General features: G+C 44.9%; 5 protein-coding genes, 3 long non-coding RNA genes and 1 pseudogene across 12 annotated transcripts; 6 read left to right on the forward strand and 3 right to left on the reverse strand.

Moving 5' to 3' along the window:
• Window positions 1–1,434: 1,434 nt before the first annotated feature.
• LOC120706617 (aspartic proteinase-like) lies at window positions 1,435–5,374 on the reverse strand. The gene is made up of 12 exons (XM_039991304.1): window positions 5,219–5,374; window positions 4,230–4,597; window positions 4,074–4,134; window positions 3,886–3,980; window positions 3,690–3,802; window positions 3,322–3,595; window positions 3,120–3,233; window positions 2,938–3,002; window positions 2,696–2,837; window positions 2,480–2,599; window positions 1,988–2,076; window positions 1,435–1,863 (listed from the first exon to the last, which is right to left on the reverse strand). The coding sequence occupies exons 2-12, from the start codon at window positions 4,581–4,583 to the stop codon at window positions 1,779–1,781; spliced, it is 1,512 nt and encodes a 503-aa protein (XP_039847238.1). The 5' UTR covers window positions 4,584–4,597; window positions 5,219–5,374; the 3' UTR covers window positions 1,435–1,778.
• Window positions 5,375–6,944: 1,570 nt separating this feature from the next.
• LOC120706618 (putative L-cysteine desulfhydrase 1) lies at window positions 6,945–12,124 on the reverse strand. 2 transcript variants are annotated; one of them, XR_005688374.1, is made up of 3 exons: window positions 10,639–12,124; window positions 8,697–8,940; window positions 6,945–7,302 (listed from the first exon to the last, which is right to left on the reverse strand). XR_005688374.1 is itself a non-coding variant. In XM_039991305.1 (2 exons), exons 1-2 carry the CDS (start codon window positions 12,037–12,039, stop codon window positions 7,294–7,296), a joined length of 1,410 nt encoding a protein of 469 aa, XP_039847239.1. In that variant the 5' UTR covers window positions 12,040–12,119; the 3' UTR covers window positions 6,945–7,293. The 2 variants fall into 2 exon arrangements, 1 of the variants encoding a protein (XP_039847239.1); XM_039991305.1 differs by lacking the exon at window positions 8,697–8,940 and having other exon boundaries at window positions 10,639–12,119.
• Window positions 12,125–27,616: 15,492 nt separating this feature from the next.
• LOC120706619 (putative L-cysteine desulfhydrase 2) lies at window positions 27,617–29,451 on the forward strand. The gene has a single exon (XM_039991306.1). The coding sequence runs from the start codon at window positions 27,719–27,721 to the stop codon at window positions 29,105–29,107; it is 1,389 nt and encodes a 462-aa protein (XP_039847240.1). The 5' UTR covers window positions 27,617–27,718; the 3' UTR covers window positions 29,108–29,451.
• A 2,876-nt stretch (window positions 29,452–32,327) lies between these two features.
• Window positions 32,328–34,189, forward strand: LOC120706620. 4 transcript variants are annotated; one of them, XR_005688376.1, is made up of 4 exons: window positions 32,328–32,586; window positions 32,673–32,878; window positions 33,034–33,189; window positions 33,808–34,189. XR_005688376.1 is itself a non-coding variant. In XM_039991307.1 (3 exons), the coding sequence occupies exons 1-3, from the start codon at window positions 32,344–32,346 to the stop codon at window positions 33,056–33,058; spliced, it is 474 nt and encodes a 157-aa protein (XP_039847241.1). In that variant the 5' UTR covers window positions 32,328–32,343; the 3' UTR covers window positions 33,059–34,189. The 4 variants fall into 4 exon arrangements, 1 of the variants encoding a protein (XP_039847241.1); XR_005688377.1 differs by having other exon boundaries at window positions 33,811–34,189; XR_005688375.1 differs by having other exon boundaries at window positions 32,330–32,586; window positions 33,596–34,189.
• Window positions 34,190–44,013: 9,824 nt separating this feature from the next.
• Window positions 44,014–45,418, forward strand: LOC120706621. The gene is made up of 2 exons (XR_005688378.1): window positions 44,014–45,014; window positions 45,193–45,418. It is a non-coding gene; the product is annotated as an uncharacterized LOC120706621 (long non-coding RNA).
• A 2,097-nt stretch (window positions 45,419–47,515) lies between these two features.
• LOC120706622 lies at window positions 47,516–49,196 on the forward strand. The gene is made up of 2 exons (XR_005688379.1): window positions 47,516–47,878; window positions 48,785–49,196. It is a non-coding gene; the product is annotated as an uncharacterized LOC120706622 (long non-coding RNA).
• Window positions 49,197–50,113: 917 nt separating this feature from the next.
• On the reverse strand, window positions 50,114–51,241 carry LOC120706624. Its single transcript, XR_005688380.1, has 2 exons — window positions 51,008–51,241; window positions 50,114–50,376 (listed from the first exon to the last, which is right to left on the reverse strand). It is a non-coding gene; the product is annotated as an uncharacterized LOC120706624 (long non-coding RNA).
• A 5,215-nt stretch (window positions 51,242–56,456) lies between these two features.
• Window positions 56,457–57,020, forward strand: LOC120706625 (calvin cycle protein CP12-2, chloroplastic-like). Its single transcript, XM_039991308.1, has one exon. It carries the CDS (start codon window positions 56,534–56,536, stop codon window positions 56,906–56,908), a length of 375 nt encoding a protein of 124 aa, XP_039847242.1. The 5' UTR covers window positions 56,457–56,533; the 3' UTR covers window positions 56,909–57,020.
• A 12,455-nt stretch (window positions 57,021–69,475) lies between these two features.
• The window catches only part of LOC120706626, a 2,868-nt pseudogene continuing 1,993 nt past the window's right edge, over window positions 69,476–70,350 (forward strand).

A 70,350-nucleotide genomic window follows, 5' to 3' on the forward strand; every position in this document is an offset into this window, starting at 1 on the left:
TTCCAATAAGATGTTATTGGGATGTACCAATACTATTTGCATCGATTATTGGAAGCATACTTTTACAATTTCCCAATAATCTTGTCACAATACAGCTAACATATTGGCTCTCCCTTTATTTGAGGGGAGTTAGAGTGAAATATTGGGACAATAGTTATTGGAGAAATGGAGATATAATGGAAAACTGCTTGAGCATTCTTTTTCCAATAGTAAAAGTTTAATGGGGAATCGGGGACTGCTGGAGATGCTTTTATAAATGTGCGACCTCAAACGCTCTCAACTCAAATGGCAGAAGCACGCCGCTTCCCAGCAGATGCCCAACCTGGCGCGCCATCCTTCCCCACCGCGGTGCCACACTATTCCCGACCCATCATCATCTATCTCTCTCCCTTTATACGAATACCAATCATAGGGCCCACAAGTCAGATTTTCTCTCTCTTTTTTTTACCTCACAGCGCCCTCTTTCTCACTCACTCACTCGCGGCAGCTCCGACAACTCCGGGCGTCGGCGGCAGCACCAGCTCCGGCCCCACCGCTCATCGGCTCGCATGTACCGGCCGCGGCGGGCCGGAGTGAGCATGACAGGGCGGAGCGGCCACGATGGAGGCGGAGAGGCGGGGCTCTGGGCTACCGGCCTCGGGAGGCAGTGGAGAACGCCTCGCTCCCCCATTGGGAATAGCGGGCGGCGGCTCGTTCGCAACGATAGCGGACGGCCTCCAAGTACCCGGTACGAGATTTTCGGACAACCTAAGCGTGCTTGGAGCTTCCTGACGACCGGCGCTGCAGTGGGGTCCAGCGGGCTCGCCAGATCAACACGATCTAGCACCTCGATCGGAGGCGGCGATGAACGGCGCGGAGGCTCTCCTGGCCGCCGACTGCAGCAAACGTGTACTCTGTTCGACTGGCTATGGCTGGTGACTGATGCTGATTTATTGTGAGAGAAAAGTACTGGTGGCTGTTGCTGATTTAATATGAGAAAAAAATATTGTTGGTTGGTTGCTGCCGAATAGAATGTAATGTACGCGGGCACATTACACGTGGGGCAGCAGATGTGGGGGAGTAGCTAGTGCAACACGGGCGCGGCAACACCTCCGGTTTTTTTCCCCTTCTAAACCCTGCAAGCGAGGTCCGAGGTCAACGCATCATCCATTGTTTTCCGGGAGGATCCTCTGCAGTACTTCAGAGTGACTTTGGGTCACTGACGTGTGGGTGACCATGAAGTACTGCATAGGAATCACTTCTATTCTTTTCTGATCCCCGCTGTTGTTCGTCTCGATGATGCCTGCTGGCTACCAACTGGGCTAGGTAGGTGGGCAACTGTAGTGCTGTTGGCACGGAAATTTCAGCATCAACTTAATTTCAAAAAAAAAAATCAACATCATCTCATCGTGATACCTTCTCCATCGGAGTCGATAGTAAGCTGACACATCCTAGTAAAGCTCTAGATTATTGCAGTGCCATAACGATCATGCAAAGCTGCATTCTAAAACGAGCCCAAAATGGCTACTGTTGATACAGCCCACTTACTAATCGAGGCCAATAAACATGATGCGATCAGGTGAAAAACCCTAATGCTCATCGTGCTCCAAGGCTGATTACATGCATGTCCCGGAGCTTTATAAATAGCTTAGCTCCATTTGCAAACACATACAGGCATATTAGTCGGATAGCCCCAAAGGCTTCTGCGTGCATACACTACTAAACTTTGCAGCTTATGCCATATGTACAATACTGGGAGGATAAACAGGAGATGCCACTACTGTGAGGGGCTCCAGTCCTCAGGCAGACTTGGCGAAGCCGATCCTGTTCTCGCCGAAGTCGAAAACGGTGTGGTACGCGCCCATGAAAACATCCCCAAGGATCCTGAACGTTTTATGAGGCGATGTTAGATTTGCAGGTTTGCTTCTATCTAGAGCAATACAGCAACTGAAGAATGTGGATTGGTGCCAGTTATGTAAATACTACTGTTGGTCAGCAATTAGCGTACCAGAGTGGACCACGAGGAGGCGGTACGTCGAATGCCATGAACCCACTGATACACATGGTTTGACCTGCTTGCTCCAGCTTCACAACGTACTGCAGCACAATGGCCATAAGGTTAGATAGCTCTCATATGGTAAAAAGGCATAAGAAAAAAACAATAATGACAAATATCATGTAAGGTGGTGTTGTGGAATAGAATGAGAGCTATGCTAAACCTCCATAGCTCTAGGATGGATTGAACTTCATTGCTATTTGGTTAGTTACTTGGTTAGATACACTTCCCAACTGAAGTTATGTTATGACTGTTTGACTTTGTTGGAATCAAATTTGTCAATTATTAAGCATTGCAAAGAACTACAACAAGAAGTTTGTCCCCAAACAAAATCTGCAGTAAAGCAGTCTTTAGAACTTAACCATGGAAACGAGATTACATTTCCCCTCAATCAAAGCTTCACTATTAATTCCAAGACTGAAGAAAATGTAACTAGGAATTTACCTGCTCTGGTGTTAAGGTGAAGGTCTTGTTTGCTATGGTGAATGCAAGGTTTGGCATCTTTGAGATCTGATGGCAGTCGACAGTTGATTCACCATTGGGGCTGGGGAGGCGCTCACAGAGCTGCAATCCACATTGGAATTGGAAAAGTTGTCATGTTGTCCACCACAGTTCAACCACAAAAGGGTAGATGTAACCTAACGAAGGTAGTAGCCCAACCTGATTCGCATAGTTCAAAATGAGCTCTTTCGTCTTGTTTTCTCGGAGTTGATTCTGTATCCAGACAACAGCCATCTCACAAGCAGTACAGAAAAGATCAGAACCTTGCTTTTGTTTCTCGACAACTGATTCAATTGGGTTGCTGTGCAATGATTCATGAAAACAGAAAGCCTGTTATGAAAACGAAAATGACACATAGATACTACAGCAGGAATGATACTTTAATGTACAGTTTAGCTAACCTGACAGAATGAGTACCATCAAATACACAGAGACCGATCTGAGTGCAGACCTTTTGTGGACTAGTCTGTTCATTCACAAAATGTTTTGTAATCAGACTATGCAAGTTGCAAGTTCAATGTACAAAACACGTGCATCACAATGAAAACTCATATGGCAGAGGGGAAAGCAGCAAACACCAAACCTGCGCTATGAGCAACTCAAGGATCATCTCTCCATACTCTCTCACCACTTCTTTGCATTCTGTACTGATGACTCCCTCAGCTCCAATTGCATGATTGACTTGAGCCACTATGGTCTGGAAGCAGAACAATATGCAAAATAACACAACTAATCCAAAACATTTTAAGTGTGCATCCTACACTAAGGGATTCAGGAACACACACAGTTGGGCCAGCAAGAAGTGAAGTCCCTGAGTCCACAATAGCAGCACAACCACCAGCACAGTAACCTGTTGAGTGGCCGCCGATCAGAAGATCCCCCATGTCAAACTGCCAGTAGCCTTTGCGAGTAACAGGGACATATGTGTGGCTTCCCTTGTAGTGCTTTGGGTCAACACCGCCAAAGACAAGTTCACCTCCAGCAGATGCATCAGGATCACGGTTAAGCCAGAACGAGAAAACATCCTTTTCGACCAGCTTTTGTTCTTTCATGCTCTGCCTATTTAATTGCATAAAACAGAGAAATCGTTAAACTGAAAAAGGCTCAGGTTTCGAGATGTGTGACTTGATTTAAGAATGGATTGAATACGTACCAAATTGGAGGTGCTCCTCCCACAGAAATTTCAGGAAATCCGAGGCCAAGAATTCCGTCAAACTTTCCAATGATAAAGGTAGGGCTGGTTTCACGGGTAGTCTCAATGAACTTCTGAAAGTATAATGGTACTATAGTGTTAGTAACTATGCTTGAACTTTCTGTTGAGGCATAAGTTTTACTGCTTAACATTTCACCTGATTTTTTACAATAAGGCTGCCGACCAACACATTGTCTTCACTGAAGAAGCCAGCAATTTGCCCAGAACCATATGTTATTGTGCAAGTTTCCCCTGTACAGTTTGAATGACATGTGAGTGTTTACCAGCCAGGTTTTTAACTTACCAAAGGAAAATCAATTACAGAAACAGCAGATTCTTTCATACCGTTCTTTTTGTAAGTGTTCGACTTGGCTGACCTGTATCTGTGGTGTAAGTAGCATGCTATCTGGAATGTGGGGACATATAAATATCAAATTTATTGCATCTTACTTGTGTTAAAACATGCACCTGCATATCAAAAATTTCAGACAATGAACATACCGAGAAATAGCATTTCGAGGAGGGAATCCACAAGTTAGAGCTTCCAGTGTCAAATATCACAGTGAAGTTCTGTGGTGGCGTGCCAATGCCAATCTCTCCAAAGTATTGAGTGTCCAGGTAGTTGTCCAAAGGAACTATGTCATCGCTTGAGGCGCCGAGAGACTGGTGAGAACCATAGAACCTTCTCCGAAGGCGACTCTCATGCCTAGCTAATTTCGCAGCTGTCAAAGCTCCCTTGTCCAGTCTCTTCTTGTTGAGGTTGATTCTTAGCAGCCCATCGGAGGATGCATGAAGCAGCAAGGCACATGACAGGACCCAAAAACAAGTGAGCAACAGAAGATGCTTCTGCCCCATGGTCCCTGAACTCCCTGAGAAAATTAGCCCCAATCAGGAAACAATTGGTATGCAAATCACCTATGGATCTAATACTAGCTTGTTCCATGGACCCCAACTTAAACGAGTATAGAGATTCCCTTGAAGGATTATTCCTTTTTTGTGTGTGTTGAAAGTTCTTGGTGTTGTGATTTGTGAAGATAATATTGTTCAAAATCAAAAGATGAGATCTAGTATCTTATGATAGGAAATGAAGTTGATCATTCCTGAGTAAAGGGTTCTTTTTTCCTATTCATGCGAGAACTGCACTTCCTGGAAAAAAAAAAGAAAACTGTGGAATTCCTTTTGCTCCAAAGAGAACCTAAGAAGCTCTGTCGAAATCCTGGGAAAACATAACTATCGGTTCACATGAATCCTGCTATTCTGTTATCTAGTAACTATGGAATCATGAAATCGAAGTTGCGAGGATCCTTCTTGGCAATTGCCAGTACATCAAGAAAGGCACCAATCAGGAACATGAAAGAAGAAATCACAACAGAAATATGCAGGGGTGCCTAGTGCCTGCTAATCCGTAACAGGAACTCGATTGAGAGCACCGATGTCTGGACAGCAGAGTGAGGAAAGTAAACAGGAAGCAAGCAAGAACGCGACCGTACCTTGCTTCCGCCGTGTGCTTCCCGGACTGCAGAGAAGGGGAAAGCTAGTGGAGAGCTCGAGGGGAAAGAGTGGAAGATAAATGGACACACACCAATCGGATGAAGCCGTCAGTCCTGTGGCACTGTCTAGACGCCAACCGTCAAAGCGCAATGAATGTGCGTACTGCGTGCTGGTGGTACTTCAATGACAAGTGGGACCACAGGCATGCTGCCCTACATGTCAATGGTAGAATTATTTACTGCGAAGTAAAAAAAAGGTGCTTCTTATTCTCTTTAGGCCGGCTCTTCTGGAGAACAAAATAAAGTGATAGATAAAAGATGGAGGCTGTTGAACGGTGTTAAGAAAATCAAAAGCTGAAAGCAACAGGTCGGTGACTTTGGTGGTAGCTGCTGTGTTCGATGTGGAGATATTTGTTTCAGCTCGATGCTGCGCAACTGCTGCAGTGGTTGGCCATTAACCCAGATAGGCCAAGAAAGAATGGTCATGTTTGGTTTGTGCAACCCTAAAAATTGTAACAATTTTGATTAATAATTAGGGTACTAAATAATAACATTTTACAAAACTAATTTTAGAACATCTGCGTTAGGAATCTCGAAGAATCTAATGAGTTTTTTGACCACGTGATTTGAGAATGATTACTGTAGCATCACTGTAGCCAATCATCGATTAATTACCGTCATTTGATTCGTCGCGAAAAGTTACATCCATCTCTAAAAAAATTTTACAAATAGATTTCATTTAGTACTCTATGCATATAAAAAAATTCATGCCAGAAAGTAAGAGAGAGAAACCAAACGGAGGCAATATGCCACCAATTCCTCCTCGGTGGCATCTTCAGATCTCTCCCTGTTGGCTGTTGCTCAGTTTGGAACAGCAAAAGAATCAACCCTGCAAAAATCAAATCACATGTAGGCTCACAAGTTGCGCAAATTCTGTCATTTTGCCTCGGAATTGTTGTATTTGCCGTTTGTGTACGTATCTGTTGAAATACTATTCTAGAATTGATGGTTTAGCCCTTTTTCTGTACTGCAAGTTCAGGATGAATTCCTCGTCCTAGAGATTTGCTTTTGGAGCTGGAGGCTGTCGAAATCGGTGAAGGGGATGAAAGTATGAAACCGGCTAGCCGGATTCTTCCGTTCCGCTGCCGTTTGCAGCTGAGGGCGCCGACAAATGCCACCAACAGTACAAGTGTACAACACTCCAACAGCGAGCAGACCGCAGGCATGCTGCATCTGACGAGTGACACTTGACACTGATACTCACCGGCGCGCACGCGCTTCACGTGTACTCCTATGCGTGGCACAAATACATTTATTGAAAATTCAAAAAAAAATAAGTTCAAATACATCTCAAACAGTTTTAAAATGCATAATGTCCAAGTTCTATGTGCACGAAAAATCCCAAGTTGAAATTTGATCATTAGGAAGAACTGATATGCATAAAGCGCTCATAAGACACTGATCCTTTTTCAATAACAAACTTAGATACTTCTTTCAAAATATATAACAAACTTGATATCGATCATGGATTTAGCTGCACCCATAAAGCGCTTCAAATTTGCAGGAAACCATTGGTATGTTTTTACACAAAATATCGTTTTTTTAATGCTTAAATCATTTTCACCAGAGATGTGCCACTCGCTCTCCCCGGCAGAGCAAAAACGTTTTCTAGAAAACATCTTTGTGTAAATATAAAGAACTGCGACTTTGGTCTTTGGCACGAAGCAACCAAGTAATCCACTGCCATTTTGATGTATTTGACGATCAATATGATCGGTAACCAGAAATCAGCCTACAGCAGCTGTAAATCACCTTACATTCAGATTATTCTCAGCTTACAGCAGAAAAGGAAAATAAGAGGGAAGAAGACATGCCAGGCATTATTGTTACATACACTGAACGCCAAATACAACACATGTCAGTTCCTGAAGGTACACTACATTCATCAACTGGCTTGTCTATGCCATGGGAGAGACATCACGATGAGGCGCTGGCTGCATTGACCCGACCCACACTTAAGTAGTCAGCCACAGCATCTTCGGGTGGACTGCTGCCTGGCTAGAAGGTCATCACTCCTATTCTTGCTGCAACCATAATCATTGAAAATGCATCAGATGACAGAGGTTATGGAATCAGATTAGGAATGAAGAAACATTAGGTAATTGACAAATACTGTGACCATCAACCAAAAGTTAGTTTCTCAACATGGTGGCAGTAACCACCAGAGTGAAATAATACAACTGTAGATGTCAGAATGTAAGGTAAGCAATAAAGGAAACCCAGACAATCAACATCCATCAATGTGTGAAATGTGAGCATGTATGGACCATGCTTTTCAGTTACGCAGCTCTTGAGCCTGACGATATATTGGGAAGCCTGTGGACCAATGTTGAATGAAATCTAAGACTAATGTGCATCTAGCCGCACGTGCAATATGAATAATATATTGCTGCCATTAGGCATTAGTGTGTGCTCCCAGTGATGGATAGTGGAAACCAATCGAACCTGGAAGGTGTAAAGGAGCAATATGAAAAAGTTCAATATCTACAGGAACAATGATCTGATTTCCACAGGAACAACTCTGCTTGTTAAGAGTGCAGAACGTATCTAGTCATGATCATGATACCCTTATCCTTGTATTGCTAGTACTCAATTTCACATTGTCATTCTTTTAAGTTTGGTTTTCAATTTATCGCCTGACATGGATAATCCATTAGGCCATTTAAGATAGGATGGGAGTCAAAAACCCTTTTCAACAGGAGGTTCCAACTTTGAACCTTCCAGCCTTTTCAACATAGTGGGAAACAATAAAACGCTGTCTTTTCTGAATGCAACTCCATATTCTCTAGTAGCAAAGTTGCTCACTTAATGTGGTAATCATTCCACAAATTTAGCTTTTGTAGGATACTTGGTCTCAGAAACCGCAAATCAGAAGCCTTGACATATGGCATATTGGCATATAGGCAATATCTAAACTCATTCACAAAATCCTAAAGCTTTAATACAATAGGACTTTATGCTAGTCAACATGAACAAAAAACACAAACACGAATCTTGGACAAACCAACATCTATATCCTTCATGGCATGCAAAAATTGATGTCTATATCAGTATATCCCAAACAGCTTAGTAATTGTGGACATTATAAACATCCTTTCATGTAACATAAAAATGTTGTTTAACGACAATCCTGAACTACACAAGTGCCCAATAAGATAAATTAAAAACAAAATCTCCACAGCACTGACCTAACCAGCATGCATTGCACTATCGGAAAAGCAAGATGTCAGCAGTCACATGCAGCTGCTTCTGATATCCAAAAATGGATAATCAATAACATCAGTAATGAAACCAGAGGCAGAGCTCCTCATACAGCAGGGTGGGGCAGCTGCTCCATCTACCAGCGGAGCAGAGATCCCCTCACCCATGTTGTTCTTGGCGACCAGAGTGGATGGATTCGGAGGTAAGAGCTGCGTACTTGCGTCGAGGAATCCTTGATGGCTGGAGGACGAAGTAGGAGGAATCTTTGGGTGGATTTGCACCAACAGCCCATTTAATTTTTGGCCCAGCGCAGGATATAGCCTGAAGGGTGCCTCTCAAAAGACCATGCATGTCTATGCTGCCGCAAGTTGAGCCCCTCGACCGATGCTGACTCCGTGAGATGTGGCTGCCGCGACACTGGGCTAGGCCTGCTGCTGCTTCCCCAGTGCCGGCTCTCTACCCTGTGATTCGCAATTTCATTGAGAGCGAGGTGGGAGATTAAGCGAGCTGCTGGGCACGACTGCAGTACTGAAGTGGCCCCGATGCTATAGCAGCAGCTAGTGCCAAGGAGCAATAGCCGGTCCGTTTGGTGATGATGTTGAGTTTCAAAGGTTAGCAAAAAAAAAAGGATTTCTGCATAACAAATTCATCCATTTATCTCAGAGGAAGCAGTTGAGTCAGTGGTTGCATATCTATTTTTGAAGCCATTCCCATTCCATGGCCCTTGTTCTCAGGTTGCTGGGTCTGTCAGATGAACTTCTGAATGATTTCATTAGCCTCTGATTTACTGGCTGTATGGCTGCTAATTCTGTCAACTCCATTCTATTTGTTACATCAGAATGGACAGATTCCTGCAATCCTACTATCTATCTTTGCTACCTTTATATTCAGATACTGAGGAGCAACAGCTGATTGCTAGACTTTGCTAGCTGTTTATTGAGATGTACCATGTTAAACTTAAACCTTCAAATCTATCATTTGTTACTGTTTGTGCTTCTTTTTGTTGTGATTTCAATACAAAATTTGCATGTGAATGCCATTGGTTTTGAGTTCGTGTTGTGTTTATCATGTCAGTCTACCCCACCTAAAATTTTGGGCGAGCTACGCCACTGAATGCAACCATTCTATTGCAGTACAAGTAAGAATAGATCTAAATTTCTGGGGAAAATACTCCCTTGTCTTAGGCAGTTCAAGCTATTGGCTATAATTTTTCATCACAAGCTAAAAGATTTAAAAAAAATGTCACTATGCTTATGTAAACTTTGTGGTTTCTGTAAACACTAACTGTTGGACAAAAAATTAGAGAGATACTGCAAATATTTTGATTTCAAGTTGTAATAAGGTTATAAGGGAACTAAATGGGAAGGCAGACAACTCAAACGTACTCAGCATGGCAGCACACCATCATAATAATGAGACAATTTGCCAGCAACTCTTTGGTACTTTTTTACTTATTGGAAGAGTACTGTATCACAAAAGTAGGCTAGGACTTCAAGCATTCATATAACCATTTTCTGCCACTGTTCAAGTAAATAACATTTCAGAGTTCATTGGCAGATATACTGTGAGTCCTGATGAATGCCGCAAGTATGCACATGGCAAATTTCATGTATGATGTAAAAATAAAAAAGAAGGAAAACTTTGCAAGGATCTGAAAAGTCGGATTTCAAATTATGTAGGTAGGGAACATCCTCAACACAAACTTGTGCAAGCAAACAGCTTGAAAACAGACCGCATATAAAGGGAAAAGGTCCCATTGTTGGATGCTACAGATGTGTTGACATGGCTACATCCATTCTCTTTTTCGGGGGATGGTCAAAACAGATTCAAATGTTGGTACCTACTGTTCATGTAATTTATTTCAGATTCACTTTCCAGTATGCATTCTTTGTTTAGTGTTTCACAAAACAATATGCACCAGTAACTATGCACTAATCATCAACACTAGCTATATTGAGTTTTACACTCTCAAAACAGTACTGATGCATATGAACTTAATATGTTGCTATAAACATGCGTTCTCAAGGACTGAATCCACTGTGTTGCTAGTTCTAACCAACAGTATATTAACAAGGGCAATCATTTATAGCGGAATGCAAGCCAACCAACAAAGAAAATTCAGTAATTAAGCATGCAGTAATTTCAGCTAAGAGAGGTACCTTCTCTGAAGGCCGCAACTTGCAGCTGGTGAACCCTTCAGAAACAAGTTTATTGATAGCATCTCTTAGTCTCTCGTAGTCCTCCCTGACATTGTAAACCTGGTGTGAGATCCTCACATACCCTGTCACTGGATCACCACTCTTGTCCTTTGCCATCTCTTGCCCTTCCACCCTTCTTGAATTATAGTATATTGGCACCTCCACCTGGAAATCCTTCCTCAACATAGTCCTCACTCTCATTGCATCATCATCACTCTCAACGCCAAGGCAACCTGGCAGCCCCACCATAACCATGCTCCCGCACAATTCTGGTGGCGAGCCAAGAAATGTCCCCCACGCCTCAGCAAGCATCCTACCCATCTCAATCACTTTCTCGTGGTTCCGACTGCGTATCCCCTCAATCCCTCCCTCAAATCGATTTACGAAATCGATAGCTTCAGACACAACAAGCTGGGCACTGTAATCCCGTGTCCCAATCCATCCACTCTCCATAGGCAACCCATTCCCATACTCATGCGAGACAACAGGGTGGTGAAGCTGGGAGGCTATCGGATCATCCTTGCGGGTGTGCAGAAAGGCAACGGCAGGGGGGCAGAAGAACCATTTATGAAGGTTGCTTGTGTAGAAATCGGCCCCAATGTCACGCACGTCCACAGGGACCTGGCCAATAGAGTGAGCTGCGTCAACAAACACCTTGTCGACGCCCTCCTCGCGGCAGATGGCAACGAGCTCCTTCACCGGGATGACAACACTGGGCATGGAGGTGATGTGGTCGATGACCGCGAGGCGGACCCTCCGCCCCCCTTCCTTGGCGACGGCGAGCGCGGCCCGGAACTCGGCAATAATCGCGTCGGCGGACGCGACGGGGAACGGGAGGGGCACCTCGACGACGGTGGCCCCCGCGCGCGCGACGTAGGCGTGGATGGACTTCTTGACGGCGCCGTAGGCGTAGTGGAGCATGAGGACGGCGTCCCCGCGGGCGAAGTGGCCCTCGGCGAAGCTCCAGGCGGCGTGCTGCAGGACGATGGCGGCGGCGGTGGTGGCGTTGTCGACGAGGGAGACCTCGGAGACGTCGCCGGCGCCGACGAGGCCGGCGACGGCGGCGCGCGAGCGGAGCAGCCCCTGCTGGAGGCCGTGGAAGTAGAAGGCGTCGGGCTGCGCGAGGAAGATGCCCTGCCAGCGGGCCTGCGCGGCGAGGACCGAGGCCGGGCAGCAGCCGAAGCTGCCGTTGTTGACGCGCGCGACGGCGGCGTCGTGGTGCGCGAACTCGGCGCGGATCTCGGCCGCCGAGATCACCGCCCGGGGGCGCTTCGCCGGGGGCGGGGCGTTGCCGTTGCCGTGGCCGTGGCCGTTCGCCGCCGGGGCCGTGGCCGCGTCGTCCGGGGGCGGGTCCGACGCCATCGCCGCCGCGCTAGGGTTGGTTGGCCCGGATGGGGAAGAGAGAGAGGGAGGGAGAATCGGGAGTGAGTCATAGGTAGGAGAGAGATTGTGCGTGTGCTGTGCTGGGTTGGCGCGGGCTGCAACGGGCCCTCCGCGGGCCGGCCGGCCGGCCGGCTTCGTCCGACGTTAGCGGCTTTTTTACCCGCTATGTCGGCCCCACGGGCCCAAGGATACGGTCGGAACTCGCGGAAGGCCGGTTCGTCGTCGCTCGACGACGGCGGAAATCCTATACCAAAAATTTTTCTCCACCTTCCACTATTTAAGATTCGTACAAAAATTTCTCATTCATTAGCCGTGTTTGGTTTCTATAGTGATTTTTACGCCCATATTTTCCGAGAAAAAAATCTCGTATGCATGAAGTACTAAATAAATTCTATTTGCAAATTTTTTTTAGGAATGAGTGTAACTTTTCGAGACGAATCTAGTAACGGTAATTAATTGATCATTGCTACAGTGATGCTACAGTAACTATTTTTTAATCGCAAGGTCAAATGCTTTATTAGATTCGTCTCGCGATTTACACAGGGATTGTGGAAGTGGTTTTGTAATTAAATTTTATTTAATACTCTAAATTAGTGGTCAAAGAATCAAAAAAATTTTGCGAAAACTTTTACACGGCCAACCAAACATGGCCATTAGATCTCAAGAGTCCTAACCTTCTTCCTCCTCCTTCCTCCTTTCTCATGCGCTGCCGCAGCCGCCCCACTCGCCGGTGCGCGCTGCATGCTGTCGTGCCGCACCTGCTGCTGCTGTTGCAGCATCGCTGCTGCTAGTGCGCTGCTGCTTTGCCGCCGCTGCCGCCTCTGCTCCCGTCGGTGCCGGAGAAGAAGATGATTGAAAAAAATGTTGATTCAGATTTTGGTTTGTTAAATCTATTTATTTGAAATGTTGAAATAGTCTGTAAAAAATGTTGAATCTACTATTTTCAAATGTTGAATTATTTTTTCAAAATATTGAAGCTAAATTGGGTCTAATGAGCTTTATATATGCATAGCTTATACATCTTCCAGAAGTTATATAGGAGCCCTCCGATGACGGTGGACTCGCGCCCAAAAAACCTATATATCTTCCACAACAAACTTTATTAGATATCTTCTACTGTTTAAAATGTGTGCTAACCAGTATAAACGGACATGATCAAACTAGGTGGGAGGTGCGCGGTGCTTGCGCACCCAACTTGCTGTGAGATAGAGGTGGACAAGTGTCCAAATATGATCGGCTAACGTGGAAGCAGAAGTTGGATGGATTCCTTTGGATCTTATACTTCCCTTTTAATTTTCTTTCAAACTGTGAAAAAAAATTCGAATCCGTTTGCACCATAATATTATTTAGAATTTATACAACAAAATAAAATCCAACATGAATATATTTTATCATTTCAATATTATTTTCAAAAATCAATATTTGTAATGAACTGTTTCAACAATTTGAATATAAATGTTCAACAATATTTATATATTGATTCCACATTTCCATATAAAATGTTGAATTAGTTTAGTCGAATTGTTGAACTAAGTTTTCAATATGGTGACCGTAGTAGTTTCAAATGTTGATCGGTTTGCATTTTGAATACACTATGTTGGGGTATCTTTAGCAAAAGAAATAATTTGACGCGTCATATTATAAAAAAGGTAGAAACTCACCTGCCACCTCCCTTGTCTGTATCCACATGCACTTTGTGCTGGTGCCGTCGGCTGCTTGTGCGTTGGGCCATTGGTAGACAGCACGTAACGAGTTGCTTGAGCGACCGGACCGAGCCGGACCGCCAGTGCTATTCCTTTCGGCGCGTACCCTAAAAAAAAGAATCTTTTCAGCGCGTCAGCGTGAGCCCGGCCCGGCCCTGCTTACGTGGATGGGTGCGGCCGTGGGCCCCGCTGCCTCCTCCCCCCAATACGACCGAACGGGCAATTTTTGGGTAGTACTGTAGTAGTATAGGTCCAATTGGTTGTCTTCCAACGCGAGCCAGGCTCGCACCAGGGAGCCAGCTTGGTTGCTTGTGCGTATGTAGCATGGTCGAGTATGAAGCTGATTGGTTGCTTGCCTGGGTGCATAAACTGTTTTTGCGCTCTCTGCTCGTAGCTCCCACGTGCATGCAACTCGCACCCGCCCAGCCAGGCTCCCATGAAACGGCTGATTTGGGGTCGGAGGCTGGGTTTAGTGTGGGAAAAGGTTTGGATTTTGGTACTGTAGTATTTTTTTTATTTGACAAATAATATTCAATCAAAGACTAATTAGGATTAAATGTTTCATCTCTTGATAATCAGTTAGACTGTGTAATTAGTTATTTTTTTCAACTGTATTTAATGTTCCGTGTATGTGTCCAAACATTCGATATGACGAATACTGTAGAAATTTTTTTAGAAACTAAACAAGGCCTGATTGGTTCGCCGCCACCGTAAACAGGCTCGTAGCAGTCATCCAAGCCCCGGCTGGCCAGGATGATCGGATGCAGTGTTGGTTTTTTTTCGAGATTACACAGTACAACTAAGACACTCATAACACACGCGCACTTACACTCTTATGAACACACGTACGTAAATCCTACCACTATGAGCATCTTCGAAGGCTGAGCCGTCAAATTCTCGAGATTGACGAAGTTACCACATGCGCCTTGCTGTCGATGGGAACGTCGGCTACTACTGAATGCACAAAACCATTAAATCCCAGAATATTCACTTTCATGGGGAGTCGAATCCAGGACGTTCTATCAAAGCTCTTGTGACTAGTAGACTACAGTCGCTTTCACTGCAACGTTGGTTAGTTTGGTTGCCATTTCCAAGAAACCAGGCTGGTTAGAGACGATGATTGCTTGCCTAGCCCAACAAGCATCTCGCACTTTTTTTTCACCCGTGCGCGTTCACGAGTGCCCTCACCCATGCACCGCGCGAGCCTGGCTCAGGGAAACGAGCAAAGGCCGTGTTTGGATGGATGGATGAAAACATTTGCACAAAAAGACGAATGTATGCATGAAGTACTAAACAAAGTTTATTTGCAAAACCTTTTTAGGAATGAGTGTAACTTTTCGAGACGAATCTAATGAGCCAAGTTTCATCATTATTGGCTACAGTGATGCTACAGTAACCGCGCTCAATCATCCTCTAATCATGCGGTCAAAGACCTCGTTAGCTAGAGCAACTGCTACAGTACCACAGTTGTGGAAGTAATTTTGTAATTAGACTTTATTTAATACCCCTAATTAGTAGTTAAAGTATCGTTTCTCTCTCATCAAAATTTTTCCACACTCCAACCAAACATGGCCAAATTCTCCGTATCACGGGAGCCAGTTTGGTGGAAGTTTTTTTCACCTGCCGGGCCAGGCCCAATGCCTGCTCCGGGCAACCAATCAGTTCCCCACTGCATCTGACGGGCCTGGTTGGCGGAAACGCAGGCAACCAATCAGCCCCTTGAGCTTCTCCCGCGGGCCTGGCTGGGAGCGGAAAAGCTATGTGTCGTTCGCGCTACAAATTTTACATCCATCGCCTGAAAGAGTGTGTCCACTGTTGGGCTGTTTTAGGCCCAATAATATTTTCCTCAAATCAGCCTCCTATGCATAGGTATGATGATTATGCTAGCTGCGGCAGCATGTTCCAGACAAATTTATTGCATGTGATAGCGACGCGTATGTATATGATAGCGACGTGCATGTGATAGCAGATGCATGTGATTTCTTACACATACATCCCGCATGCATACTGCAACATGGCAGGCTTGCTCCATTGTAATTATTTTATTCTTTTTTCTTCTTTGTTTTTCTTCTTATATTTCTTTGCTTGCATCTTTCAATTTTCTTTTTGCGGCAAGCACCAACGCTAGCCATTCACGTTATTATTATTTTTCTTTACCATGCTCTAATTTTCTGTCACACCCGGTTTATAAAGGAAACCGAATGCATTCTCATATGTGCGTCAGGATCAGTTTACACACATACGATAGACAATAAAACGAATATCATAACAATGTCATAACAAAAGAGAGTATTAAAGACTTTATTATATAACCGAATGTCTTAATCTTAAGCGAATAAATAGCGTCTCAGAGTAACAGCGGAATCTTCAAGCACAGGCAGTCGACTGGGAGACATACGCCTAGAAATCTTCGAAGTCTTCTGGATACTCCGGGCAATCGTTATGTTGGTCTGAATAGCGTTATGCAAGGGTGAGTACACTTTTGGTTGGTAGTCAACAAGTGGCAAGAAAACATCTATATATTACATGCATGGCTGAAACAAGGAATAGCTGACATGGTTTAACTGCGACAAGCACTTTTAATTGGTCAAGTTTTATTAGCAAGCATTAGCTACATGTAAGTTTATACCATTAACACATAAATAAGCATATGAAGTAACCATCATCAACATCATAAATAAAGCATCGATTTAGATCATCTTCAAGTTTAATTATCATGTGAGGGTCCAAGCCGCTCTTGACCGTGAGCACGGCTAACCGGTTAGTTTTCACTTTGCAGAGGTTGTACACTTTCACCACAATTCGCGTGAAAGTCTCGAAGAACTTTGAACCCAACAACGCATGTGTTGATCAGACACAATATCACACTTCCAAGGTATGGTTGCATAGGGACGCTACGAGGCCTTTACAAAGATTCTCTAACAAATGACAACCCGCTAAGGTTTCGAGTCAAAGCAGAGCATAACCCTCCCTAATGGTCAGCTCCTTAGCAAAGACTGCTACCCAAAGAGGACCGAGCTATACCCCATCGATGCAGCCCCTCTTGCGCTTTCGGTAAGGCTGTCACAAGCTAGAGTTTCTAATTAATCAGCCAAGATCAGAGCCATGTAGTATTGTGGTTGTACTGTTTTCCTGGGTGGTTCTCCATGTTCCGATTAATCATATGATCTTGCTTAACAACATTAACCATAGAACATGAAGTAACATGTGTAGCATTTGTATCAAGTATCTCTAACCATGATCTATGTATAAGCAACTAGCAATACTACACAACTTAATTAAAGAACCCGGTTTGATCAAGGCATGGATAAACAATCTAGGTAAAATCCTTAATTAGATTCGCATCATATTATAGACACATGCATGCAATAAAGTAAATGTAAATAAATTGTAAATTATTTGGGACAAAAGTATGATCAAGGGGCCACTTGCCTTCCTCGAACTATTGTTGCTGACCAACGTCTTCAAAGCCTTGCTCTTGCTGACCCTCGAACGGTGTGTCGTCTTCGCAACACACGAGCACATACAAGCAAACACATGCAACAAATAAGAAACAGTACACCAAACAATATAAACAGTACAAAAAGAGGGTATAAAACTATTCTACATGTTGCAAGGATCGCGTGAGCACAAGAATCGTCGAAAACGGATTTAAAACGATGAAGTTATGATTAAAACAAGACTATAAGGGCTTGTTTGCAAAGGTTTTGAAATAACAGGGGCTAAAATGAAAAGAAAAGGACTATTTTGTAAACATCTCCCTACAGGCTTGGACGGTGGGTTTATTTTAGAAAACCAGAGGGGTTCTTTTGCAAAAAAGCCAAGGCTGACCGGTTTGACTCAGCTCAGATCTAATCTGGACCATCGGATCGAGATCGGGTGGCTAGGGTTTGATACCGGTTCAAGATCTAATCTGAGTCGTTGGTTTTGGATCTGGCGGCTGAGATCGGAAGGGGCGGATGGCGGCGGCGCAAGACGACAGCGGCGAGCAGAGCGGCGGCGGGCTTGCCGGCGTTGGCCATCCGGGCGGGGTTTTGGCTCGGGATCGAGTCGGGGAGCAAGAGCGCGAGACCGCGAACTCGTTTAGGGGCTCGAACGGGACACAGAGGCTGCGGAGGGCTCGCGCGGCGGCGAGAGGCGTCACATAGCTCCGGCGAGCTATTTCAAGCGCGAGATAGGAAAAGAGAGGGAGAGAAGGGGTCGGAGAGCATCCTCTCACCACAGCGAAGCTTCGGAGCGGCGATGTCGTCGAGGAGGCGGAGCGGAACGGCGTGACGGCGGCGGTGGCTCCCGAGCTCGAGCTTGCGGCAGCGCGAGCTAGGGTTTTGCGAAGGCAAAGGCGGCGGCTGCGGGTTCGGACAGGGGTTCAAGGGGGCAAGGCGGCAATTTTTATAGGGCCAAGAGGCCTGGGCGTGCAGGCTCGTGTAGACGCGGCAGCGCGGGGATCCTGGTCGGACTCGGCCGCGAGTCCTGCTCGAGCGCGAGCTCGGGGACGAGCCCGACATGCGGGGCCTGCCTGGCGGTGACCGCGAGAGGGGGAGGCGCAGGACGGGCCGAGCGCGGGACTGGGCCGGAGAAACAATAGGAAAACAGGCCGGCGGAGGAAGAACGGGGCGGCAGCGGGCTGCGGGGGAAAAAGGAGAAAAAGAGAAAGAAGATTGGGCAGGGCGGGTAAAAAGGGAGAGAGAGATGAAAGAATGGTTTTCCATTTTTCTTTAAACCTTGGTTCAAACAAATTCAAATTAAATTTGAATTCAAAGAATTCAAACTCAATCTAAACAACAGACAAATAAAAGATGCAAAGCGGCATGAATGCTCACAACCTATTTTCCTTATATTTATTTTAAGGCAAAATAAATTATTTAGTTCCCGATAAATGCTCTAAAATGAAAGATAAAGCAAATAAACCTTATCGGCCTATAACAAAACTAATCAAATTTGTTTGGGTTCCTGATTCAAATTTTAGGGTGTTACATTTTCTTCTTTCATATTTTTATTTATTTTTTTTATTTTTTTTCTTATACTTTCCTTTTCACTTATTTATCCCTTCCATTAGTTGCTTTGCTTTCTCCATTTTTTCTTTCCCTTCAGTTGTTATTTTATCTTTTCTCATTGACGTGATCTTCTTTCTTTCCTTTCTTTATTTTTTTGTTTCATCGTAACATTTCTTTTCTATTTCGTTTTTTCTTTTCTTGACATGGCTGGTTATTTTGTATTCTAATTTTTTTCTCAGTTTCATAAAATTAGTTCTAAATGTATAAATTTATTTCTTCGATTTTCTCTTTTTATATAATATAGATTTTGTGATTTATAACACTTGATACTTTTTCCTATTTTTTTATTTAACCTTTAATTTCATTTGTTTTTCTCGCATTCCCATTTAATAATTTATAATGTAATTATTTTACTTCCTAATCAATTCTGTTTTACATACTGGAGTTGTACTGATAATTGATGTTTTTTATCTAATATGATTTTCCTATTATATCTTATGGAATGTTTTTATTTTATTCTTTAATTTCTTATTCCTTTATTTTTAAATATTTTTTATATTCTTATGCTACTTTTTATTGTTCAAACTATCTATTAATCTTGTATTCTCTGTTCATGATATAGTTGTTCCAGCTGTATACTTTATTTGTTCACTTTAGAGATTAAATTGTTCAGCCATATTATTTCATTTGTTGTTGATATTTATTTTCTACTATTTAGTATATGCAATCAAATGTTCGTGATGCTTAATGTTTTGTTCGTTATACATTATTATTCGTTTGTTATGTTTATTTTTTTGTTTGTGTTGTTAAAATACTTGTTCCCAGTAGTTAAAACTAATTTTTTAGTACTAAAAAATATATATTTTAAAATATCATGTGAATATAGGCAAATGTGATCTTATTTTGAAGATCTTGTCATCAAAATGATAATGGTACAATCCAAATTTAATTTTGATGCTCGATTTAATTGTTATAATTTCTTTTGTTTTGGATTTACATGCATGGTGGTTGTCCTCTCCTGCATGCATGCACATAATCGCTTTCCTCTTTTATGCGTAGTATACATGTATGAGCACTTTATTGCTGGGCTGATGGTCAATCATGTGATGGTTAGAGGGTGCTAATATTAATTTAGCTTATTAGCCACAACAATTAATTTTGGCCCTCTCCTGCATGCATGCACATAATCGCTTTCCTCTTTTATGCCTAGTATACATGTATGAGCGCTTTATTGCTGGGCTGATGGTCAATCATGTGATGGTTAGAGGGTGCTAATATTAATTTAGCTTATTAGCCACAACAATTAATTTTGGCCCACATGGGAGGGCGCACCTCTTCGGGTGACGGTGTGAATATCTGTCACCTGAAGTGACATATAACCACTCCAGGCTGGGAGGTCTCCGCGGCATCTCTGGGGCCAGGCTCTACCCCTTGATCAGGTATCCAAACATAGGCACTCTGTATCGAGGGAGCCTGGTTCCTTCATATGCAGGGAACCAATCGGACCCATAGAAGGCGTCTCAAATCGTGCACAGTGGCAGCGAAATTTTCTAGTGGAGGTAACCGTTGTTTTCGCGGCACGGAGGCTGCTCCTCGCATCATCGTCATCCGGGTATAGATGGATGGTAGAGTTTGATAAGTTTTGTCAAACCGAGATGGCAAATTTAAGCCCGAAACAAGCAGAGGGTGCCGGATGTGAGAACCGCCCAATTTGATACTATTTTAAATGAATCGCCGGTCATTATCATCCAGATGAAAGTTAACACGTGCTGGCCGGAGAGCGTGCCACGTGTTATCCCACATCTAGAGACACGAATAACTGACACGTCATCCGTCTAAAATAACATCAAATCCGGTAGTCCCGGTATGTGCTCCAACATACGTCCAGGATCCAACATATGCACGTACCGTTTACAATCAGATATGTCGCCACAGAACCATAAAGAGCAGTTTTACATTACCAAGTTCAACATAAGTTTAATATAGGAGGGTTCAAACTAACTTCCATTACAAGCCTTGGGCTCACGAAATCCATATTAAACAGAAACTTAGAGTTTATTGAATTTACATGCTCCCACGGAGCTCAACTACGATATCAACATACTAAAATAATGATGTCTTGCACAAGGACACCACCACAACCACAACGACCTACTTCTCCCCCGCATTTGGATCAGCGGGGTAGAAGTGGCAGAACACCACTTCCGGCTCACCTGCAACTAGGTTTAGACAGTAACCTGAATACAAAAGTTACTCGCAAGACTTACGCGATTAAATAAACAAGGATCATACAATGGCTCAAATAAAAGTTTTAAGGTTGGTAGTTATTGCATAAGCATGAGCTATCTACACTATCACCTATCAGAATTAATTAAAATTGCCCAAACCCCCATTAAATTTTAGTTAGTTAAGAGTATAACATATGATGGGTCCCAGAGGTGCCATGAACCATTTCCAACTGAACCTAACTTTCTACGAAGAGTTCATGGGATAATGAGTTTGTTCATAACCGAGAGCGCGGCAATTCAAATTGATTAAAACTTTGTAATGGTGTACTACTTTACCCACACGACGCGAGAACCATGCGGCTCACCCAACCGATCACGTTGGGCAAGGGAGTACTCAAGTCAACCTTTCCCAACAAAGCTCAACCATTGAACTTCACACCTAGCTTACGCGGAGAGTTACTTAGGTCCACCGGGGGCACCCCTAATCCTCTCTACATAGCCCCTTGGCCACGTATCTAGAACTGCGCATCAATGGTCAAGTCAAAAAAGGTAATTGGCTCATCCGTACCATTATTTGGATATGTGGTAGCACGGAAAGTTGCTCAAAACCAACGTCATCCACGGACGGTCCTTAAACAATCAAAGCGGACTGTGCCTATGTGACTTCATTCTCTAGGCCCTACCATTCCGTTCGAACCTCGAGACTACCAGCCCAACCAAACCCCAGCCAAAACAGTGCGGTCAAGGATAGCCGGTAAGTGTGATGCTCCAAACCATTCCTGTCTAGCAAGCACTACAAATATTCTAAGCAGAGCTAAGCATCTAGTCAAGTTAAGTGATTAACTGACTAACTAGTGCCAAGAACAAGGATAACAGATCAAGGAAGAATAATGCATGCAAGTAGGTACGAGAATGCAATACATACATAATATATATAACCCCAACATTATCCGGTGAGATAACTAACTAACTCAAATTAAATAGGAGCAAAGAATCATACTTAGCTGCTTACCTTGGTTAGCTTCGGGCTCAGCCACGAACTGGACTCCGGGTTTAGGCTCAACGGACTCGGTGGGCTCCACGGGTTCAACCTCCGACGGTTCGGTCACTAAAATGCATGAAGTGATGCGTATGCATTAGTATGATGCGGTGAAATGAAAATGGCATGCTATGAATGAAACATGGATGAAACACTATGCAAAGGCACATGAACGCAACACATGCGATTATAACAAACAACACTAATGCATAATGATCCCAAAGTCAAGATAATAATTAAGAAACATGGCTTACACAGTAAGTATAAATCACAAATTAAATTGAGCATGCAGAGGACATTACAAGGAACTCATAAAAATTGGATATGCAGTAAAAGCATTTTCCTATAATTAATCATAAATATATTAATTTTCAGCTACTCTAAACAAGATAAATAAAAAAGGCATGCAAACTTAACTAAACAAATTCAAGAAAATTATCAAAGATACTAGGCATGAATATAAAGCTAACAAAACTAATTTTACCATTTTATCACTTTCCAGCAAAAAAATATACAATAAATAACATTATGGACAGCAAGCACAAAATTGAGATAAAACCTTAATAAACATGCGAGATTCATGCAAGAAAGTTGTACCACTGGAAAGAACATTTCACAAAGAACCCAATAAAGTTTAGTTTGGCATTTTTAGAGCAGTACCCAGATAACTAAGCATTTATCTCACTTTTGCAACATTAAATCGTAGATAAACCTATAGCAAGATAACAAGCAAAACAACATTTTTCATGAGTAGATCTAAGCAAAAGGAAGCCATCAAAATAGGTTTTACATTTTTTTTGGAGCTATACTTATATTACTATGATTTTTACAAACTCAAGCAGCACACAAGTACAACAAGTATTTTATATTAGCTTCCACTGTTCATCTTTTACCCACACAGAACCACGCACGCAGGCGAAGTCGGACCAGCAGGCTGCCATGTTTCAGCGCAGAGGCACAAGTAGAGGAGCACAAGGATCATAGGCACGCGCACAAGGGAGGGAAGTGTCCGGCGAACCTTACCCGCGACACAGACCGCAGGGAACGGCGGCGGAGGAGGCAGCGCGACGGTGGCGATGGGGCTTCGCCGAGGGCCCTGCACGGCGAGGGGGAAGGCCGAGTGAGGGCTGTAATTGAAGGAGGAGAGGGAGGAGAAGCTCCCCAAGCGAGGAATCAGCGAGGAGCTCACCGAGGGCGGCGAATCGCGGCGGCCGACGGAGCTCCTGGCGGTGGCAATGGAGGTAGGGAGAAGAGCTAGGGTTTGGGCAAAGGGGCCGGCCGGGCACGGTAGTTAAAGGGGAGGGGAACGAGCGGCCGGTGCGGATAAAGATGCGCGCGGCATGGTGCACGAGAATGGCCGGCGCGTGACACGAGGATGACCGCGCGGCGGTGGTGATGTGCGGCGCGCCGTGATTCGTGCAACGACGAGCATATGGGGCTGTGACACCGGAACAGTCTGCGAGCCCTCCGCGTCAACCCAATCATTCCTCCCCTCTCCGCCGTTCGTATAGCTACTCCGCCTGCGGTATTGTACTGATATGGACACCCGAGGGAAATGATTGGTGTTGGTTTGGGACTTCTCTGTTTTTTTTTCTTGAAAGGATTAGTTTGGGAATCATTCGGTCGTTCTCAGAAAAGGAAAAGTTGATTGCGATGACGACCCTAAAGTCTGTTGGCGGCAGTGGTGGAGCAACTGTTGAAATTTTAATATGGTGGAGCAATTGAAAATATCACTACTAACAAAAAAAAATTAATCGTGACCTCTAAAAGACCTTCGTATGCAGGTATGATTTTGATCCGCTTGGGTTAATGCATGCGATTAATCGAAAGAGTTATTTTTTATTATTTGAGGCGGTTACAAGAAACTGCCTTGCAAAATCGATTAATAGAGGAGGTTATTTTAACGTAAATGTCTCGGTTAATATATTAACTCTGCCTCGGATAATACTGGCCCATCTCGGAGCCCAAATAGCTCATCTTGGCTGGATATATTGCTCGGAGTATATAACCAAGAGTTTGGGTATCTCTCCTCATTTCTCTCCTCCCTCTCTTAGCCGCCACTCCCTCTCCCTCGGTCCCTCACTCCTCCCTTTCTCTGCAGTAGCAGCAGCAGAGCCTGCGGGCGGGCACAGCGGCTCCCTCCCCACCCCTTCATCCGCGGTGGAGCGTGGAGCCATGGCGGCAACAGGAGGTGGGGCAGGTGGTGCGGCTCCCTCCCCTCCCCTTCATTCTCGACGGGACGGGGAGTGGCGGTAGCAGGCGTGATGGGCGGCGCGCCTCCCTCCCCTCCCCTTCATCCTCGCGGTGCAAGGAGCGGTGGAGGCGGTGGGCACGGTGGGCGGCTGGGCGGGTAGCGGGTGCGGCGGATGGCGTGGCGGCAGCAGGCGGCCAGAGCAGCAGCTCCATCCGTCGATGGGCTTGGGGGGCTCGTGGATGGGCTCAGCAGGCTCATCGAGGAGCTTCTTTTTTTATATATTTGATTAACCGAGGCTGGCAGCAAACCGTCTGGGAAAATAGATTAATTAATGTGACATTCCATCTGAGGCGGTTGCGAAAAATGTCTCGGTTAATTATTTTTTCCTGTCTCGGTTAAGAGTTTTGTAGTAGTGTATATGGCTTGCCCGGGAAAAAAAATATGGCTTAGAGTATGCCATGGTTGAGTTTGGCATGGCTAGGCAGCAAAACTAATTGATTGAATGGTTAATGTAGATGGATTACAGTACCTACCACGTACCAAGGTCAACCAACATTAATGCAGGTTTAGCATCTGTTTGTTCATGTGTTTCTTTTAATTTAGCGCGACTAAGCACTACTAGAAAACTGGACATTCATTCATGAGTGTCAGTGCCGGTCACATTTGACGCCCCTTGAAGCCATTTAGTACCGGATCGTACCTCCATTCAGACTAATTGTCATCTTTTTAGTATCTACTGTTGTTTTGACACGGTACTAAAATGGAGCGGCCATTTAGTACTAGTCAATGACACGGACCGGTACTAATAGTACCAGTCGGTGTCTTAGCCCGATACTAAATGGTCCTCCATGGGTTACTTCAAAAGGAAAACATCTCCCACTCAGTCATCATGTGTTGTGTAGGTGGGACGGTAAGTAAGCAACGCGTGAAGCTGGAAATTGTGGGTTTAAATCTGCACGACGGCGCACACGCATTTACGCGAGGCTAGAGGTCGTGGCTTCGCAATATTTTTTTCAATTTTTTGGCTGGTGTGTTTAGTACTGGTCACATCGACCAGTACTAAACAACCCTCCAGTTAGTATTGGCCAGGCGGGACCTGTCAGCCCAATCGGTACTAAACTTGCCATTTATCTGGTACTAATGAACATATTTCTAGCAGTGAAGGGCACCTGCAGTGGTTAAAATAAGTCATTCAATACAAGACCAAGGGTGTCACTACCATCTCATCTTAGGCTAGTTTGAGTAAAGGTGTCATCACACAGGGATCAAGACTGCCACGTCAGCGATACTCGAATAAAATCACTACTCTCCTCACAATTCAAGACATATTATAGCATTAGATTGTGAAATAAGGGTGTGATCAAATGTGACATGCGAACTATGTAACCATTTGTAAATAACATACTGGCTGGTACGATATTAAAATAAATTTGTATATATGAAAATGATTACATATAATATATTTCAAACTTATCCCTCATGGCATTGAAGTTTGCTCATCCATTTCTATACCGGAAAGGTATCAATCGTCAATCCTTCCTCACTCAAGATGATCTGTCCTTTTATTAGATTTCCTGGTGCTTGTGCAGTAGGAGCCGCGGGTAAAACATCATGCTAAAGTGATCTTTTCTTTTGAAAAGATCCGGCCAAAAGAAAATCCATTGCGGCATTGACCTAAGAGATACAGATGTGAGCACTTGCAAGTTCAACTGCAACTAAAGTGGCGGGGGGCACCGCCGGACTCCGCGGGGATGTTAGAAGTCGCATGCCCTGTTTCCGATTATAATCGATTTATAGGTGGAAATACACGATAATTTCATCAAACATCTCATTTATTTTCATTTCTGTGATAATCTGTTTCAGAGATTTGAACTAAAAAAGTGAGAATCGAGAAGTGAGAAAATTTTTATTTGTCTCAGACATGTTTAAATTATAAGCAAAGCGAAAACAAATAGAGCCGCACCGGCCGGGCATTTCCTGCGTCGCAGAATCTGGATGTGGACCAAGCTTTTCTTGGGACGGGCAAGTTAGTATCCATTGACACCTCGTGGAGTGCAGTAGAGGCAGCAATGTAGCGTAGGATAATCATTAGTAAAAAGTAACGTAACTCACAAACCGATTGTAAAAACTAAAATTTGGTTGCACTAATAATAATTATGAAGAAATCTTTAAAATAAGATCACGCTTCAATATATTTGAATGATTTTATAGCTGGGATAATTTCATATAAAGGTTGAACAATTTAACCATGAAATTAAAACAATTGTTCCACCTTTAAATAAAATATTCTGACAATAAAATAAAAATATACTAATCAATATTCTTGAACAAATGTTGTGTAATAAAATATTTTGGAACAAAATATTGATTGTTAAGATTGTTCTATCTCTGAAAAAAATAATATTCGAGAGTGATCTGTTTTGAAGCTCTCGTAGTAAGAAACACAATGTTGCAAACGAAATTTAGTTTAGATTCACATTTTATTAATTATATATTTTTATTAACAAGTTTTTATTTGCACGGAATCCCGCATCAGCATCAGTACATGTTAGGGTGATCAGCGCATCATGAACTCAAGAGAAAGTGAGCCATCAAGAAATAGGCGCACCAGCATCATCACTCGTTGGCCGCGTGTTGCACGCCTGCTCGCTGCTTCTGAGCCATGATAAATCGTAGTCGCGCGTGTGACTCGTATCATTGCAGCACGGCGCACCTGGCGCGACACCGCTCCGGATGACGGCCCCTTGACACATGGCGACTGGCACCATCGGAAGATTGCCATTCCGCTGCGTTCCGAGCCGGCTCCGCTGCATAGTGCAGACCGTGCCAGGAGAGCCGAGCGCTCCACTCCAGCGGCCTGCTGTCCTGCGATCGAGCCGATTCCGCGTCCGTCCCACGTTCCGCACATCAAAGGCAGCTCCGTCCAAAAACAGATCGAGCTGCCCCAGCTCCTAGCAGTTGCTAGGAGAATTCCGCCGCCGCCGCCCAACCGCGGATGCCGTAATCTTGTATTGGCTGTCATGCATAGAGAATTCTTTGCTGGGCATTCGTACGCAGGTGGCCGTCGAACCTGTGGGCCGTGCACACAAATCGAGAAAAAAATTTCGTATGCATGGAGTACTAAATGAAATTTATTTGCAAAATCTTTTCAGGGATGAGTATAACTTTTTGCGACGAATCTAATGACGGTAATTAATCGATGATTGGATACAGTGATGCTACAGTAACTATCATCTAATCAATCGGTCAAAGACCTTATTAGATTTTTCAGGTTTCTAGGGCAGAGGTTCTGAAATTAGTTTTACAAACTAGTTTAGTTTTGTTCGACATCATAATTAACATTCAAAATTTCTCGACTTGTGTGCCATCTTCTTCCAAAAAAAAACCAAACACGACCGTTTACGCCCCTCCTCTCAGAGTCAAACCTCTCCCTCCTCGGCTACTCGCCACTGTATCAGCACCATCTCAGCAAACCCTTCTCCCCCAAAACCAAAAACCCGATGGCCACGGCTCCGCACGGCGGTCAAGCGACGCCCGACGACGTGGACGCCGCCGCGGCGAAGCGCCCGCGCGCGCCGATCACGGAGGCCGAGGTCCGCGCCGAGTTCGCGCACCACGACGGCGCCGTGGCCCGCGTCAACAACGGCACCTTCGGCTGCTGCCCGGCCACGGTGCTCGCGGCGCGCGCGCGGTGGCAGCGCCTGTTCCTCTCGCAGCCCGACGCGTTCTACTTCCACTCCCTCCAGCCGGGGCTCTCCCGCTCGCGCGCCGCCGTCGCCGCCGCCGTCGGGGCGACCGGCGCCGCCGAGGTCTCCCTCGTCGACAACGCCACCACCGCCGCCGCCATCGTCATGCAGCACGTGGCGTGGAGCTTCGCCGAGGGCGCCTTCGCGCGCGGCGACGCCGTGCTCATGCTCCACTACACCTACAGCTCCGTCAAGAAGTCCATCCACGCCTACGCCGCCCGCGCCGGCGCCGCCGTCGTCGAGGTCCCGCTCCCGTTCCCCGTCGCCTCCCCGGCCGCCGTCGTCGCCGAGTTCCGCGCCGCGCTCGCGCGCGCCAAGGCCGGCGGCCGCGCCGTCCGCCTCGCCGTCATCGATCACATCACCTCCATGCCCAGCGTCCTCATCCCCGTCAGGGACCTCGTCGCCATCTGCCGCGACCAGGGCGTCGACAAGGTCTTCGTTGACGCCGCGCACGCCATCGGCCAGGTCCCCGTCGACGTGCGCGACATCGGGGCCGACTTCTACACCAGCAACCTCCACAAGTGGTTCTTCTGCCCGTCCGCCGTCGCCTTCCTGCACATCCGCAAGGACGAACCCATCGCCGAGCAGCTCCACCACCCCGTCGTGTCCAGCGAGTACGGCAACGGGCTGCCCATGGAGAGCGCCTGGATCGGGGTGCGGGATTACAGCGCCCAGCTCGTCGTGCCCGACGCCGTTGACTTCATGAGCCGCTTCGAGGGGGGCATCGAGGGGATAAGCAGGCGCAACCATGACAAGGTCATCGAGATGGGCAGGATGCTCGCCGAGGCATGGGGGACGTTTCTTGGCTCGCCGCCGGAAATGTGCGGAAGCATGGTTATGGTCGGCCTGCCAGGTTGCCTTGGCATCGACAGCGACGATGACGCGATGAGATTGAGGGACATGTTGAGGAACGATTTCAAGGTCGAGGTGCCAATATTCAACAACTCGAGAAGTGTCCAAGGACAAGAGAAGATGGACAAGGACGCCAACGGCGATCAAGTGACAGGGTATGTGAGAATCTCACATCAGGTGTACAATGTCAGGGAGGAGTATGAGGTCCTCAGGGATGCGGTCAACAAGCTTGTTCTTGAGGGTTTCTCCTGCAGCAAGCTGAGACCTTCTGGCAAGGTGCTATCTCACTGAAACTGTAGTTTTGCTTTTTATCTTTGTTTATTATTCCCTTCAGTTTGGATAAGGATCATCGATCGTATAGTTTCAGAAATAATGCTGGCAACATGTTCGCTGCTGATTACTGGTGGTTGTATCCTCTAGCTGTACTGAATCATGCTCTACCATGATGTCCACTAACATCTATGTGATATTGGTGCACCTGTACATTGGCGAATTCAGATGAAAAATGTACCGACAGCTTATAATTTTCATGATTTTTTTCAACTTATGGTCATAGACATAGGGTGAAGTATAGAAGTGCATGTGTAATAATTACTGTTTCCAGTATAGAATCGATTTATCTCGTGTTCAAGAAATTCAGAGGACAATCTGTGGTAAGGCCTATCTTTTGCTTCATCCTTGATTTTGTTGATGAGTAGCCAGTACTGGCAGGGTTTTCTCGAGCGGATCCCTGATCTCAGAAGTGTATTGCAGTATTGGTAGTTTCGTTCATTTCTGTTATCCATTTATTTGTTCGCATCAATGGTGCAAAGCATCTATTATCTTATTATTTGGCCAACAAACGGAGTCTCCACGTTCACTCTCAAGATCTAGAAATTCCCACATTAATCGAAAAAAATTAGAAAAATAAAATTACCCACCACTGCCATTACAATAAAAATTAGCCTAAAATACCCCTGTGCCTAATTAAAAATCACCCACCAATGCCATTATGAGAAATTAAATATAAAATACTATTTAGCTATGTATCAATTACAAATATATACTATTAATAAAAACTAAAGCTAACAATAATCAATCAAAATAAAATAAAAATAAGAATAATTATCTGCATAATATTATTAAAACTCAACAAATCAAATTGTTATTATAAGTAGATCATAGTTGAATTGTTTTAATCAACAATAAGACATAATTTATGATAATGAACAGGATGATTTATGGTAAAAAAAGTAGTATAACCTTTAAGTAAGGATACAACGACATGCAATTTTTTGAATTTTCAATACTAACCGCGCAAATGCGCGGGCTATATGCCTAGTTCTACATAAACGTTGATTGATCTATGGACATGATAAGGTTTGAAGTCTTAAGCAATAATTGTCGGTCTTCAGAGATATGCTGCATCCAGAAGGTTATTAAGGAATGTTACAACACAACTAAATGCCAAATTGTAAGCTGTAAAACCTGATTATTTATTTGTTTATTTATCCATTTGTATACTGTGAGTGGAAGCCAAACAATAATGCATTCTTTTGGGTTTTTCTACTTCTGATGGATGCCCTGGACTTCCACTAGTGATAATGGGTTCCCCATTTTCTTATCCAAAAGCATCTGAATGATGAATTCTTTATTTTAGCTCAATGATCCACGGAGATGTTATGCGTGCATGTTGTATCCCAGTGGGAACCCATCTTGTCATTTGCTCGAAATCCTGTTTAAGAAGCGTTTCACTTGTATATTTTTTTGAAGGAAAAACTGTGGGGGAGATCCCCACAGTATCAAAAAACCTTTAAATAAAAAAAGTTCAGCAAAAAAGTACTTACAACGATCTTAGCAGAAAGCATCTAACCAAGAACAGAAGGCTGACCGCAAGTCTGCCTTAAATCTAACAGTATGTAGAAGACATTGATTTGTAAAATTACAAAACCATCTACTAACAGTCAGATTTCCTCTGCTGAAGACTCTATCATTGCATATCTTCCAAAGTTCCCACGCAGCAATCATTGCAGCTTCCATGGAGAAATCCAAGCCAATGTCATTTATCCCCTGAAGAATTCTATCTTCCAAGTTCAATGTGAGATCCCAATTGAAGCTGATTTTGGTCCAGCATAGTCCTGCAAAAGGACAACTGAAGAACAAATGATCTATAGTTTCACTTGTATATTGAATTAGGTCATACTCCACTTGATATGATTATTAAGGATGTGCAAAATCATTCTTTACATGCTTGAGAACTTGATATCTTTTCAGTAGTGCTTTTCAGTGTTGGATGCTCGGTTTCCCTCTTTTGCAGGTTGCTTGGTCTGCTTTGGTTGGACATCGGTGAAAGGTGATATACCCCTGCAAAGACCCATGCTCCTATAAAGGCCTTTAGCTACATTCCATACGAATCACTTTTTAGATTGTTTGTTCTCAGCGTGTTCTACCCAAGTTAGATATATTTAAAATTATTTCACTCTACACAACTTATTAACCTGTGCCAATGCGGTATATACTCTTAGAGAAAGTACAATTCATCATGTTATCAAACTTGGCCTAGTGGCTCCTATCTCATAGGTTATCCATTGAGGCCATTGAGTGGTTTTCCTGCCCTGCATGGAATGCATGCTTATTTGCTTAATATGTTAAACAGGTCTACAATTAAGCTAAACATGATGTGGTGTTGTCAGACATAATATTTTCAGTTAACCTCCGGTTTGCTCAAGGTAACATGCTAAACTCTTAGCATGAGCACCATTTTGGTTCAGAAATACAGAGTTCTCATTGCAAAGGAGTTGAGCATGAGCTCTACAAGTTTATACGCTGAAGCAGTAAGACTGAAATTGCATTATTTGCTTGGGTTTGTTTTTTGACTGGATCTTTTTTATTCAAAATATTTTTAATGTTATCCTCCAATATGTGATCTGAATTCCAATGTTCAGTATATAGCTGATTCTCAACATTATTCTTGTTTTAGGTAGCAAGAAATATTGCATCCTGATCAAGATCAATGAATATATCTGTAAATTGCACCACAGGTCCCCAAACTTGTTCCGAGATTTCACCTAGGTCTCAAATCTGTTTCTCAAGATCATCTTTGCAGCTCCGTTGCCCCCATGCACTTACTCTTTACAGTGCATTGTCATAACACACCATTTGTTATTCTCTGTCAAAGAACGTAAATTTGGTGGCGAAAGATGGAACGCTGATTGTTGGGCCCTTTGGCCTACATGCTCGTTCTTTTCTTCACTATTTATTACTTTGAGCCTGCATTTTTTTAACAATAGCACTGACAGGAAATGTGGATATTCCTGACAAAACAAGGGCATGGACTGAAATTCGTAGATAAGGAGGGTGTCTTCTTTCCATTTACATTTTTTGGATGCAAGACTTTTGTTGCCTGTTGGATTAGTTATAGGCAATGACTCAATTAAGGCCCGCCGTATATTTGTTCTCTGAAATGGCCGGCCTCCGGTAGAGCGCCTGTCAGGTCTTCCCAATACACATGCGTGGGCTGCTCTAAAAAAAACACACATGCGTGGGCCATGCATCCTCTGCAAGCCTTATCCCCTCCGGTTCTCATCATCCACGCCCACCCGTCCGCCTCTGCCTATCCCGGTCCATCTCCTCCGCCAGCAGAGCGCAGCCCGCCGACCGCCGCCGTGGCCCTGTCGTTGTCGTTGTCGCCGCCGCTGCAGATCGACCTCCGTCCGCCACTCGCTAGATTTCCGCCCACCATGCCGACGGACACCGCGCTCCCCCTCTCCCTCGACCTCGAGGACTTCAAGGTATATGTGACCCCCTCCTGCTCCCTTCGATTCCACTCCGATTCGGACAGTCTCCGCCGTGATGAACTCTCACCGGTGTGGTATAGGGGGACTTCTCGTTCGATGCGCTGTTCGGGGGCCTGATGGACGAGCTGCTCTCGGAGTACCGCGGGAGGATGACGCCGCGCCCGCACCACCCCCGCGCCGCCGTCTTCCCCGCCATCGATGAGTTTGTTTTTTGGAACCCACCATCGACGAGTTGCTCAGGCTGTTCCAGCGCTCGTGCAAGGAGCTCGTTGACCTCCGCAGGCAGGTTCGTCGCGTCGCGCCCCCCTTCTGCCAGCGGCGCTGAAGGCTAGCTGCATCTACGTTCCACTGCCTGCTTGACTGAATCGAGTGGGTGGTTGGTTCCTAGTGATGTTATTGTGTGCTTTGATGGTTTGGCACTTTCTGGTTTTTTGTTGACAGATTGACAAGCAACTCCAGAACCTGAAGGAGGAGGTGGCCGTACAGGACGCTAAACATTGGAAGATGCGGACGAGAAGACCTGCGCTCAAGCCAAACAACTCGCTCGTTTGCAAACTTCGCGCAGTTCCTCTACCTCGTGCAAAACAACCACGATCGGTAGGTCCCCTCAGCTACGCCTACCAACTGCTCGACGAATTGACAACACAACCGCGATTACTGCTACTTCGAGCAAATTTGGCTACTTAATACATCACACTAGGAAAAAATATGTTAAGAACAAAGGCAACTCAGTGCATTTGTCTAGGCATTTTTTTTTCTGATTTCATATGCGCAACTCAATGCATTTTATCTAGGCAATAATGTGCAATAATGTGTTAAGAACAAGGCAAATCAATGCATATATCTGGTGCTCCTTCTGATTTTTATATATGCAACTCAATATATATATCCAGGCTATAATGTGTTAAGAATAAGGCAACAATATGTTATTAACAAGGTAGAATAATTCAAGTTCTTAGGCAATGTTATCTATCGTGCCTCACTGTTTTTCACTGTACTACAGGTATCCAGCAGGAAAGGAAAACCGCGTGAGCTCAAATACTAAAAGTATAAAGCTGTTGTGCTTTGCCTTCCCAAAACAGTGCGTCCATACAGACAGGCTAATTTTATGGCCCGTCGTTAATTAGCTAGGTCCTATTATAAAGAACCCCATCACATAGTGTTATTATTTAGGTAAATTAATGTGTTGACACCTTTTTTTGACACGAGTCAAAGAAGGTGATTTTTGTGGAGGGAAGGTGGCCGATTTGGAAGAAACCAAAAGAGGCACAGGATTGGAAATCGGCTGATGGAGTGCGTCCGATGGAACAGAAGAATATGCTTTGAAGATGTTGATCCACTAGCTCTGGTATCCGGCCGATAGAGAGTTGCCGATGAAGTCAAGGAAAGAGAAGAGGATCCGGACTCTACGAAAATCTTGATGATTCGGTTGTAATATGTTAAGTAGTTTATCTTTTAAATAGTCTTTTCTTTAGGGTCAAGTAATGTTTGCCGTAATCGGCTAGGACTTGATAGCGTTAGGCTATATATACCAGTTGTAAACGACCGGAAAAACTTGATACACATCCAATACAACAAACTTTACAATTTCTTTGTATTTTTTCGGCGACTTTGCCTTTTGTCTTCTTTTTTCGACAAGTTCTTTCAAGTTGATCAAGGACATCTCACATTCGAGCGACTTGATTTGCTGGTAAGTTTTCATTTTACCGAGTATATTTGAGCTTTAGCTACCGGGCGCATCGCTGTGGCTTCGTTCAAATCTATTCAAAAGTTATCGAGTTTACCTAGGCTTTGACTTCCGGGCGCATCGCTGTCGTCTCGTCTAGATTTATTCACCAATTATCGATATCGGCTAGATTTGTAGGTTTTCTTATATTTTTTTGCCATTATCACATCTAAAAACATACTAGATCGGCTTTAGGTTTTGGAGTGATAACTTTGTTATCTTAAAAGCCGTTTTAGATCTGTTTTTAGCTTCGCATCATCTAAGTTACACATTCGTAGCTTAGATCTTGTCATACATACACGATCGGCTGTCCAAAAGCCGGTTTTGTCGTTTAGTGTATCGGCTTATCCTGCCGATACGCTTGTTCACTACGCGCTTGCATTTAATATCTTTTTATCATCTATAGTATTGGCAAAGCTTGCCAATACGCCCATCTGAGAGATATTCGGAATCCCAGCCGATACACTCTCGAATTTGACTTTGTTTTCTTCCCTTGTCAATTACAGGTCAAATTGACTGGCACGCTTGATTGACTTTCCGTGACTCGGCGAACACTTGCCCTCGGACGAGGGCTCCAGTGTGTTGATTTTTGCGTCAACACAATATTATTATTTAAGCAAATTATTGTTCCTATATAAATAATATATTGTTATTAATTAGGAAAATTAATGTTTCTGTTATTTTCATACTAATAGTTATACTTGGATAAACAGAGTTTATAACACTATTCGAATAGAGTAAGTAGTTTGATTAGTATATATTATTTGCTGAGGATATATGCCATGTTATCACAGTTATGATTGTTTGATTTTTTAATGACTTCCTAGTTCTTACCAAATTATAATATCATGAGTTTTGTTATAGTTTGCCCACCTATTAGCGATTGTTTATGAACTGGTCTTATTTATTTGCTCTTTTTGGGTCACTCGATGTATCTGGACTTTCATTCGGTTAATTTGTGAGAATCAAAACTGTGCTACTGTGACTTTTGGAGTTTGGCATACTATCCTAGTATTTTCAGCTTATCACCAACAGAGTTAAGCATATTGCGGTCATGTTTGATGTCATTGGTTATACAACTGTGTATCCTCTGTTTGGTTTAAGCGCATTGTCATTCTTGGTCCAAGTACTTTAAATAGGCAAAGTATTGTTATTAGTTAGGCAAATTACTGCTATTACTTAAGCTAATTATTATTTTTAGATAAGCAAATTACTGTTCTTCAATTTAAATTAATATGCAAAGTATTATTCCTTTAGCAGCAGCTGCGCCCTATGTTGTTTATGTTAACATAGCCTTCTTTTTTATTTTATGAGTTCATTAAACCACTAGCAACAGTTTTCTACTGCTAGTTTAAGGTCAAAATAACAGTAGTTTTCTTTTGCCAGACATTCAAACATTCATAATGGGAAACGACTTTGGCTGATCTATTTTGATCTGGGCAACATAGTTGTTCAGTGTCAATGTAACAGCCTTCGCAAAAGGGATATTAACTGAGAGATATTCGGAATCCCAGCCGATACGCTCTCGAATTTGACTTTGTTTTTCTCCCTTGTCAATTACAGGTCAAATTGACTGGCACGCTTAGTTGACTTTCCGTGACTCGGCGAACACTTGCCCTCGGATTCCAGTGTGTTGATTTTTGCGTCAACACATCTTTTGGCACGCCTGGTGGGACACGAAAGCTTCAACATGGTGGAACTCACAGATAAATCTGCAGTTAGTGAAGAAAACCAGATTTTTGTTCCTGAAGATAAGCTCAAAGAAGAACAAAAGAAGGAATATGAAGAGCTGGTGGAGAAATTCAAACATGAATGCCTCAAGTCGTACAGCGTCAACAGATCTGGTGAAGTGATCAAGAAGTTTAATCTTCCATCTTTCCAGCCATTGACAGAGGCTCAACATGAAAGCAAGATGATAGACGCAGCTGGCCAAGCTGTGGCACAAGCTTTTATCAAGAGTGCAACAGTCATGGGCAACACGGTGCACAATGCAGTGGTCAAGACTTTTGCTGAAGGCACATTCCGATGGTGCATGGGTCCTTGCTATATACAACCAGATCAGATGCAATATACTCCATTGGAGGTGTCTATGGCAGCAGCCCTGTCGGCTCAAAATAGCCAAGCAGGAACAAGCAACAGTCAAACTCCACCCCAGATGACTACTGCAATATCGGCGGGTACGGCAGATCCTATCTACTCAACCACGCCGCCGATTGCTACAACTGTGCAAGGTGGATCTGTGTCTGTATTTCCTAAAGGATGGGATCCTGCTACTGGGTATGGTATGCATCCGGATTTCTTTTCTATGCCACCCAAGATGCAGTTTAATGCATCGGCTTCTCAGCCGATAGCCTCTCAGCCTGATCCATTGGCCATTCAGCCGATGGGTGCACAGCAGGATGCATCGGCAATACAGCTGAATGCACAAGGCGCATAGAGTCCACAACAGATGGCATAAGCTAATGCATTGGCGCCACCGCCGATGACCCCGCAGCAGCATCTTGCTATCCTGCTCCAGCCCCAGTCTCCTTCAGAAGTGTTGTTGTCGCAATCTCCGCATCGGAAAGGAATCAACTAGGTATTCCACAATCAAGCAACCGGACAGATACGGTGTGTCAATGTGCCGTACTTGGATATTACTGGTCAACAATTGGCTAACCCATCAGCTACATAGCCGGCAATGACTCAGCAGACACCTAATCGGATAGCTCAGCAAGCCCAACAGATGCAATCGGCTGGACAGCAGATGAACCATGTAGCTCAGCAACTTGCGATGATGACCAATGAATCAATTTCTGCTTTTATCCAAAGGTTCAGATATGTCAAGAACCGATGTTATAGTTTGGTTCTGTCCTATCAGCAGTTGGCCGATGCAGCATTTAATGGACTCTTGCCGCACATTAAAGATAAATATGCATCGCAAGAGTTTGAAAGTATTAGCCAGATCGCAAGTCGGATGACAGGAGAGACTCGATCCTACGAGTCCAGGAAGCATTTTCAGAAGAAGATCAACTATATAGAGTATTCTGCCAATGATGAGTCTGAAGAGGAGCAAGAAACGGTCGCATCGGCTGAGTGGATACAGAACAGTAAAAAGCAAGCGACGTGTCCGTTTGGAAAGAAAGAGCCTGAGTCGTATGGGTTCGACATCACCAAAGCCGACAAGATTTTTGACTTGTTATTGTTAGAAGGGTCGATCAAGTTGAAGCCATATCACAAGATTCCATCGGAGGACGAGCTCAAGAATATAAAGTACTGCAAGTGGTACAATGCCACATCGCATGATACAAATGAGTGCAAGGTCTTCCGACAGTAGATTTAGATGGCTTTCGAACAAGGGAGATTGAAATTTGAGGCTCCCAAGAAGACAATGAAGATCGACGGATATCCTTTCGCCACGAACTTGGTTGATGTGGCCAGAAATGAAGGTTCTTCTCAAGCTAAGATTCTGACGTCATCATCGGCCAAGAAATATGGAGCTGCTGATCCTAAAGCGCAAATAGCGGCCGATGAGTCAAAGGAAAGGGTCCGATGAGGGATACTGAATGTTCATCGGCACCATGTAGACGTGTAACGTCTCAAATGCTGTTGAATAAGTTTCAGCGTGATCGTGAAAGGCGGCGGCGTAGAGAAGAAGAGGAACGATGCGAGCAAGATCATTGGAGGTGTCCTTTCTTTGTCTACTACTGGGAAGAAGGGTTGACATTGCCATCGGCATATGATTGTCCCGAATGCAATGGTTAAGACAGCCGATCATATGAAAGGTTGCGTCATGAGCCCTATCGGCGTGAGCACACTCCTGTGCATGATCGGCTAGGAAAAAGGGTATCGGTGCATGATCGACTGGGGGGCAGGATAATGCTACGTGATCCTGCTAGGAGAAGAGTGCCTGTACACGATCGGCTAGAACAAGTGGCCGATGACAGAGTACAAGATGATCAGCCGATGCGGAGAGATCCAAAACGTGAGCCTGATCGCACAAATCAATCTCAATGGTGCCCAGGGGGTTTGACCAAGTCTCAGAAGTGACGTGTTCAGAGGCTACGCCAGCTGGAGATCATTGAGGAAGAACAAGAACAGATTCTGCGCAAGAAAGGAATCAGGTCACAAGTTTGGCGTGCTAAGCCCAGGGCCGATAGTGATCAAGATTCTGGATCATCGGCTGCGCCAATTAATATGGTTTTCATAATGCCGAAAGAGTTTATGGCGCCAGGTGATGAAGATCATGAACCAGAATTAGAGGAAGCCATGTCACAGTTAAATTTGGAACCATTGCCAGCAACATTTGAGAAGCCAGAAGATGATAAGAGGCAGCATCTTAAGGCACTGTTCCCGAAGGGATTCGTTGATGGCAAGCCTGTTACGAAGATGTTGGTTGATGGAGGTGCAGCTGTGAATATAATGCCCTATGTTATGCTATGCAAGCTAGGGAAGAATCAAGATGATCTGACAAAAACTGATATGATGCTAAAGGATTTCGAAGGAGTCGTATCTCCTATTTTAGGGGCATTATGCGTCCATCTCACAATTGGCAGTAAGACCCTTCCCACTACTTTCTTCATTATTAATGGCAAAGGTTCATACAATTTACTATTGGGTCGGGATTGGATACATGCCAATTGTTGCATTCCATCTACTATGCATCAATGTTTGATTCAGTGGGTTGACGATACTGTTGAAATAGTATCGGTCGATTCATCATTCAGTGTGGCATCGGCTGGAGCCCATATAGTGAGTTATGACCGGATGAATTGTCTTTCTGGTCAAGCATGAGAGAAGGATTTCTTTCGGATGGCTGATTACGAAGTTACATCAGAAAAGTAAGGAGATTCTTTGGAAGAGTCTTGATCAATGAGGGATATGGCCGATTGTAGTGTCGGCCGAATTTTGTAAGTTATAGCCAATACTAGGAAGTATTGCCTTTAGTGCAAAAAATATGTAAAAGTCGATTCGCAAGTTGGATGCATCGGTTGTAATATGACTGACACGATATGGGTCGCCCTTAGAGCAATAAATCACAAAGACAGAGTTTCTGGAATTGGATCATGTGTTTGCAATTCCTGGAGATTACAATACATGGAGTATCTTTACAGTAATCCTAGAGCTTCTTGGATTACTTTTATCGCACGCAGGTGATGTTTGCGATCACTTGATTATTATCTGCCGATGAGCTAGAAATCGGCTGCAGACTCTTATGGAGTTGATATGCTTGACGAGCGTATTTCTGCTTGTCTTCTTAGAGTTTGGTGATGGCCGGTGGAATCTGAGAAAGATCATAATTTGCGATGTCTATTGCATGGTTCACTCGATTAAGTTCTTGCAGAAGACGATCACGTTCAGCTTCCAATTTATCCTTGTTCCTCAAGATGCTAGCCTGGGTGTCATTCGGGGAATTGATTTCATCAACGGCCGATTCTGCTAAAGCTTTGAAGTCGTCCCTTTGTTTGATGATTTTTTCCTGCTGGAGACGATTGGCAAGTTGTTTCTGGGCCTTGTTGAATTGTGCGTGATTACTCTCGATGAAGGCTGCAGGAGTTAATGCTTCTTCAATTGATTCTGGAAGCTTGCCCTCCAGTTCTTCTAAAATGGTGTGGATCGGCTGTGCATTCTTGATCAGTTGGCCGATGTCTTGATTGAAGAATTGGAGGGATTCTTGGAGTTTGGTTTTGATTTCATCCGACAATACAACTGAATCGGCCGATGTTGCTTCTTCTCCTTCTTCCTGGGGAGTGGCTCCAATTTGAAAAGAAAACAGACTATTGTCTGGAGATTCTTGTGCCTGACAGGGAGATGTGATTATGATGGCCGATGAAGGCAAAGGGATGATGAAATCGGCCAAGTGGGAGGACGCTTACCTGCTTCAGGTGTATTTCTCCTAGATTGGAGCCAGCAGGAATGAGAGGTTGCGATAAAGAGCTCGGGATTGCGGTGTTTGGCTGGCCAAGTAATTCAGATAGTGCATGGTCGACAAACAGAAGGATGATTGTCAGAAATATACATAATATGTTCATGAGCAAGTTCTGAAATCGTACATGTATCAATGGAGACTCTGCCCTGGATTTCCTGAGAGTTGGAGGTGAATGCTGTGCCTGATGAAACTAAAAAAGAAATAATACTAGATTCAGGATCATGAAAAGGTTTAAAATACTTACTGAGTAAGAAGGATCATACCTGGACAATTTGTAATGTATGAGGAGGTGTACTATGAGAGTCTTCTTTTCCTCCAGATTGGTGTTCAGGAACATCTTAATTATAAAGCAAGGATGTGATCAGCATTCAGATAAAGTGAAGACATGGGGTTCAGGCTTTTACCTTCTTAAAAAGAGGAGAGAAGGTCGATCGGAGTGTCTGTTTGGGGTGCTGCTGCTGCTGAAGATTGGCCTGGAGATTTCTTTTTCTTGCGAGTTGTCACCTTGGTATAAGATACCTTACATTTTCTCCCAATGACCACATCTGTCAGAGTTGGAGCACCATAGCCGATATTTGGCTTATCGGCTGGCAGAGCGTAGTTGATCGGCTGCCCACTCCTACTGATTGTTGGAGGATTCCGATCATCATCCTACAAAGAGTAGAAGTTAAAGGCTGCAAGCAAGAATGCTAAAAGGCATTGTGGGGGTTGGTTTTGCTTGTACCTCATGCTCGCCTGATTGATAATTGTTGTTTAGAGCAATGCAGTATAAGTTGACCGATTTGCAGAAAATATGCTCTTGCCATTCAGACCTCCATTGGATGAAAGTGGTGGTGGAAAAAGGTGCAATCTGCTAATCGGCTAGAAGTGTTATGTTCACATCAGGCTCCAGATTTTTCAGTCGATCATAAGAGAGGGCCTTGTCAAGGGTTCCTCTAAACTGAACTTTGCCGATAAAGAAAAGAGAGGGTGGCACTTGGTCGAATCCCAATTGTCTGGCTGCCACTGATGGGTTACAGAATTCGTAACTATGAATATCTTTATCAGTTGTGAAATTAACTGGCAGTATCCTTGGGGAGATTATTTCCTTCATGATTTTGGTGGCTTCTTCATCAGTTTTCCATGAGTCAAGCTGGAACTTGAAGGGATTTTCATACATAACTTTTTCATCCTGATATGCAAACCAGATAGTGGAGATTTCTGGGAATCCATTGTAGAAGGATTTGAAAAAGTCAGTAATGCCAAGGGTTATTGGCAATCATTATAGCTGCTTCACCAAATAATGTGCATCGACGAGTGACGGTTTCTTCTTCTTCAGAGAAATTTTCTGACGGGAATTGTATCTCTGACAATTCAACTGTCATAGTTTTGTGCATGTACATATGCAGCCACAACTGAATGAACCACCAGGGGCCTCCCAAGTTGGTGATCGGTTGGCTCTTTCTGAGTCTGGATGATACTTGATGAAGCAGGTGGTAAACTGACCCCAGGAGATGTTTGTCGAGGGGGATAGGATTGCCAGTGGCCATAGTTTCTACTAGCTTAAGATTAGTATTTGTTGGGCCAACTATTTTGCCGCAGAAGATGAATTTTTCGAGCCACATGTTGAGCAAGGCGTTGTGCTCTCTGTCAGATACTGATCCGGTCTTCATATTCTTGCCGATATATCCTTTCCATCCGCCGATGCTTTTTGTTTCAATCTTGAAAGATGATTTTCTAGCAAACGGAAAGGTCTATCAGAAGCATCGATATTCAGGCCAGTGAGCATCACAACATTCATCAGGGTAGGTGTCATTGGCCCATGGTTAAACATAAACGCATTGATGGCGTCAGACCAAAAGTAAGAGGCCGATATGAGCATCAGCTCGTTTCTAATCATCTCCGATAAAGATAAATTCAAACATTGGCTGATATCATACTGTTTTCAATTAGTTCTCTGGGAACTACCTATTCTACGAAACCAATTTCTCCATCCAAGAGTAGTGCTCGGCCAAGATCTGAAGGCCTGAGTCCAATCCACGTTCATATTGGAGGACTTGAGGGGGATCCTGCTGGTTTCCAAGTTGATTATACTAGTTGGGTCTGGATTTTTCATGGGACCTAAGCAGACCATGCTAGGTTGATTTTCTAGCAGAATAATCATGTTACCCCTCAGATTCTGAAAATGAAGGCAGAAATGAGGAACACGACTGAAGGGATCGGAAGGGGGTGAAAACAAATGCTACGGATGAAGAAGGGAGACGTACCTCTGGAATCTCGGAGATGGACGCCATTGCTGGAGGGGATGGTCCTTGGACTTAAATCTTCGAAACCCTAGAGCGCTGCGATGGCGGCAGCAGAACAGATGTGTTCTCGAGCAAGAGAGAAGGTGGAGGTGCTACAGGGAATGTGCCAGTGGAGAGGAAGATAGAGATATTTATAACTCGTGCCTAAAGGCAGAATGAGAATTTGGTACTCTATTTGTTTGGAAAACGGAGATTCGTTTAAACGTTGGCAATCATGACTGGAGTTAATTTCGGAGCAAAACAAATTACTCCGAAACTGGGGGGCTTGTGTTGACACCGTTTTTTGACACGTGTCAAAGAAGGTGATTTTTGTGGAGGGAAGGTGGCCGATTTGGAAGAAACCACAAGATGCACCGGATTGGAATCGGCCGATGGAGTGCGTCCGATGGGCCAGAAGAATATGCTTTGAAGATGCTGATCCACTAGCTCTGGTATCCGGCCGATGGAGAGTTGCCGATGAAATCAAGGAAAGAGAAGAGGATCCGGACTCTACGAAAATCTTGATGATTCGGTTGTAATATTTTAAGTAGTTTATCTTTTAAATAGTCTTTTCTTTAGGGTCAAGTAATGTTTGCCGTAATCAGCTAGGACTTGATAGCGCTAGGCTATATTTACCAGTTGTAAGGGACCGGAAAAACTTGATACACATCCAATACAACAAACTTTACAATTCCTTTGCACTTTTTCGGCGACTTCGCCTTTTGTCTTCTTTTTTCGACGAGTTCTTTCAAGTTGATCAAGGACGTCTCACATTCGAGCGACTTGATTTGCTGGTGAGTTTTTGTTTTACCGAGTATATTTGAGCTTTAGCTACCGGGCGCGTCGCTGTGGCTTCGTTCAAATCTATTCAAAAGTTATCGAGTTTATCTAGGCTTTGACTTCCGGGCGCATCGCTATCGTCTCGTCTATATTTATTCACCAATCATCAATATCGGCTAAATTTGTAGGTTTTTCTATGCTTTTTGTCCATTATCACATCTAAAAACATACTAGATCGGCTTTAGATTTTGGAGTGATAACTTTGTTATGTCAAGAGCCGTTTTAGATCTGTTTTTAGCTTCGCATCATCTAAGTTACACATTCATAGCTTAGATCTTGTCATACATATACGATCGGCTGTCCAAAAGCCGGTTTTGTCGTTTAGTGTATCGGCTGATCCTGCCGATACGCTCGTTCACTAAGCGCTTGCATTTAATATCTTTTTGTCGTCTATAGTATTGGCAAAGATTGCCGATACACCCATCTGAGAGATATTCAGAATCCCAGCCGATACGTTCTCGAATTTGACTTTGTTTTTCTCCCTTGTCAATTACAGGTCAAATTGACTGGCACGCTTGATTGACTTTCCGTGACTCGGCGAACACTTGCCCTCGGATTCCAGTGTGTTGATTTTTGCGTCAACACAATATTATTATTTAAGCAAATTATTGTTCATATATAAATAATATATTGTTATTAATTAGGAAAATTAATGTTTCTGTTATTTTCATACTAATAGTTATACTTGGATAAACAGAGTTTATAACACTATTCGAATAGAGTAAGTAGTTTGATAAGTATATATTATTTGCTGAGGATATACGCCATGTTATCACAGTTATGATTGTTTGATTTTTTTAATGAGTTCCTAGTTCTTACCAAATTATAATATCATGAGTTTTGTTATAGTTTGCCCACCTATTAGCATTGTTTATGAACTGGTCTTATTTATTTGCTCTTTTTGGGTCACTCGATGTATCTGAACTTTCATTCGGTTAATTTGTGAGAATCAAAACTGTGCTACTGTGACTTTTGGAGTTTGGCATACTATCCTAGTATTTTCAGCTTATCACCAACATATCACCAACAGAGTTAAGTATATTGCGGTCATGTTTGATGTCATTGGTTATACAACTGTGTATCCTCTGTTTGGTTTAAGCGCATTGTCATTCTTGGTCCAAGTACTTTAAATAGGAAAAGTATTGCTATTAGTTAGGCAAATTACTGCTATTACTTAAGCTAATTATTATTTTTAGATAAGCAAATTACTGTTCTTCAATTTAAATTAATATGCAAAGTATTATTCCTTTAGCAGCAGCTGCGCCCTATGTTGTTTATGTTAACATAGCCTTCTTTTTTATTTTATGAGTTCATTAAACCACTAGCAACAGTTTTCTACTGCTAGTTTAAGGTCAAAATAACAGTAGTTTTCTTTTGCCAGACATTCAAACATGCATAATGGGAAACGACTTTGGCTGATCTATTTTGATCTGGGCAACATAGTTGTTCAGTGTCAGTGTAACAGCCTTCGCAAAAGGGTGAATCTAGTTGCAATGTATACCTTTGTTCAAGTCATTTGCTAGCCCTTTGTTGCATTGTTCGTAACCTTTCTTTTACTAGACTTTTTACTTTGCAAATGCATATTTTGTGGGGGTGAAGCAATGGGGGGAACTTGACGTTCATTGATAGTGCAAATAGGCCTCAGCTTGTGCAGGGGTTTAAAGTGCTTTCCATCCGGCTTAAGGTTAGTGTTCGAAATGTGCTTGAGTACTGCTTGTGTTTACATTATGCTGCAATGTAAACATATCGTTGCATGTTACCATATGGGGGTTTATCATGTGTGGTTTGTGGAGCATGTTTTTTCCCTTAAGCAAAGTTCGCTTAGATGTACTGTCCTGACTTTTTACTATTCTGTTTCTTAGATCGCCACTATGCAGCAGTGAAGGTGCAGCTGAACCACGATTTGATTTCTGGCCAGCTCGGTAGTGGTTGCAGTAGCTTCAACTTTTAGTCCATGCAACAGAGGAGGCAATCATGATTCTTGTCTGTTGACTCCGAATGTTTAGAATTTAGATGGGTGAAAATGCCTATGTACATGTTGCTAATTTGATTATAGTTTTTCAAAACTTTGCTTATGAGATCCTAAAAGTTGCTTTTTCACTGAAACCGTTGAGTTGAACTGCCAGTATTAACATGATAGAAAACATCCAGAAGCAACTAAATTCGGGAGTGGGCAGTGAGCTGGCGGCCAGCAGTGACGTACTGCATCCTTATGGTGCTCAACTCTCTACTTGGGGAAAAAGTCAGCTGGTAGCAGCTGTTTTTTGCCAAAAAGGGGAAAAGACAGTGATTGTTGTGACTTTCTCAAAATGGAGCGGCCGTATGGAGAGACTAAATTGCAGCCGGCTGTAAATTAGCTAAGTCTTATATATGACTATCATGCCAAAGCTTTCAGGATAGCTTGCTTGTTGTACGCCAAGCTCAGGGTTGGGCCAACAAGCCTATCATCAGAACTTCGGAAGTATTATCTATATAATTATTAGGAATAAGTCCAATTTACCTCCCTAAACTTGTCATGAAGTCTGGAACCGCCCCCCCCCCCCCAATTGCAAAACCAGAAATCATCCCCCCCTCAACTCTTCAAATCGGGCAAATAACCCCCCTCGCTGGTTTTCAATGTGGTTTTCGCTGACGTGGCAGGTGGGGCCCACATGTCATCCTCTCCTCTCTATTTCTCTCATCCCATGCCTCCCTTCCTACAATGCCGCCGGCCTCTGCTCTTGCTGGCCACGCCGACCGGCGCCGCTGCCGCCCATCAACACCGCTACCGCCCTCGCCACCAGCCGCCACCCACCCCCACGCCACGCCGCCGGGCCATTGCGCCGAGCCGGCCGGCGCGGGAGCAGCCGGTGCGCAAATCCGACCGCCGCCGTCCTGAAGAGAGGGGGGAGAGAGAGAGAGAGAGAGATGGGACGTCAGGATCCAACCGCCTGGACGCGGCAGCACTCGTCCCCTGGCCGGAATCGACTCCGGCGGCAGCGGATCGAGATCCCAGCACGAAATCGAGGAGAGCGGAATCGGGGGCGGCGGCGCTCATCCCGGCATGATTTGAGCCGGCAGCGGCTCCGATTCCGCCCGGACCACCTCTTCCCCGCCACGGATCGAGCAGCAGCAAGGCGATGTGTGCTCCCCTGCCCGGCAGGGAGAGGAAGGAGCTCAAGGGCCGCACGCCATGGTCGGAGCTCGAGGGCCTCCGCCATGGCCAGAGTTCAAGACCCGCGCGGCATGGCCAAAGCTCGAGGGCCGCCGCCATGGCCGAAGCTCGAGGGCGGCTTGCGAGGCAGCGTGGCTCGGCGGCATAGCGCCTTGTGCGGCGCGGCGTGCGGGTGGATGGCGGCTGGCAGTAAGGACGGCAGCGGCGGTGGTCGGCGGCGGCGGGCGGCAGTGGCGGTGGTCGGCGGCGGCGGGTGGTAGCAACAGAGGTGGGGGTGGCCGGCAAGAGCAGAGATGAGGCCGCCGGCGCTGCAGGAAGAGAGGCAGGGCAGGAGAGAGAGAGAGGAGAGGATGACATGTGGGGCCCGCGGGCTGACACGTGGGGCCGACCTGCCACATCAGCAAAAACCACCGTGAAAACCAGTCAGGGGGTTATTTGCCCGGTTTCAAAAGTTAAGGGGGAAATGATTTCTGGTTTTGCAGTTTATGGGGGTTTTCCGAACTCCTTGACAAGTTTAGGGGGGTAAATTGGACTTATTCCTAATTATTACTCTGTACAAGTTAATCTTTCATTAATATCAAAATGTTATATTTTTACAAGTTATTTTTTCATTAATATCAAAATGTTATGTAACAAAAAAGTAAAAAAAAATATTTGTTGTTTTCCAAAAATAGAATTTATCTATTGTCGCCTATATGAAATTTTGTGACATGTCCATCGAAATTGATTTTTTTTTCTGTGTCATAAACTTTCTACAATTCTTTATGAACATTTGCACCATTTTTTGAGGAATCAGAGAGCGTAATAACACCTTCAAAAGAGATGTAAGCATTGCATACGTTTCATGTCGGCCGTAGACGACACAAGTTTTGTCGTCTGTCTCACTATAAATTTTTGAAATGGGCAGCATGATATTTGTTACGAGCTCTTTTACGATGTTTGGAAATACTTACTAACGCCTCGCAACACCTCCCAACACCTGAGCAAAATAACTTTTTGGTTGATTTTATTCACCCGGGGGCGTATGATCATTGCACATCCTCAAATAAAGGCAGTCGCCCAGCGCCCGTTCCATGGACGACGCTCGCATGCCGCCGACACCTTGCCCTCGCCCTCGCCTGGCGATCGCCGGGCGCCTCCTGGACATCGCGCCTCCGTCCCTCCAGCAGGCCTACCTTCCCTCCGGGCTACTCTGGCCGGCCTCGAGGACGCCGCCTCCCTCCGCGCTCCCTGTGGCCTCCTCGATCCAGCACGCTTGCCTCCCTTCACTGCTCCGGCCGGCGTCGAGGACGTCGCCTCCCTCCGAGTTGCTGCCGGCCTCCACAAGCCGCCAGAGCACCGCCGTCTGACCACCCGGCGATCGACCGGCCCCCAGTCCCCTGCACCATCACCTGGTACGCTTTTGTGAAAGGGTGATTGATGAGCTGCAGCTTTTATTTTACTGCTATCCACTAGCTACTGTATACAGCTTGTTGCCATGCTTCTTCTCTGCTGTCCTTTAGCTCCTCTGATTTTTCTGTTGTATGTTACTAGAATTCTTATCTAAGTGGCCATTGTATATAAGATCTTCATGTTCTAATTTAATCTGCATTCATGTGGCAACAAATTTTGGGAGGACTGGTGGCTAGGGCAGCAGCCCCTGAAGCAACAGTTTCCTGATCTTTATAGAATAGTTAGAAGAAAGAACCAAACCGTGTCATCTGCGTTAAGTAGCATGTCTTTGAATGTCTCTTTCAGAAGAGCTTTGGTAGGAGATAAGCTCAGATTGTGGACCAAACTAGTCTCATTAATTGTGCAGGTGGATTTGGTTGAAGCAGAGGATCAATTTGTATGGAAAATAAGTAAAAATTCAGTCTTCTCAGTAAGATCAATGTACAGGGAGTTAATGCAAGACAATAGTGTCCCTGAGAATCTCATCTCTTGGAAGATAAAAGTTCCACTTAAAATTAAAATTTTCGTGTGGTACTTAAAGAAAGGGGTAGTTCTCACAAAAGACAACTTGGCTAAGAGGAAATGGAAAGGGGATAAAAAAAATGTTGTTTCTGCAGTGCTCATGAATCCATAAAACATTTGTTTTTTGATTGTCATGTAGCAAAGTTTGTCTGGAATGCTGTTTTTTTTTAACTTTTGGCATTGGTCCTCCTAGCAGTATCACCAATCTGCTAGGACCTTGGCTTAGTGCTTTTCCCTTGAAAATCAGAAAACAACTACTAATAGGTGCAACAGCTATGTGCTAGGCCATTTGGTTAAGCTGAAATGAAGTTGTGTTTCAACGAAGGTGTCCTAACTCTTATTTGCAGGTACTCTTCAGGGGGACATACTGGGCAAGGTTTTGGTCGTGGTTATCTGAAGAGGAAGCGATGCAACTAGTGAAGAGCAATTGTCAGCGTTTGGAAGGAGTGGTAATGGAACTCTACACCAAGTGGGGATGGAGCTTTAGTAACAGAATAGAGTTATAATTTATCAGGCTAATATTTTGCAGTCTGAGTTCAGGTTGTGGTTATGTTTGAGCTTTTGTTTTAGCAGCCTACGTGCTGTTTGTGTGCTAGTTGGTCAGACCAATAGCATTCAGTGATGTTTGGGTGTGAGCTGTTGCTCCGACAGCCTGCGTGCTGTGGTTTCGCTTGTTGGCTGTAGTCATTCGTTTGTGAATGATCAAGGACGGGATTATTCATTAATCTAAAAAAAGATGTGGCAACAAATTTTTTTTTACATATGATCCAGTGAGGGGCTTCTTGATGGACTGGCGGAGCTAGCTTGGTTTTGTCATTGCTTTCCCAGATGTCCGATCTGCATTGCTGCCGTAACATGTTCAGGGTGTAAAAGTTTTGAGCTGGAGTCAAATTTTGTAATGCCATTTAACTTGATGCTTATCAGTTGGAAGTGGTGCACCGTGCAATCTATGTAGTTCCGGGATGCAGAGGCAGCTGAGCTTCTCGGCGATGCCCAAGTCGCTCTGATCCTGTGAAGAACACTGAACAAGTGACACACCAAGAAAAATATTTTCTTTCAGTTTGATCCAATTTTGTATTTCATCATTTTGATGTCAAGCATAAACACGGTGCCTTATGCTATGAGGCTAGCAATGCCGCAAACAACCGTGAAAAGTTCAGAACTCTGATCGTCTGACAAGATTGGTTTTTGTTTGCCCTTGCATATTACATGGGCTTTCTGAATTCTGGTCCCTTATTCAGTGAGAACTGTCAAACGCGGAATCACTCGATTACATATCCATTTTGTTCAGTTTTATCCATAATCAGTGGAATGAAAACGCATGTAATCGTCCTGACATTTGCAAAGCGCCTGTTTCTGCTATGTGCCACATGGCAGCCCAAATTCCCTAGTAATATTTCCAGCCATTACAGGTCTGAAAAGTAATGAATCAGCAGAATTATGGAACCCAATCAGGTTCCATGACCGGTCTGAAAAGTAATGAATCAGCAGAATTACAGAACCCAATCAGGTTCCATAGCCGTCCTCAACCTCCCATGGCTGGCCATTGCAGGTGCGGAACATCTCGAGCGATCTGTTCACCGGACAGTTCAGAAACAAACAACCCAAATTTGTTTGCAGTATATGTTTGAGCATCTCTCGTCAACATCATCTCCAAATGCCACGCAAGCTTAGAATTGTTCAATCATGCAAACAGCAATTCAAGCATGTGGATTTCAAAAACAAACGGCCCAAATTTGTTCAAACATTGTTTCCACATGATTCTTTAACCACCTTACAACTATAAAAATTGAAGTCCAAAACTGAACTACTTCAAGTCATTTACATGCATAGAAAATGCTACCATGAACAGAAAGTTGCCAAGCAATACATCTTTAACCATTCAGGCCTTGAAGCATAACATTTTTCTTCCTAAGATGTTGCAGCAGTTGTGCCCAATCTGGAAAAAAAGATATGAAGTTGGTGTCATTCAGTGATGGATCATAACCAAACCTCTAGGTGATATATACTACAAACATGCCGACTTCGAAGAGCATTCCAGGGTAAGCCAAATATGAATCTGATTATCATGAGGGATTATACAAGGGCTTAAGTTTGGTTGCAGATTATGTAGATTACAAGATGATATTCAACTGAATTACCATATTAATTTAGAACCTTAATGATGTCCAAAAACATGTTCAAACGAGAAAGTTCGTAGAAAATCATAGTATAAGTAGTTTAGGGTACTAAGATATGACATTTAAAAAAATCACAATTGCAACTACAGATTACAAATAGGCTTATCAATGAAACTAACTTACCAGTACAGATAAAAAAAATGACAAGTGTGAAACTAACTTGCCACATATTTGAGAGCAACAAGCTTATCAATTTCAGGCATGCATAAAACTGATTACTACACACAGGCTGATGTTTAATCATGTTCAGACACATCCTGAAAACTGATAACTAGACACATGGTTCTATGAAAACAGGTTGTAAAACAAAAAATAATAATACTGAGCATTCAAGCGATCATTCAGCAGCCTATTACACACAGTAAATCATGATAAAACTAGTAGTCTCACTTCAATGCAAACTTCATGATAGCCAAGGATCAAACTGGAACACCGAAATGAGAAGCAGAGGAAATTAAGCTTGCTTTCAAGCTGCCCTTGCAGGAGCAGGGGGCCTCCATGTACGCCTCGTCACCTTCCTCCTGGCAGATTCTGCACTCCACCATGACACCATTCTTGGCCTTGCCCACGCCCAGCTGAGCATCTTGAGGAACATAGGAGGGATCGGTCCGATCGTAGCCGGCCGTCGTACACTACGGGACACGCGTACTTTGCCGAGTGTTACAGACACTCGGCAAAGGCCGAAAAACACTCGGCAAAGACCGAAAAATACTCGGCAAGGGCAACTTCTTTGCCGAGTGTAGCACTCGGCGAAGTGCACACGGCCTTTCTTCTACCGGCGAAGCCGGCTTTGCCCAGTGTCTTTTCTCGGGCACTTGGCAAACCTTTGCCGTGTGCCAAACCGCACTCAGCAAAAAAAGTTGAAACGGGACGGACGAACAGGCAAACTGGCGAACGGAACGGGCGAATGGGACGAACGGGACGGCCGAACGGGACGGGTCGAAAACTTTGCCGAGTGCCAGGCGCGTGGCACTCGGCAAAGATTCAAACTTCGCCGAGTGCCAAGCTAGCAGCACTCGGCGAAGTTTCGAGCTTTGCCTAGTGCTGCCACACTGGCACTCGGCGAAGTTTGGGTCTTTGCCGAGTGCCACGCGTCTGGCACTCGGCAAAGTTTCAAAATTCGCCGAGTGCCTAAGTAAATGCTCTCGGTGAACCCTTTTTCTAGTAAATAGAAAAATAAATAGTTGCTTTGCCGAGTGTCTGGGTAAAAACACTCGGCAAAGGTTGCTGTTTTTTATTTATTCTGTTTATTGTGAAATAACCACATTCATCATCACAACTACAACATATATACATTCCAGACATTTAATACAGCATATATAAGGCACGTCCATCACAAATATCACATAATAACACAAATATCTCACGCTACATCGCACGAATATCACAAATAGCACAAGTCCAACATCGATGCCATAATTTTAACTTCTAACAAGCACAAGTCCAACAAATTAAACAAGTCTAGTCCAACAAGCACAAGTCTATAGAATAAATACCATGAACAACTCTAAATCAGCTAGGTGGCCACTGCGACGCCGCCGGTGCCGGTGAATTCTCGTCCGGAGGCTCATTTGACCCCCAATGGATTGATTCTGCAAAAAAAAATGGACATAGGATTACATCTTGAGAAAATTGTAAGAGTTCATTTCCCTCTTGATAGTATGACATTGCTAAACTCAATTTGAAAAGATAAAATATTAAATGAATAGCCATTTTTCAACTTTCATATCCTTGACTTAGCTCATGTATATATCAGCAGTGATACCTTCTAATCATTCTTATTAAAGCATATGTCATTAATCAACCAACCACTAAGTGAGTCTAGATTTTCTTTCAGATATAGCACATGATATATTGACATAAAGTATCTCAAAATTTGAATATGTATGTGCAAGCAAAGTAAATGTATATATCATACTCACAGGAGTGCCTGTAGCGCCAGATGGAGGAAAGATAGAATGAGTGGCTAGCGGTGGCAGCGGTGGGGGAGGCCAGGGCATCGTTGGCGGCGGTTGATTGTTGATTGTCGCGCCAAGACCTTGGAGGTATGAGAACATGGTCTGCATCTGTTGTTGCATAGCCTGTCGCTCAGCAAGAAGCACCTACTCTATCCTCTGCCGCTCCTGCATCCGCTCTTCCTGCCACCTGCGCTCTTGCTCCTGCCGCTCCCGAACACGTCACGGGCGGCACCGGGGGCAGGAATAGTTGCACCGAGGCGGGGTCGCGGCGCACCGGGGGCGGGGGCGGGGACCGATCGCTCCGGGGGTGGGGACGCACGCCGGGGACGGGCACCAGGGCGCTCCCGGGGCGGGGTCGGGCGCCGGGGGTGCGGCGCGGCGCTTCGGGGGCGGGGACGCACGTCGGGGACGGGTAACGGGGCGCTCCGGAGGTGGGGTCGCGCGCCGGGGGCGAGGCGCGGCGCTTCGGGGGTGGGGAGGGGCGCGCGGGGGCCGGGCCGAGCTCCTCCTCCTCCGGCGGCTTTGAGGCGGCAGCGCTCGGGGGCGGTTCGCGCCGGGAACGGGCACCGGAGCGCTCGGGGGCGGGTACCGGGGCGCCGGGGGCCGGGCCGAGCTCCTCCTCCTCCGGCTTGGCAGCGGCGGCGCTCCGGGGGCGCGGCGCACTGGGGCCCGGGCCGGGGACGAGCCGGGTCCCGGGGACGCCGCTGTCGGGGCGGGGAGGCGGCGTCGGGGGCCGGTCGGGCGTCGGCGTCAGGAGCCCGCGCGGCCTATGGGACGGGGATGTGGACGCGGCCTCCGAGGCGGGAATGTGGACGCAGCGTCGTCATCGGGCGCGGACTCCGAGGCGTCGTCGGGAGGGCGGGCGCGGCCTTCGGGGCGGGGCGGGAAGGCGGCGCGGGTGCGGTGGCGGGGGCGGGGGGCGGGGTGCAGCGGCAGGGGCGGCGGCGCGGTGCGGCGGCGGCGGCAGCGCGGCCGGGAGGTGGCGCGGGTCCTGCGGCGGGGGCGGGGTGCGGCGGCCGTGCGTCTGTTGTGTGTGTGTGCGCGCGTGTGTGGGCGCCGCGACTAAGTGTCGCTGACTTTGCCGAGTGCCCCGATCTGGCACTCGGCAAAGAGAAAGTTCGCCGAGTGCCAGATCTGGGCACTCGGCAAAGTCAGCTTTTGCCGAGTGCCCTGACCGGACACTCGCATACTAAACTTTTGCCGAGTGCCCTGACAGGACACTCGGCAAAGTGGCCTTTCTGAATTTGTTTTCAGAAATTTATTTGAATACAATTTAAAATTTCACAAATTTCTTCAAATAATGGAAAATTTCATTGCCCATTCCACACAACAATTCTTACTCATGCTTTACCGAAACTTTTTTCCATTATTTCAATCACTATTATTAGATATATTTCAATTTATATGAACTAATTCATTACATTTCAAAAAAAATAAAAATTACAAAACAAATTTGAAAAATAACCAAAATTTAACATGAACCAATTTATGCAGTCTATTGCATATACAAAAAAATTATCATGCTACAACAAAAAATGTAATTATTTCATGCACTTTTAGTTCAAATTCAATTTAAATACTCTAGTTCGGAAAAAAAATTAAAAATTGTCAAATGAATTCAAAAAATCACCAAAATTTAATATTACACAATTCTTCATATCTTATGACTACAAAAAAAAATAGCAAGTAAAACTCCAACTCAAACATCACTCTGACTCAAAATCTCAAAGAATCCTTTTGAGTTCTCTGAAACTTCTTCGGAGATTCCTCGTTTCGTAAACTACATACATGACAACTTTTCCAAAACCATTTCAAATTTTTACCATAGATTTCCTGTATGAAGCCATGATGTCATGACAAATTTCAAGAATTTTTGATTACTTTTGAATTTTATAAATTAAAAACCAATTTGTCCATAGCGCACTTTGTCCCGTTTCAGGATCAAGATGTTCAACTTTCCCATTCAATTGTTTGAAAATGTCTCAAATTAGACTAAATAACATAAAAATCATTTTTCCATTCATTATAGTTTATTTATACTATATTTTGCAGTTCAAAATTGTATTATCCCCAAAATATCCTTTTAATCAAATAAATTAACTAAATATAGTAAACATAACAAAAAATGTACCAAATTCTAATATGCAGTGTTTTGTATAGTATAGTAGCTAAGAAAAAAGTTTGGACTGTGTTGGAGAAATTTTTTTTGTTATTTCGCCAAGAGCTAAAGAGGACACTCGGCAAAGAGTTTGAATGCCGAGTGCCACGATAATTGCACTCGGCATTAACAAATCTTTGCCGAGTGCCCCAACCTGGCACTCGGCAAACGATAACGGTAACGGTCTTCGCAACGGTGTAACTTTCGTGGCAACCGGGTGGCAACGGGGTAACGGTCGCGTGCGGCGCATGTGATAGTCTTTGCCGAGTGCCCGTTGCGTGGCACTCGGAAAAGAGGTGTTTGCCGAGTGTCCCCTTGCGGGCACTCGGCAAACAATAACGGCCGTGACAGGTAACGGGTGCGGCGGGCGTGTGCGGCGCACACGTGAGGCTTGTGCCGAGTGCTGCCCGCGTGGCACTCGGCAAAGGTGCGTTTGCCGAGTGTCTGTAATCAGGCACTCGGCAAAGCCAATCTTTGCCGAGTGTCGACTTTTTGCCAAGTGCCTTTTTGTAGGCACTCGGCAATTTGTAACTTTGCCGAGTGCTCGATATCTTGCACTCGGCAAACGTCGGGTTTCCGGTAGTGGTAGAAGGCTCGGCGCCGGCGAGCGACTCGCGAATGGCGACCTCCTCAACCACACCACCTCCGCATCGCCCTCGTCCTCTCCCCCGACGCGTCCACGCCCTCACCCGCATCGGTGCCTCCCGCCGCGCCCTTGCCCTCCTTCCTGCGAGTTACCCCGCCCTTCTGCCCCGCCGCCGGCCGCCTGCGATCGTCTTGACGGTGCGGCCAAGGAAGTCGGCGGTGAGGCGGTCGGCGGACGCCTGGCGAGCGCCATGGCGGTGGACTGACGGCGACGGCGCGGGCGGCATCGGAGGAGATCGGAGGAGATAATGACGAACCCTAGCGATATTGAATATGATCATTTTTTTTGCTTAAAACAAAGGCATATTCATCTCAGACTGAAATCACGCACCCTAAATATTATTTCTATAATTGTGAATTTCCTATGATACCCTTGATTGAAAAAATAACTATTTAAAAGAAATTATCATAAATTTTTAATCCTCTTAATTTTGGAGGCATTGAGAGTCGTTACGGCACATATGGACCCACCAACCATAGACATATCTAACGCCTCCCGAAGATTCCTCGTTGACGCCTCCCAACATCCACCCTCAATTGGACCCACAAATTATAGACACATGAAATGTCTCCTAACACCTCTCCAAACATTATAAAATTTCTCATTAGTTATATTTAACTGATCCTTACAAAGGAAGGGCATCCGGATCCTCATTAAACCAAACTGATTTAAACAGAACTGGTCTGCTAGCCTGGCCATTACATTACATAGCTTACCTCATTACACAGCTTCCACGCACAATATCTCAGATATTTGATGCACCTGAAAACGAGTTTTTTTGGCCGCATCGAATTCGTTCCTACGTACAGAAGGCACAATATATCAGATGTTTGAGTCATGTACAAGCAATGAACATCGTGTTCTACACGAACTTTACAAGCGTAAACGCCGCGCAACTGTTGCGCACTGCACCAGCACTACTGCAAAAGATCTTCCCCAACCCAAAATTCAGACTTCCCCTTCAAATATCTCAAACGCAGCGACGTGTACCACAACGAGTGGCCGAAAGGCGATAAGAAACGAGTGCACATGAAAGCGCTACCCTTTGACGAGCAAAGCACTATATAAACCTCATCTCACAAATCTCCAACGCAACGCCTCGTACAGTTCATCAAGTAAATCCACATCAGATCACACACAAGCTAGCTGCAAAAATGGCGTCGACGGTGGCGAGCCTCTCTACCCCGGCGACGGCCTTCGCGGCCGCGGACGTGGACCCGAGGAGGAAGGCCGCCGAAGGCCGCGTCTGGTTCCCCGTGGCGCGCCGCGGCAGCTTCGCGGTGAGGTCGAGCGGGCCGGGGACGCCGCCGGGGATCTCCGACAAGGTGTCGGAGAGCATCAAGAAGGCGGAGGAGACGTGCGCGGACGAGAAGGTCTCCGGGGAGTGCGCGGCGGCGTGGGACGAGGTGGAGGAGCTCAGCGCCGCGGCGAGCCACGCCCGGGACAAGCTCAAGGACAGCAGCGACCCGCTCGAGAACTACTGCAAGGAGAACCCCGAGACCGACGAGTGCCGCATCTACGACAACTAGAGCAAGCCTGCTGTATATATCGATCTGTGTATCAGCAATCAAAGACGTTAAATTTGTTATAGATATAGATAATTAATAAAGGAATAAAGAATATTTGACCGCGGGTCATACATAGACGTCACTACAAGAAATTATTTAATCTATGACAAACAAATTTGTCACAAATTATTAAAAAAACATCATAAAAAGCACCTATGATCGTGACGATTTCGGATAACGTTATGGATTGAGCGTCACAAATTAAATTGAGCGACGTTTTTCTGTAATCATTACAGATTACCACGATATACGACGTTTCTAAACCGTCACAAAACGACCCAAAGCCCATTTAATCTAATCCAAACCTAATATCTATGACAAAAATAAACATCACAGATGTTATCGTAGATAATGTCACGTGCTCAATCATCAATGATATGGACATTGACGTGGCATCTGACTTGGATGATGAAGTGGCGGCTAACGTGGCTGATGACGTGGTGGCTGACATGGCAGGTGACGTGGCATGTGATGTCAGTCCCACAGTTTAGTTTTGAAAGAGCCCAATTCAGAGTGAGACTAATATCAACCCAACATTCATTATTAGCAAACCAGATTTAGTTTTATACACAGTCCATATATCATATATTGATAGATGCATGAACGACGTGGCGAGAGATGCATGAACAAGCGTGCTCTCGGCACGGAGGAACGAGGAGGAAGAAGAAGATAAGATTGATCTGACCTCTTCCACGCAAAGGAATCTTCACATTCATGCCTACGGAAGAGCTCAGATATAACCGAAAAAATCAAAAGAGTCGCCAGGTAACCAACAATCCTCTCCTAGTGCCTCTGCCCCTTCGCGTGGAGCCGGTGCTTGGAGATGGGCTCATCCTACGTGACTGCCACCTAGGCCCCCGCATGCGCCTTGCATTCCTATTTATGTTCCACTGGAGTCTGAGCGGTAAAAAACAATTGGCAGAAACATTTTTTTATTTTTTATAAGTTTATCATCTCTCCCACCTCCTTCGACTCTGACAAGTGAGTCTAGCGGAAGGGTATGGCGGGTCCGATCCAGATGAGAAACGTTTTTAAAAATTTTCGTTCTTTACAATATAGATATAATATGACGACTTTTTTTTGCCTTAAATAATAAGGGTGAGTTTGGTAGGCTCCAGGAACGACTCTTGGAGCAATTTTTGCTGAAGCTGTATCCAAAGAAAAAAGAATGGCTCTTGAGTAGAAGCAGTTGAGGAGCCGTTTTGTTTTTGAATTGGGGAGGTGGAGCCATCCGTGCGGCTCCTACCGTAGGTCTTCCAGTTCATTATGAAAACTAGGAAGAATAGCACGCTTCGCCGCGCCCAACAGGCAGGTAGGAACAGGGTGGAACCCATCGCTTGTCTATTGAAGTTGGCTTGAGTTGGTTCTGCCTTGCGCCTGAAATAATTTAATTTAGACTGTTTACTTCCTACATGATACTACCATATGTTTGGAAGAAAAAAGGAAAGAGAAAGGATATATATAAGAAAAGTAGAAAAGAGAGAACTGATTGGATAAACTATCATATGCACTAAATGAAGGCCCATTTGGCCAATGCCTGGTCAATACTATGTTGAAGCGTGAACACTGATGACAGTTATGTGCTTAATCTGCTACTTGCTGATCAATTCTTAGAAAATAAGCAATTGTACATTTAGCTTGGATCAGGCCATTTTGCACAGCATATGCATGCAGCTTAGCCAGCAAATGCTTATGCAAGCATGTAGTTTAGTCATTCCAAGATATGTTAAAAACAGAACATACTATCTAATACCAAATATACTGCATGACAGCATCCTGTTTTAAGCCCACAACCATATTATTACATCAAGCTAGCGCCCACAAGAGCTGGAAACATATTGAGTGATAGATATATGGTCGCATTTATCAGACAGCAAGGGAGAAACACTGGAGAAAAAAAGAAAATCTTCATATTTGCACCAGAGAAGAGCTCCATGCTATTTCTTCTCTTGCCTTCCGTTCCTACCTGAAACCATACAGAGACATAGACACATGGTTGCGGGTATCAGTTAGTAAGGGAGAAACACATGAAAAAGAAGGAACAATCTTTCATATCTGCACCAAAGGAGAGCTCCATCTTATTTCTCCTCTCCTATCCCCTTCCTAGTTTTCTCAAGCATATATAAGTCAGCACATGAGAACCACTGATATGAACAACTACAATACATTACCTTTTTATGGTGGCAAAGATTCAGCTTTTCCAAATTGGATTAACTCTGCAGTCTGTCAAATTAAAGAGGGAACATGGACAAATATTCAAGTTTTCAGACTGGATTAACTCCATAGTATATCAAGAAGGAACATGACATCTGAGTCTCTACAGCCTTTTAAGACAATCAACCTTCCCAAAATAAAAATACATGTTACCTTCAAATTTATATAGGTCTAGAAACAAAAAATGAAAATATTAGTAGTTGGTCCAGTCCAAAGCTGGTGTAAAGATTGACAGGAACCCTGAGCAGGTCGTCTCGACAAATCTGACAGAAAAAGGTGCGCCGCCGCATGAATCCGTCTTGCGCCCCCGGGGAGCGAGCATGGCAGAGCGCCGCAAGAGCTCGCCGGTCGAGCAGAGCAGAGAGAGCATCACTGGGCCCCTAGAGCAGCAGGTGCACCACCTTGGCCGTCTTGCCATGGTCCTCGCGCCCGTCGGGCCACCCCAGTTGGCAGTTTCTGCCGCCGCCGCCGTTCCCTCCCCGCTGCCACGCTGCCGTCAGCACTTGCCGGAGGGCCGCGAACTCCGACCACCTGCTTTCTCGGCCGCCGTTGCTGCGCCACCATAGCACCTGTCAGCTCTGTTGCTCCTGCTACAAACAAGCCAATGCCGTTAGCAATGTGGTGGGTTAATCTGCAGTTATATTCATTAATCAATCATCATGTTCAATTTTTATTTTACATGAATAAAATTATAAACGGAAGGTAAAGATACAATTGAGCTTAACAACCAAGCTATATGTTGAAGGGTATATTGTACATTTGATATCTCAAATCCATTAAACAAAAATAGATTGAAGCCGTTTTGCCAAACATTTTTCAAAATAGAACTGCTAGCGTTCGGACGTCCGATCCCAACGCTAACTTTGGACGATGGAACGCTAATAGTAAAAATTTCCGCGGCAACATCTCACGGTGTTGCATGCAACATAACAACCAGTTCCAGACCGACTAGACGTCATTCCTGTCTAACCAACAACCCGCCTCCTCCCACTTTAGCACTTCCTTCCCCTATCTCATTACCCCCCCCCCCCCGAACTCCTCTACACGGTCACAAGGCATGCTAGGAGCTAAGGGCGTGTTTGGAAGGGTGGCTGTGGCTGTTGGTATTTTGTAACGTCACAAATAAATCTCCAAGCGCACGGATACCATTGTAGCTTTCACCTAAGAGTATTCCAGGGTATCATATCCACTAGAGAACGTGAGTACACTATCTACGGGTTCAGACAGTCCAAGGACGCACACACTGGTGTGGAAAGGATAGGACAGAGAGGACTTCCTTTAGAATCTATGTTTAGAAGGAGGGATCACGTCGCCGTTATACTTCGAGCTACTGGTTTTGACCGGCTTATACAAGCCGATAGTTCCAGTAATACATGCTCTATCCGATATCCGAACGTGGAGGATTACTAGGGCTTGAACAGAGCTGTCACCACCTGCCGGCTACCTCTACAAATTGTGGGACTATCGGACAACTGAGTGGTATAGTCCAGCCTAGACATCACATCTACGCCTTTCCCTACTAACTCTAGAGGCGTACAGGGTTATCCTTTTCTATCCGGAGCCCAACTCTAGAGTCAAATGCTACTCGCTAAGCATACACATCAACTAATATAAGGCAGAGATGATAACTTACGATCTAAACTCTAATTCTAAATAAGAAAGTCTCGAACACTTACAGCCTAATAAGCATCCGTCGAGGTACAAGCGGAGAAGAGCGCTGACAAGCCCGGCACATCCCCCGACTCCTTCTCACTCTCTTGTAGAGGTACAAATTGGAGAAGAGCGCCGTTACTGGCGCCCCTCCTGAGTACCTCTACGCCTAAACTCCTACTAAACACAAGCTAGAGAGGCCACTTGGAGGTGAGTGATGTCTTGGAGGTGAGTGATGTCTTCATTTGGACCCCCTCCCCTTGTATTTATAGGAGGGAGCCACCCTCATCTTGCCCGGGAATCGACCCAAAACGCCATGGGGCTCCAACCATACCTCGCCACGTGTCCTCTGTAAGTCGGTGGGGCCCGTGGGCCGTCACCACTAGGTCAGCCGACCTGGGGGTCGGCCGACCGTGGGCTGGCCCCGTTTGCCCTGGTCTTTGGTCAGAAGGCTGCTAGGTGGGCCCTCATGTCATATATATGGGTATGGGCTTGTCTTGAGTCAGTTTTGGTGCTCTGGTGGGCCCGTAGATCCTCGTGAACACGTCTGATTCGTCGAGAAGTTGTTGCCATGGATCCATGACGTGTCACCTTGCCTTTGGGCTGCATTCTCCCCTCATTTCCAAGCATAAGCAACCTGCATATAAATGTACACCAACACTTTGTGAAATTTGTTAGTAATAACTCCTACCACTAGTGTTGACGCTCGTCTTTCATATGCTCATGCAGGAGCTGATAGCTTGCTCTGATGGTCGGGTTTGTATCTTGACGCTTGAAGCCTGTTTTACCTTGATTTCTGCCCGAATTTTGATATAGAAATATTTCTAAGAGGAAACGTGGAATTGGCGCTTTCTGGATAACATCAGCAGGTATGAGACTTTTTCTCATGATTTTAGGCTTAAGATGATGCCGGAAATGAGTCGTTAGCGAGCGTCAACAAGATCCCCCACATTTAGTTCTTTGCTCATCCTCGAGTAAAGGTAAGAACTAAGACGGACCCGACTTCATATGATATGACACTTGCATACAAATTATTCTAGGCCTTACCTTTGCCTGTGAATTTTGATGTGTCTACCATGAATTGTTTAGGAAGTTGAAGAGCGGAACGGTGTTGACTTCAGTCTCCTCCACCTTCCTGCTATATGACTGGGGTTTTGAAAATATTTTTGTAAAGACCAATCATAGCTTTACTTCTCCATAGGATCTCTCATGTCACTCATTGTGTATATATCCTCACCAAGGCATTGCCTCGTTTCACCCTACTTCTAAGGATAGCATATGTGGAGCTCATGGCAGGGAAAATGGAAGCATGCACTTGTGTCACATATATTGCAAAATCAAACAAAGAATCCATGGAGATGACAAATCACACAAGCTGATCAAGATCGTGCACATATGTGGAAGGTGGATGGTAGATGGTGGAAATGGAATGAAATACTCCTTTGATGAATCTCTCTCTCCCCTTTATTTGGATAACATGAGGGCATGGCTTTTCTTCTTTTTTTTTTCCTTTTTTTCATGGACATTGATGTGTCCATTTTTTCTCTCTTTTTTTTGAGTCATGCTTCTTGGGCATGCCATCTTTTTCTCTTTTTTTCTTTTTTTAAATATCCAATGCCTCATTTGAAAGATACTAGAGAGAGATCATTAAACATGGAGTTTATTTTGTGGATGGATGGAATGGCATAGCTGACTTCTAGAGTAGAAGTTCAGCTGGTGGAGTGCACATGATCTTGATCAAACAAGTGTGAAAGACATCACACTAGGGTCACAAAGTTTGATGAAGCTCAAAGCAACAACAAGGCACATAAGTATAAGGATTTGTATCATAAAGGTCAACATATGGCTCTGGTAGGTCAAACACGTGGAGCTGTAAAGCTATGGAGGTTTTCTTTTTGATAAATTTTTTTCAGACACATAAGCAGAGAAAGTAAGGATTCTTCTATCAAACCATATCTCACTAGTCAACAACTTAACAATTATGGGTTCCCTAAGATATGATTCACAAGCTCTGGCTTAGCAAAGAATAAAAAGTATGCAAGCCAATCATAGAGAAGCACAAAACCAGAGGATAATCCTTGAGTTTAAATTTTAATGATTAAGCAATGACTTCTATTTAAACTCATAGGTTGGGGAGAGTGAGGGTTAGAGTGTGCAAACCGTCGCGATGAAGAACAAACGGTGGTAGTACTTGCTAGCACCAGTTGTTTTGGCCTTTTGCGTGCTGGTTCGTTCGGTGTTGTGCACGTGTTGTGGGAGATCTCGAGTGTATATGCATGAAAGTTCCGAGAGATCTCCCCCACACTTGTTCTTGTACCTGGTGCTTATTCAAAAACAAAAATATGGAAACAAACTAATAGCTCTACCGGTTTTAAGAACCAGGGAGCTCCTAAAATTTATTTGAACTAAAATTTAATCTCACCAAGATACTTACTCAACCAAGGCTGAACTAAGATTGCATCAACATGAATATGTTGTGCAACATTAATCAAAAACCTTGTCTTACATTTCCATTTGAATTTAGCTCAATGACTCACCCATTTAGATTTGATGTTTCTGCAGGGGTTAGTCTATGCAACCAATATCTATACAGGTATTAACTCTACAACATCAATCAAACTTGACACCATGTCAGTTTGACTGAAGAAGACATTTTAACCCAAACACCATGCTTGATTTAAAATGCCTATGAATGTATTTGCTGCATCATACATTCAAACTAGAGCATACAACGACAGATAAAGGAAGCATGAAGCATGATTGAGCATCGTTCAAAGGGAGATAAGCATGAGTACGAACCTGGTGATCCTCGGGCGATCTCCCGGCAGGGCTTTATTTAATGTCAAGAGTAGGACATTGAGAGTACTTACCATAATGGTTTGTTGATGAAGACCCAATGTTGTCACCATAGCAACTCCTCTCATTTTTTTATTATTTTTTTATAGAGCAAGATGCGAGGACATACACCAATTCCAAAACAAGATATGAATTGAGGAAAGAACTTATTTTGGGGTACTCACATACCTCCCCCACACTTAGAGTTTGCAAAACTTCAAGTATACAGAGTTCAAGTCTCCTTCTGTAGTTGCTCCTTCATCAAGGCATATCGAGGTGTTGTAGTTGGTGCAGCTCTCATGTGTTGTAGGTATTGCTTGTCCGTCATTCTTCTTGATCTTCCCCTAGAAAGGTTAGCGACCAAAAATACCCGAAGGGAAACTATATCCTAGAACATGCTCTTACTTTTTATCGAAAGGGAAATAAAGAAGTAAATAAATAAATAATAATCCGGGCTATCTCTCGGCAGTACTTTGTTTTTGGTCATAAGCTCGACCATGATAACTCTTGCAGCCATCATTGGTGATGGGTCATTGTTTCACCACCAATTGTTGAAGCTGGCTACAAGGTTAGTGCCACAGTGCACCCACAAAATCTGAATGTTTATGATAAATATATACATCTACAACCAACCTTCTGAAAATTTTACAAAAGAGGACCTTGAGTTGGTTGTAGTCCTCGTGTGTGCACGGTGCACTAAGTATGCCTGACTCTGGAGTTGCATTGAATGAGCATGGTTTATGTGGTATGTCAAAAGTGAAACTCCCATGCTCATTTGTGGAATCCTTTTCATTGGACTCCAGAGTCGGCGCCTCACAAGATTCCTTGGCCCATTGATTCTCCATCTCAAGAGATTTATTGTGAAAGATCATAGTTGTATCTCGATCAAGGTCGAGAACAACAGATTCTAGGCCATCGGGAAGAGGCTCAAACTCGGTCAAGGGTGATGATGAACGTTCATCTTCACAAAAGTGAAGGCTATCTTTCGAGTCGTATTCTTCAGAGGATTCTAGAACTCCCAAGAGAACAGGCTCGGATCATATGAACAGAGATGTATGCATCATCTCCTCGAGCGGGTTTTGCTCGGGAAGAGGCTTGACCAGAAGATTTTCTAGATGAGGAGTAACAGTAGCCGAGCCGGTTTCCCTAAGCTTTTTATCTAGGCTCCCATGAGACGCCAGAAATTTTTCTAGCGGGAGGCCTAGGAGATGATCAAAATCGATGATGTCGTAGACGTGAAAATCTAAACGCACCTCGATTTTATCTATGACGATAGGCACATCCCTTGCGATCCCTTGACATTCAAAGTATAGTCCGGATGGACTTTTAAGTAACTGTCGGTCGGGGTTAGAGGCTTGTTACCCACGAGAGTGTCCAAAAGGCACTCGGGTATGATGCAAACCTCAGCAGAAGGGTCATGAAGAGCTTCTACCGCATTTCCCTTCATAAAACAAGGGATGGTCGTGGAGGTTGGGCTAATTCAAATTGCTTCGAAAGTACGCCTTGCCTCTTTCGACCAATCCATTGTAGGTGTATGGCGGGAAAATACATCGATGGCCTTATAAAGACTCAACGATTCCGTAGGCTTGTCGTGCCTAAATTGATTCGAGGTATTTTGGATGTTTTTCGAAGGATCATCCTCGAATCGGGGAGAGAACTCCGAAGGTTGAATTTCTTCTTCCTTTGGTGTTCGTGGTTTGGGAGAGGGCTCAACAAACGAATATTGGGATGTGGAAGATGAAGGCTCAGATTCGGGCGTTGAGAGACTCGCATGGCTCGACGCGGATTCCTCCTGGCGGGGTTCACTATGGTTGATAGCGAAGAATGAGTCTTCTAGGAAACTATCTAGAATGTCTCTCCCTTCTTCCGAAGTTGTGTGTGCGAACCATCCTCCACTGGCGATGTCAAGCTCTAGGGCAGTTTTCATGTCTAAACCCGAGTAGAAAATATTCAACGATATTTCATCGGGTATAGACATGTCTGGGATAGATGCCAAAAGGCGTGAGAATCTAGCCCATGCTGCACCTATGGACTCCTTCTCTAATTGCTCAAAATCGAGGATGTCGGTCGGTAGGGAGTCTATGCGTTCGGTGAGGGAGAACGAGTAACAAAAGTCATCTTGAAGCTCCTCCCAATCACCGCTCATATTTCCTATCGTGCGGGTGTACCATTGCTCCGCCCTCTCTATAAGAGAGAAGGGGAACAATTTCCACCGCAAGGCTTCCTGTGTCATGCCTAGGATTACTAGACCCAAACACAGTTCCTCGAATTCTTGCAAATGATCATAGGGATCTTCATGAATTTCTCCCAAGAAGGGTCGATTCCGAACCATGGCTATAAAGCCAAGGTTGAGTTCATGGTTAGATGAGAAAGATGGTGATGGCTTAAAGAACTCGCCCATTGTGGTAGAGAGTTGTGGAAAGGATAGCTACTCCATGGGTAGCGGGGGTTGAGGTAGAAGGAAAGAAAAGGAAAAAGATACGAGGACGACTGAGTCCGAAGATAATGTAGCTGCCGTTCCCTGACAACGGCGCCAGAAAGTTTGTTGGTATTTTGTAACGTCACGAATAAATCCCCAAGCGCACGGATACCGTTGTAGCTTTCACCCAAGAGTATTCCAGGGTATCATTTTCACTGGAGAATGTGAGTACACTATCTACGGGTTCAGACAGTCCAAAGACACACAAACTGGTGTGGGAAGGATAGGACAGAGAGGACTTCTTTTAGAATCTATGTTTAGAAGAAGAGATCATGTCGCCGTTATACTTCGAGCTACTGGTTTCGACCGGCTTATACAAGCCGATAGTTCTAGTAATACATGCTCTATTCGATATCCGAAAGTGAAGGATTACTAGGGCTCGAACAGGGCTGTCACCACTTGCCGGCTATCTCTACAAACCGTGGGACTATCGGACAACTGAGTGATATAGTCCAGCCTAGACACCACGTCTACGCCATTCCCTACTAACTCTATAGGCGTACAGGATTATCCATTTCTATCCGGAGCCCAACTCTAGAGTCAAATGCTACTTGCTAAGCATACACATAAACTAATATAAGGCAGAGATAATAACTTGCGATCTAAACTCTAATTCTAAATAAGAAAGTCTCGAACACTTACAGCCGAATAAGTATCCGTCGAGGTACAAGCGGAGAAGAGCGCCGACAAGCCCGGCATATCCCCCGACTCCTTCTCATTCTCTTGTAGAGGTACAAATTGGAGAAGAGCGCCGGTCGCCGTTACCGGCGCCCCTCCTGATTACCTCTACTCCTAAACTCCTACTTAACACAAGCTAGAGAGGCTCTACACTTGGAGGTGAGTGATTTCTTCATTTGGACCCCCTCCCCTTGTATTTATAGGAGGGAGCCACCCTCATCTTGCCCGGGAATCGACCCAAACTACCATGGAGCTCCAACCATACCTCGCCACATGTCATCTGTAAGTCGGTGGGATCCGTGGGCCGTCACCACTAGGTCGTCCGACCGTGGGCTGGCCCCGTTTGCCCCGGTCTTTGGTCAGAAAGCTGTTAGGTGGGCCCTCATGTCATATATATGGGTATGGGCTTGTCTTGAGTCAGTCTTAGTGCTCTGGTGGGCCCGTAGATCCTCGTAAACACGTCTAATTCGTCGAGAAGTTGTTGCCTCGGATCCATGATGTGTCACCTTGGTTTTGGGCTGCATTCTCCCCTCATTTCCAAGCATAAGCAACCTGCACATAAATGTACACCAACACTTTGTGGAATTTGTTAGTAATAACTCCTACCACTAGTGTTGACGCTCGTTTTTCATATGCTCATGCAGGAGCTGATAGCTTGCTCTGATGGTCGGGTTTGTATCTTGACGCTTGAAGCCTGTTTTACCTGCATTTCTGCCCGAATTCCGATATAGCAATATTTCTAAGAGGAAACATGGAATTGGAATTTTCTGGATAACATCAGCAGGTATGAGATTTTATTCTCATGATTTTAGGCTTAAGATGATGTCTGAAATGAGTCATTAGCGAGCATAAACAGTGGCCGACCAGGCCATTGCCAGCCAGAGCCTGGTGGCAACAGGCCACCCATCCTTGTTTGGCGCAGTGGTGCAACCTGGTCTGGGCGTCCACATGTGTTGTTTAGGTAGCACCTGGGAGCCGGGCTGGCAGCCCAACCACCACCAACTGCAAGTTCGGGGTGGTGTTTGGCGCCGAGCCAGGCTGGGCAACCACACCGGTTCTCACACAACAACACATTCCCATTGCCATGAACAAATATAATCAAACAATAGCACAATGTTTATATATGGAATCAATGATGACAAGTACAATTCCACAAGTACTTGTGGAAAGATTTCCACAATGTTTATATATAGAATCAATGATGACAAGTACAATAGCACAATGTTTATATATGGATAAAATATCATTTGTAACAGATTTGCATCATTCATTAGTAAGAGCATCCAAGGTTTTCACAGTCACAATACCAAGATTCACGGTCACAATACCAAGGTTCACAGTCACAATACCATAGTTCACAGTCACAATAATTTTCACACACAACTCATAGTCACAATAGCAAGGTTCATAGTCACAATAATTTTCAGTTCACAGTCGTGCATGCTCACGGTTTGTGATTCAAACAAAGCACCGATTGCAATTGTGATTCAATGATTATTTTTGCATCATAGGCCATTGAAATCCCTCTTGGTCCACCAAGACAATGACAGCAATCAAACATGACCCAAAATGACAGAAATGAAGCATGATTGCAATCAAGTATGAAGGTAGCCAACAGAAGCTACAAATATTCTTACAATACCAAATTGTCCTCAAATATTTCCATCCAACTAAGTATATCAAATAGTTAGCCACCCTCTCAGCAAAATAAAACCCCAAAAGGACAGCAGCAAGTTAGCCAAACGAACTGCACAAAATCCAACAGCCCAATGTGTCAGCTGTAGTCAAAAGAGGGGAGTGGAGGAGGAAGGTGGAGGAACTATACATCTCTACAGTCAACCCTCTCAATAGAGGCGGAGCTCTCCATGCGGCAGGGTGGGGCAGCTGCCCCACCTACCGCCGGAGTTGCCCAACAAGACCCCCCTCTTCATCTTCCCTTCCGGCAACCTGGCCGGCCATGGTGAGCGGCACCGCGGCAGTCGGCGGCGGCGTGAGTCATGGCGCCTGTGAAAAACGGGGAGAGGGAGGCGTGTGGAAAAGGCCCAAGGCCCAATTGAGTTGGCCCAACCGTCCAAATTCCCCATCCCCAAACCCTCCTCACAGAGTCACGGTCACGGGATCCCTCCTCCTGGCGCCCTCCAATCCGCGCCGCCGCCTAGACCGTCTCCCAGACCGCCGCCGCTCGCCATCGCGGCATCGCTAGTAGCGCGCCGTCGGCCCGCCGGCGCCTGCTCCGGCCCTCCTCTCCGCTTGTGGCCTGCAGTCTGCAGACCTGCCATCTGCGCGCTGCGGGCTGCGGCGCTACCTACCTGCAGCCGCGGAGCCGCCCTGCGCAGCCACGCCGCCGGCGAGCCCCTGAGCCACGGTGCTGCGAATCTGCGCCCTGCCCTACGGACCTGCGCTGCGGTGCCCGGCGCACCTATGCCTGCCGCCCCGGGCCCCGGCCGCGGCCAGGCTCTAGCCGCCGGACGTCCAAAGGCACCCCGCCCCCGAGCCGGCGAGCCCCTGAGCGACCGGCGCTCTGATGGTGGACGAGGATGGTCGCAGCGACGCCGGCGAGCGGACGACAGGCACTGGCCACGGTCGCGGGCGTAGCACTGGCCAGGGAGAAGGAGAACGAGGGGGAGGAGCAGGCCGGGGTCGGGGCCGTGGTGCAGCGCCCCTAGCACCAACAGTCATGCCTCTTCTACAATTGGAAACAAAAAATTTGTGACAAGAGGTATAATTGTGAATTTCTAGTTTAGGTATTTAGCCATTTACTTGAGATGTGGTAATTGAGATTTTGGTGATTGTATATGCGCAGATTTGAAGTCATTTTTTTCAAGCATGAGTGTTGGTTCTAGATCCCGCCCAAGTACCCATGAAAGTCAAATTGGTGTGGCTGTGGAATCTGAGGAGATACATCAAGAACTAGTTTCTCAAGTTGAATCAACTCATGCAGAAGTTAGGACACTGGTTAGGACAGAACATGCACAAGCCCAAACAGGGCAAGCTGAAACACAGGATGAAGAAGAAAGTGCAAGTACTGATCTCATTAGGGAATTTGATGCAGATCTTCATATTATTGTTGATCCTGGATGTCGAATAGCAATTGATAGATTTCACCCCAACATTAGAGATGAGGTTAAGAGGGCTTATTTGTTGAAGGGTCCAACCCAACCTAGAGGTCATGCATTTCCAAAAAAAAATCGTAGATGTTTCCGAGCAGCATGGTTTGATGATTATGATTGGTTGGAATATAGTGTTTTAAAAGGTGTGGCCTATTGTTTCTATTGCTTTTTGTTTAGGAGAGAAGCAGAGCATGAAAAGTTTGGCCATGATGTTTTTAGTAAGACAGGCTATGATAATTGGAAGAATGCAGCAAATAGAGGCTTTCCAGAACATTGTCGGGCTGTTTATGGCTGCCACAACAAGGCAAGAAAATGTGCTGATGACTTTAGTAACCAAAGGACAAGTATCTCTCGTAAAATTGAGTCCAATACTATAGATTATGAGAAGAGATACAAGGTCCGAGTGACTGCAGCTTTAGACATAGCAAGATTTCTCA

This window comes from Panicum virgatum, chromosome 5K (assembly GCF_016808335.1).
Source record: "Panicum virgatum strain AP13 chromosome 5K, P.virgatum_v5, whole genome shotgun sequence".
NCBI lineage: Eukaryota > Viridiplantae > Streptophyta > Magnoliopsida > Poales > Poaceae > Panicum > Panicum virgatum.

What these genes read in the sequence shown, in the direction of transcription:
- LOC120706619 (XM_039991306.1), top strand. Translation starts at nt 27,719, where the DNA reads ATGGCCACGGCTCCGCACGGCGGTCAAGCGACGCCCGACGACGTGGAC.
- LOC120706617 (XM_039991304.1), bottom strand. Translation starts at nt 4,583, where the DNA reads ATGGGGCAGAAGCATCTTCTGTTGCTCACTTGTTTTTGGGTCCTGTCA. An exon ending in GAACACTTACAAAAAGAACG is followed by an intron (nt 3,981 to 4,073) that starts GTATGAAAGAAT and finishes CAAACTGTACAG; the next exon opens with GGGAAACTTGCACAATAACA. An exon ending in CACTTCTTGCTGGCCCAACT is followed by an intron (nt 3,234 to 3,321) that starts GTGTGTGTTCCT and finishes TTCTGCTTCCAG; the next exon opens with ACCATAGTGGCTCAAGTCAA.
- LOC120706618 (XM_039991305.1), bottom strand. Translation starts at nt 12,039, where the DNA reads ATGGCGTCGGACCCGCCCCCGGACGACGCGGCCACGGCCCCGGCGGCG.
- LOC120706620 (XM_039991307.1), top strand. Translation starts at nt 32,344, where the DNA reads ATGCATCCTCTGCAAGCCTTATCCCCTCCGGTTCTCATCATCCACGCC. An exon ending in TCGACCTCGAGGACTTCAAG is followed by an intron (nt 32,587 to 32,672) that starts GTATATGTGACC and finishes GGTGTGGTATAG; the next exon opens with GGGGACTTCTCGTTCGATGC. An exon ending in TCGTTGACCTCCGCAGGCAG is followed by an intron (nt 32,879 to 33,033) that starts GTTCGTCGCGTC and finishes TTTTGTTGACAG; the next exon opens with ATTGACAAGCAACTCCAGAA.
- LOC120706625 (XM_039991308.1), top strand. Translation starts at nt 56,534, where the DNA reads ATGGCGTCGACGGTGGCGAGCCTCTCTACCCCGGCGACGGCCTTCGCG.